The 72,089-nt window shown below is 43.3% G+C and overlaps 1 protein-coding gene across 4 annotated transcripts; it reads right to left on the reverse strand.

The window, feature by feature from the left end:
- Window positions 1-9,808: 9,808 nt before the first annotated feature.
- LOC143923448 (up-regulator of cell proliferation-like) lies at window positions 9,809-53,552 on the reverse strand. Of its 4 annotated transcripts, none has more exons than XM_077447123.1 (5): window positions 53,506-53,552; window positions 50,549-50,635; window positions 30,577-30,676; window positions 25,538-25,593; window positions 9,809-14,680 (listed from the first exon to the last, which is right to left on the reverse strand). In XM_077447123.1, the coding sequence occupies exons 4-5, from the start codon at window positions 25,551-25,553 to the stop codon at window positions 10,029-10,031; spliced, it is 4,668 nt and encodes a 1,555-aa protein (XP_077303249.1). In that variant the 5' UTR covers window positions 25,554-25,593; window positions 30,577-30,676; window positions 50,549-50,635; window positions 53,506-53,552; the 3' UTR covers window positions 9,809-10,028. The 4 variants fall into 4 exon arrangements, with proteins under 4 accessions (XP_077303249.1, XP_077303250.1, XP_077303251.1 ...); XM_077447124.1 differs by having other exon boundaries at window positions 53,511-53,535; XM_077447125.1 differs by lacking the exon at window positions 30,577-30,676.
- Between the last annotated feature and the right edge of the window lie 18,537 nt (window positions 53,553-72,089).

A 72,089-nucleotide genomic window follows, 5' to 3' on the forward strand; every position in this document is an offset into this window, starting at 1 on the left:
CTCAAGGCCAGCACTTCGTTGCATCTCAGTGATGCTCTTTCCCCCCTTCGCAGCTTTTTGTTTGCCAGTGATTGTGGGAAGCCCTTTCTATTTTTTCGGCAGGTTCCGCAGGCCAGGGTTTTTTCAAGGTTTAATTGTCTGAAAAGGGGCAGGCTGGTGTAAAAGTTATCAAGGTATATGTGATATCCTTTGTTCAGAAGTGGGTATGCCAGGTCCCATACAATCTTTCCAGTTGTGCCCATGTAGGCCGGGCACTCAGGGGGCTGGAGCTGGGAATCTCTTCCTTCATATATGCGGAACGCATACAGATATCCCGTGGCTCTCTCACACAGCTTGTATAATTTTATTCCATATCTGGCCCTTTTGCTAGGTATATATTGCTTTATTCCTAGCCGGCCTGAAAAGGGTACCAGGGACTCAACAACACATATATTTTGATCGGGGACATAGAGTTCTGCAAATTGTTGGGAAAATAAATTTATCAGTGGGCGAAGCTTACATAATTTGTCATAATTTGGATGATTGTGGGGAAGGCACTCAGTGTTGTCGCTAAAGTGAAGAAAGCGCATTATCTTCTTGTATCTGGACCTGGACATTTCGGCAGAATAAATAGCCATGTGGTGGATGGGTTGGGTGGACCAATAGGCATGTCCTTCATTTTTTTTTGTAATACCCATGTTCAGGGTGAGGCCCATAAAAATTTTGAACTCCTCCAAATTGAGATCTCACCACTCAAAGGGACGGGCATATGATGAGTGGGGGTTATTGGCAATATACTGCTGGGCATATAAATTTGTCTGGTCCACAATTAATTGCAGAAATGTGTTGGGCAAGAACAGATGAACAAAATCGATCTCTGAAAAATTTTGGGTGTTGGTCTGCACACCTGGCTGTGCTGTGAAAGGGGGAATAATTGGTGATGCCGAGTCGGAAGGCAGCCATGTTGGGTTGGCAAGACCATCTGGCATAAATGTAGAGGCCCTGGCTCTTGGGGGATGTGACACTCTAGTAGTTGGATTAGAATTTCCTGTGCTGCTCAGGCGTGATGTGCCAGCACTGGTACTGGGTCTGGGCAATTGTTGGTGGGGCCCATCGCCGGTGGCAAAGCTGGTACTAGGCATTTGTTCCCGGGGCCTAGCGCTGACAGCAGCGCTGGTACTGGGCCTGGGGATTTGTTCTTGGGGCCTATTGCTGGCAGGAGCTCTGATACCGGGCCTGGGAATATAATCCTGGTTTTCAGAGGGCCTTGCCCTTTTAGGAGGGACCCATTCTTCCTCCGAATCATTTTCCGATTCACTATTCGGGTTAAATGCCGAATTTGATTCGGAATCAGAATCAGAATCGGAATTGGAATCTGATGAGAATTCCCCGTTGCTCTCATCGGTCATGGAGAGGATCTGGAATGCCTCCTCACTGGTGTATAATCTTTTGGCCCTGACGCTGATGGCTGTGTGACAGGTGACGTTCACTGATGGGCTGTGTGATGGGCAGGTGATGACGGTGTGACAGGCCACGGACTGTGACGGGTGATGGTCACTGATGGCTGCCGGTCACTGATGGCTGGTGGTCACTGATGGGTGATGGTCACTGATGGCTGGCAGTCACGATGGGTGGCGGTTGATGGCTGGCGGTCACTGATGGGTGACAGGTGACGAGTGATGGCTGGCGGTCACTGATGGGTGACAGGTGATGGGTGACGGCTAGCGGTCACTGATGGCTGGCGGTGACTGATGGGTGACGGGTGATGGTTGGCGGTCACTGATGGGTGACGGGTGATGGTTGGCGGTCACTGATGGGTGACGGGTGATGGTTGGCGGTCACTGATGGGTGACGGGCAATGGCTGGTGGTCACTGATGGGTGACAGGTGATGGCTGGCGGTCACTGATGGGTGACAGGCAATGGCTGGCGGTCACTGATGGGTGACAGGCGATGGATGGCGGTCACTGATGGGTGACAGGCGATGGCTGATGTGTGACGGCTAGCGGTGGCTGATGGATGGCGGGTGAAGTCTGGCGGTCACTGATGGGTGACGGTTGATGTCTGGCGGTCACTGATGGGTGACGCCTGGTGGTGGCTGATGGGTGACGGGTGACGTCTGGTGGTCACTGATGGGTGACGGGTGATGTCTGGCGGTCACTGATGGGTGACGGGTGATGTCTGGCGGTCACTGATGGGTGACAGGTGATGTCTGGCGGTCACTGATGGGTGACGGGTGATGTCTGGCGGTCACTGATGGGTGACGGCTGGCGGTGGCTGATGGGTGATGGGTGACGGCTGGCGGTGGCTGATGGGTGACGGGTGACGGCTGGCGGTGGCTGATGGGTGATGGGTGACGGCTGGCGGTGGCTGATGGGTGACGGGTGACTGCTGGCGGTGGCTGATGGGTGATGTCTGGTGGTCACTGATAGGTGACGGGTGATGCCTGGCGGTCACTGATGGGTGACGGGTGATGTCTGGCGGTCACTGATGGGTGACGGGTGATGTCTGGCGGTCACTGATGGGTGACGGCTGGCGGTGGCTGATGGGTGACGGGTGACGGCTGGCGGTGGCTGATGGGTGACGGGTGATGGCTGATGGGTGACGGGTGACAGTTGACAGTCACTGATGGGTGACGGGTGACAGCTGGCGGTCACTGGTGGGTGACAGCTGGCGGTCACTGATGGCAGTCTCCTATGTGACAGGTTCACTTTATTGGGTGACTGTGGTGACTGTTGGGTGACAGATGACAGTGGGGGGGGGGCGATCTGATCAGTGTGGTGTTTGTGCAGACACTACAGAACACAGATCGATAACTCACTGCTCCAGGCTCTTCTCTCCTCACACTGGAAACGGTGTGTGAGGAGAGAAGAGCTGGTAACAGGCAGTTACCGCTCTGTGTTTACATTTAGTGATCGGCTGTGAAAGGTTCACAGCCAATCACATGGGTAAACAGCCAGCCAATGGCTGTTTACCGGCATCGGTGACGAGCAGTGTTCCCGGGGAACACGGCGCCACCGATGTGAACGAGCAGCGCGCTCGCGATCCCGCGCATGCGCCGTTCTGACAATGGAAGCACTAGCTGTGATCGGCCGTGACTTCATCACGGCCGATCACGTGGTAAACAGCCATGACCAATGGCTGTTTACCACCCTCGGTGGTGAGCGGTGTCTCCGTGACACGCCGCCACCGAGGGAACGGGGATGCGCGCGCGCGATCGCGCACATTCCCTGTTTAAAGGGGAGGACGTCATATGACGTCCTCCCGCCACAAGAGCTGCGCCACCCGGCCGTCATTTGATGGCCGGCGGTCAGCAAGCAGTTAAGGAATAGCAGACTGTACCTCACTCAACCCTATGTATTGTAGTACCCTATACCTTACCAGTCCTTATAAGGACCTTTGTGGAACTAGTAGGTTGTGAATGATTGGAAATCTGTACCTCAGTCCCTATACTCATAAAGGACTACTGCAGCAGAAGGGCAGCAGTCAAGTATAATATTCTTTCTATATGTGGAAGAAAGAATATTATACGTGTACAAGCCTATTACCATACCAGTCCTGAAAAGAACCTTTGTGGACCTAATAGTAACAGCTACTGATTAAACTGACTGTCCCTCACTGCCACACACAGCTTCCTGCCTGTCCCTATTTAAACTGACAAAACACAGGCTGCTGGAACAATAACTTGAATAGCACTCAAAACTATATCCTGCACTACTTTACCATACCAGTCCTGAAAAGGACTTTTGTGGACCTAATAGTAACAGCTAATGATTAAACTGACTATCCCTGCTGCACACAGCGTCCTGTCCCTCTCTCTACACTGACAAAAGACAGGCTGCTGCAACAATCACTAGCACAGCAGTGCCTCAAACCAATATCCTGAACTACACCTAACACCTATACCATGATACCAGTCCTTAAAAGAACTTTTGTGGACCTAATAGCTAGCGATTTGGGTCACTGCAATCTCTCCCTGCTCCACACAGCAACCTCTCCCTATAGTGACAGAAGAAAGAATGTAAAATGGCCGCCGGATCGGGTCTATTTATAAGTTAGGGGGAATGTCCAAGTGTCCATGTGCTGTAATGTCTCAATTGGCTGTCCTGTACCCCATGATGGATGTGTCATCATAGGTCAAAGTTCTTTTACACAGTAAACACGGAAGTCTGCCGGGCGAACAGCGGCAATAGTCCGCCAATCGGGCGGACTGCGAACAGCCGAAATTCGCCGCAAAACGACCGCCGGGCGAACCGTTCGGCCATCCCTATTGAGGAGTGTATTTCTACTCCTTTTAAAGGCTATAGCAATACCACTATTAATATGCCAGTCCTGGTATTCTCTCTCTTGAAGAGATCACTCTAGATAGACTCCTCCGGAGGAAAGTCTGGTCGATTTGTTTTCTTTGAATACTAGACTTCTCGCTGTCGTGAATTCCAGACGAGATATATATACTTTTGAAGTAAACCTCTAGAGCAATAGTTTTATGAGTATGCTTTAGTTTGAGGCTTCTTTGTATCACTGAGGAACGTTGTTTAGATAGATAATAATATAAAATTATGTTTTCTAGGTGGGTGGCCACATTTCTCAATTTTCAATACTTCCTTTCCCCAGAATGAGTTACATACCATGTGATTACCATCTAGTGCTGATGTTTTCTCTGTCCACTGACTAGACTTGATTTTAAGTGATTTATAAATTGTTTTATTGTAGTATCCACCCTCAAATGAGGTGTGTAGTGTCTACATATGTTTGTCTTTCATTTGAAAAAATATGCTGTGAACAAGGCTTTATGCCAAAACATGTAAGCTGTTTTTATCCACCTATATGTAGCAATAAAGATTACCGTATAGACTCGAGTATAAGCCGACCCGAATATAAGCCAAAGCACCTAATTTTACCACCAAAAAATGAGAAAACGTATTGACTCGAGTATAAGCTGAGGGTGAGAAATGTGCAGCTACTGAAAGTGGAAAAGAGGGTCAACAATGCCCATTTGCACGCCTAACTGTGCCCATTTTCAGCCATAGGTCCCCCAAACTTCAAACTCAGTAGTTAAGGGTTCCTAGAGGCCCCCTAGCTGCAGCCACAATTTGGGGTCTTTGAACCCAAAGGGCCCCGAAAAAAACATTGCGGCAGATGGACACAGTTGACTGACTTTGGGGTCCTGTATCTTGGGGCCACTAGGTGCTAGGAATGCCAAATTTGGTTTAAAAACACGGTGGAGCTAGTACTGCAACATAATCAAAGATGGGGTTCCTAACACTAAGTGGCCCTGAGATACGGGGTCCCAAATTTGGTTTAGAAAATGTCAAACACTTTTCTGCAGCAGAGAATGACATTTTCCAAACCGACTTTGGGACCACATATCTCGGGGCCACTTGGTGCTAGGAACCCCATCTTTGGAAATGTTGTAGTTCCACTAGGTTTTCAAACCAAATTTGGGGTTCCTAGCACCAAGTGGCCCCCGAGATACAGGGCCCCAAAGTCAGTTCAGAAAATGTCATTCTCTGCTGCAGAAAAGTGCTTGACTCCAGTATAAGCAGAGGGGGGCATTTTCAGCACAAAGAAATGTGCTGAAAAACTCGGCTTATACTCGAGTATATACGGTATTCCTTTTCATGGATTATGGATAATAATCCATTAAATCCACTAGGTAGATCAGGGAGATGCCTTGTTTACACAGGCATCCCCCCATTCTGCCGCTCTGTGACACAATCGCGGGTCCCACGAGCACGGTCACAGAGCTCGCGGCAGGTGCACACGCCCTCCCACACGGCAGCAAATTTAAAGGGACGCACATGTATGCCCATTTGCCTGTCCGTGCCATTCTGCTGACGAAAAAGTGCATGCAAGTGGTTAACTTATTCAAAGTAGAAAAATGACCCCCTATAAAAAAACATATCTGTACTTATAGTTCCCCCTGTGAAGACCGACAAGTTCTTGTTAATGCAAAGTGAGAGTGAAGTCCACTTAATGAAGCTTCCTGTGATGGTGTGTAGGGATGAGCTTCGTGTTCGAGTCGAACGTACGTTCGACTCGAACATTGGCTGTTCGCCCGTTCGGCGAATTCCGAACGTTTTGGCCGTTCGCGTCAAAATTCGAGTGACGCGCGCGCGGACCACAATGCACTGCGTTGGCGCAGTGCATTGCTGTCCGATGATTGGCCAAGCATGCACTGTGACCCCGCATGCTTGGCCAATCGCAGCGCCGGCAGCGAGGAGAGCCATGATTGGCCACAGGCAGGATGCCTGTGGCCAATCATAGCTCAGGCTGTGTAGTGCACGCCCCACACTATATAAGGCCGCCTTTAAGGCGGCCTCCTGTAGTGTGTTACTTTGCATCTGAAGCAGTGGGTGTTCTGTGTACCTTCAACACAGTACACACCAATCGTTTTTGGCTGATTTCCTATCTTGCTGCTGTGTAGTGGTTGTTGTCTGTGCCCTGACTGCAGTATACACCACTATATTCACCTCACCTATATAGCTAGTGATCTAGCTTTAACCACTTAACAACTGCCCATTGCCGATTAACGGCTTCAGGGCGGTTGTTTAACTCAGAGAGGCCGTTAATTAACGGCCTCCCAGAATTCTGCTCTCGCGTGCCCCGAGGTGTGCGCACTCGAGAGCATCCGTGACCGCCGGGTCCATAGGACCCGGCGCATCACGGTAAACGGCCGCTCATAGCGGCCGTTTACCACGTGATTGCTCCGTCAAATGACGGAGTGATCACTTGGAAACAAACCGGCGTCATGTTATGACGCCTGTTCCTCCCTCCCCTTTCTGTACCGATCGGTACAGCGGAGGGGAAAGAGATCGGTGTCAGCAGCGATGTGGGCTGCATCTGCAGTGCCCACATCGCTGCTCACCGAATTTAACCCCTCAATTCCCTGCCAATACTCTGCAATACCAGTGCATACTCTGCAGTACCCTGCCATTACTCTGCAGTACCCCCCATTACTCTGCAGTAACCCCCATTACTCTGCAGTACCCCCCAATACTCTGCAGTACCCGCCATTACTCTGCAGTACCCCGCCATTACTCTGCAGTGCAGTACCCCGCCATTACTCTGCAGTGCAGTACCCCGCCATTACTCTGCAGTGCAGTACCCCGCCATTACTCTGCAGTACCCCGCCATTACTCTGCAGTGCAGTACCCCGCCATTACTCTGCAGTACCCCGCCATTACTCTGCAGTGCAGTACCCCGCCATTACTCTGCAGTGCAGTACCCTGCTATTACTCTGCAGTACCCCCAATACTCTGCAGTACCCTGCTATTACTCTGTAGTACCCCGCCAATACCCCGCCAATACTCTGTAATACCCTGCCATAAATTGCCATACCCAGCCATACTCAGAGATACCCAGCCATACTCGGTGATACCCTGAAGTACCCAGCCATAGACGCCCCCCACCCCTCACCGCCCTCCGGTGCTTCTACCAACTCGCCAGTACGATCAAAGCCAGAATCTTTTTTTTAATTTTTTATTTCAGGCTTCCCAGCCTAGAGGTGAGATGTGGGGTCATATTGACCCCCCAGATTTCACTGTAAAGAGGACCTGTCACCCCATATTCCTATTACAAGGGATGTTTACATTTCTTGTAATAGGAATAAAAGTGATCAAAAATATATTTTTGGGAAAAAAAATGTCAAACTAAAATAAAGTAAAATGAACAATAAAAAAAAAAAAAAAAAAAAATTAAAGCGCCCATGTCCCCATGTGCTCGCATGTGCCACACATGTGAGGTATCGCCGAGAATGTTAGAGCGAGAGCAATAATTCCAGTCCTAGACCTCCTCTGCAACTCAAAACATGTAACCAGTAAAAAAATATTTAAAGCGTCGCCTATGGGGATTTTTTAAGTAGCGACGTTTGGCGCCATTCCACGGGCATGTGCAATTTTGAAGAGTGACATGTTTGATATCTATTTACTCAGCATAACTTCATCTTTCACTTTATGCAAACATTGGGCTAACAAGTGGTTAATAATAGAGCTTGCAGTCAGTAGTGTTAGGAGATAGTGCGTGCTGTCTGCGTGCTCTGTACCCAGTACATACCGCTATAATATAGGGCAGGCCCCTACTTTCAAACATCCAACTTACAAACATCTCCTACTTGCAAACGCAAGGAGACAGCAGCAAGTGAGATGAAAAAAGATGGACGACAAAACAAATTATACAGGGGTGATAACCCTTCCCTATGTTTTCCAAAAAGCTTAAAAATATTTTTTTGGGCTGGAGCTACACTTTAAAAATGTACCGGTTGAAAATGACAAACAGATTCAACTTAACACAACAAACCTACACAGTCCCTGTCTTGTTTGCATCGCCTGTATACTGCTGTTCTGAGTATATAGGGCCTGGGGGCCACACGCATTTCCTTTTTTTAATATGGGTACGGGGTTCCCCTTAATATGTGTACAAGACCCAAATAGGCTGGTAATGGGCAGGGAGGGCTACCCATGCCATTTTTCTGAATGATTTTCATCCATATTGCAGGAACCAGATATAACATTAAAACCGCAAGCAGTTTTAAATGGTGTTATTTCCGTTTAATGTCATTTTGTGCAGGGACTGTTCTAAACACGGGAAACACGTGGCACTTCACAGGCATACTATAGACACCCCCCAGGCACCATATTTAAAGGAATACTTCACTTTTTTTTTTCACTTTAATCGTCATTAAAATCAGTGCTCCCGCCAAAACGGTAGTTTTTAAAACTTTTTTTTGCAGTGACCCATGTCCCCTGAGACAGGAGGCAGATCGCCAAACCCTTTTTAGCACACTATCTTGCATATTAGCCGTTAAAATTAGCATTTTCCAATTCGAACGTTCGAGTCCCATAGACTTCAATGGGGTTCTAACGTTCGTACCGAACGCGGGGGTCGTTCGCAAGTTCTGGTGCGAACCGAACCGGGGGGTGTTCGGCTCATCCCTAATGGTGTGGCAATGATGCTGCACTGTTCCTTAAGTCAGAGCAGAGTTGTCACCTGAATGTAGGCTGGGCCTGCTTGCACTACAATGGGATGAAAAGGATTATGGGGTCACGGCTGTCGATATTGTCACTAATGAATTTTAACCTGTAGCTTTACATTAAGTACCTAACCACACCTAGGCTTGCCCGCTGCTCTCTGCTCTTAGTGTTTGATTATTAATATATATATATATATATATATATATATATATATATATATATACATATATATATATATATATATATATACATATATATATATATATATATATATATATACATATATATATATATATATATGTTGGAACATGATACTAATGAGAGGCTATATTTTGGCAAAGGAGCAGGCCCAAGACCTTAGAAGCCCATTGCTCCCTTAAAAACAACCAAACCACCTTTGATCAGTTGACATTCAAAATCTCCCAATTTTCATTTATGGTACAAGTAAACACAAACTATTAATTTCGCGCATTTCATTTATAAATTTTTCCGCTGTTAAAAAATTTTAGAATGGAAACGGCAAATAATTTCACTCACTGAGCTGGTCACGTGAAATTTTTTTGGAAAAAAAAATCTACTGTTTTTTCATTTATTTATTTAGAGTACTTTTTGGGCAGGTGGGGTTGAATTAACCTCCCTGGCGGTATGATTATTTCAGATTTTTGCGTCTCTAAGTGGTATAATGCTTTGCATGGAAATTTGGAAGTTTATGTTGTAGGCCTGTAATTCTTTGGAATAACTCTCTTAAATCTGTCCAAACAAGAGTCTAGTAGACATCCCGGGTATGATAAAGTTTGAAACATGAAATCATAATTCATAATATAATAAATAACTATAAATAATTCAAAACAATAATAACTTAATAATAATAATACATTTTATTCAATAACATAATCAAATCAAAAACACTGAAATTTGCTTAGTTGCAGAGTCGTCACTTTCAGTTTCTGATGGCAAATTTCCCCACGAATCACTATCGCTCAATTCTGCACCTGATTCTAATTTATTATCGCTGTTTTCTAGCTGGTCAAAAAACACTTTTGACGTAAATGGTCACTTTTTGTGTCCATTTAGGGCAGTTAACTATCATTAAAGACTTTTTTCAGGCTTTGAAGTGCTTGCTCTCTAGTGATTTGCTTCCAAATATCCGGCAATTCAGCCGGCTGTGCTCGATACACTTTTGCAAACTCCTGATTAAACTTTACAAAGATGAACTTCCAGTAATCTGAGGACTCAATGCTGGAGTTGGGCTGAATCGTCCAATCTGGATAATATGTACGATACTCTTTATAGGGATGATCTTTCATTCTAGTGTCTGTTGTGCTAGATACAAGAGTAGAACAGATCTCAATGACTAATTTCTCATTTTTCACAAAACAGTATCCTCTCAATCCTTTTGGTCTGTGAATAGAAGCTGCGTGATTCTTATGATCACCACCTCCAGCCTCACAGGGGACACCACAGAATGGACACTGCTCACCACATCCAACCACCTTCCTGGACAATTCATCCTGAGGCTTCACTGTCACCCTGGTAAGAACATAGGCTATATCAAAGGACCTAAATTCTGATAGGATTTGTTGTTGTGTCCCTGTGAGGAAGTGTTCAATTTCTGAAGAAAACTGCTGAACATTCACCCAATTGTGAAATGTGACAACTTTCATCTCTTTCTGTGAAATCACCAATTCTGTTTTTAGCAATTTGCAGAACTTCTCCAAAAAACCTGATGCAGAGCTTTCCTTCAGACATCTTTCATTTTTAAGAGTGGTTTTTATTTTGTTGTTAATGGATGACAGAATATTTCTTAGCAAGGCTTCTAAAGCTGGCCCTCTGCCATATTTGTTTGTGATGTAAGTTAAAATCCATTCTTTTGTAAAGCGCTTATATGAACTGATGCATTCAACACATCTTTGGAATGACATGTTTTCTAGAAGCTCCTTTAAAATTGTATACTGGAAAAAGTTTCGGCTGCTAAATGTGACATTTTCACTTAAAATCTCATCCACAATTTTTTGCCCAAGATGTTTGAAAGCATAATCCATTATTGCTGGTTTCAAGCACAGTTCACAAAACTGGCTAGCTCTGCTGTGGCATTCATCTTTTTGGTGGAAAATACTGAGAAATGTGGACAAGTATTGAGGCTTTAGTTTTTCCAGGCAAAGTTTAGGGTCATTCTCATGGAGAAACTTGTCATGTAACATCTGGAAGGCTTGAGAGGCTTTTCCAAAAATGAAAAGTTTGATATCCAGCTCAAACTGTTTATTAAAGTTAAGTCTTTTCACCTTTTTATCATTTAGTATATTATTGATCTTGTAGAGCAATTCCTTAGAGAACATTTCATTGTAATCATCTCTGGAAGACATACTCTCGTTTATATAATCGTCACTGGTCTGAATTATTAAAGCAGCAAGATCGCTAACCTTATTAATATGTTCCTGCTTAAATATTACGTTGCTTAAAACTGATTTAATCGAGTGATCAAAATGCTTTTTATTATCTATACAAAACCTAACACCTTTCTTTGCATATTGTTGTAAATCACTAACATGAATTAATACTTTATTTATCTCAGGTCCTTTATCGCACATGTTACTTTTAAGAAGGTGAAGAATAGAATGATCCACATTACATCTCTTAAGTTCTTCCAACTGCAAATCTGATAACGTCTTCTTCCACATCAACTCAAATTCTTGGTGAACTTCGTATTCACTTACTTTATGATTATTTTGTCTGTGATTTTGCAGAAGAGTTGTTATTTTATCTTCAATCAGCATCTGGGATTTCCTCTGAATGTCCTGGATTTTTATTTTTCCTTTCTGGATAGAAACAGCCTCATGGCACTTGCTAAGAGCATTTCTTTCAAGTTCTTTTCTCAGGCTCTTTATACTTAATTTGAATTCTTCTCTGTATCGTTCTATGAGATTAGCATTTTCTAAACTTTCAAAATATTTTTCTAGTGATGCAGTCATTTTATTTTCTTCGTCCAAAAGAATATTCTGCAGCTCCTGTGTGTTGCCTTCAGATATTTCTCCAGATTGATTTCTAATGTCATTTTCTGTGCTGATCACCCAGTCGAGAATTATTTTACAGAAATCCCATTCCCATAAGGAATACTCGTTCGATAATTTATTGTAGGCTTTGGCCACCAGACTGTTTCTAAAACTGAAGATGAATGTTTTGTGTTTCACAGATTGCCATAAACTTTCTATCCAAGTAATAAATTCAGGGATGCTGGATGGTCTGTTAATAGATTTCTCACTTTCCATAAATGTAAACAAATGCATTTTCAGCTCAAGCACATTTGAGCTGTAGCCAAGATTTACTGGAGCCATTGGCGGGTCTCCCTGCCATAAACCAGGAATGTACCAATTGTCTTTATTTAGATCGTACTTCATCATATCATTGAAATCTAAAATCTCTTTTTTTTTCTCCATTTTGGCAGCCACTTTTGTCATTTCATTTAACTGTTCCAGAAGTTTCCTCCTGTCTCTCATGTTCTTATCAGGAGCCGATACATCACTGACATTCTGGTGTATGAACTGGCAGTTGGGCTTCTTTCCAATTTCTTTCATTCCAAGGAAAGCATGGACCACGATCTGTAAAATATCCTTCATTTCTGCTGTATTTTCCATGGCCATATTGACTATGGTGATATCACTCAACCCAACCACTAGAGTGGCCAGTTCATTGTCATGTTCATAACTGTCCTCCAGAGAGGCCAACTCTGGAGCTTTCAGACCCTCAGTGTCAATCACCAGGATGAACTGACAGCCCAGCTTTTCCTGAAAGTTCTTTTCCACACTTAGAAGAGTCATGAAGGCCCCTCGTGTGCATCTTCCACTGGCCACCGGGAACTGCAGACCAAACATGGTGTTGAGAAGGGTGGATTTTCCTGTACTCTGCACTCCCAGCACTGTTATCACTCTAATTTTGCATTTTTTTCCTGTCTTGCTATCTAGCTCATTTAGGACATCTGTTATCCATTGCAAGGGGATGTTGGAGGCATCTCCATCAATAAGCTCCAATGGAAACCCATCCAACAGAAGTTCGGCTGCTACTCCTGGAAGTTTAGAAAACCTTCTTTGAGTCCTCTCAATTTGATTTATCATAGAGCTTTCAGCTTCATAGAACTGACCCAGTTCACGAAAAAAATGTTCAATCCCTAAAGAGCTTTCTGAGAGTTTCTGATCTAAGTCCTGAAGCTCTTTTTTACGTGCACTGTTGGTACATTTCTCCTTATATATACTTTGAAGTTCTGTCAGATTGTGTCTAGTAATTGCATCAAGCTGAAATTTCATCCACTTTAGAAAATGTTGTCTTTCTTTCTTAGACAAATCAGTAAGAGCATTTGTAAACATCTGTATAGCTTTTGAAGTTTTATGTTTACATCGCTCAGAATGCAGCTGATTGCATTCATTTAGGAGAGCAGACTGATATGTTTCTGCATTCTTATCTCCTTGATTTTTCATTCTGCAAAGTTCTTTTTCGATTTTAGACAATTGCTTCCAAAGATCTCCTTGTAATTTCAGTGTTTGCTTTTTATACTGTGCTACATCTTGGATTTCTCGAGTGATTTTATAGGAAAGGTCTCTTGCTTTCTGGCATTCATTTGTACCTTCATCCACCACAAAATTATGTTTACCAAAGAATTGGTGGAGATTTCCTAGTATTACATTTTTGGAGCATTTATTTAAAATATTTTGAAGTTTTGGTTGGATTTTTTTCATAATATTTGCATCATTCTCCGACTTGCTTTTCATGATAACATGTTCCTTCTCACTTCCTAATACTGGTAATAGACGCAGAAGAGTACTTTTTGTTTCCTCCTCTATAGCTTTGCCCAGACCCGGAGTAACAACAAAGTGAAACTTGGTGTCACTCTTACTACATTTTGATAACAGTTGGAATTCTCGCTCATTCATTGTCTCCATAAAAATAAACACAGCTGATGAAATTTCACTCAAAAATGTGAACTGCTCCCAGTTGGACTCCAAGTCTCCACGTAGGTTGGTCACTGCAAAGGGTTCTGGAAAAGCATCAGATTTACCAGAGGGAAAATACCAGGATATTTCCACAAGTCCTTCAGATATTTTCCTCTTAATGTTTCCTCCTTCCATATCATCATGGATGAAGTTGTGATGCTGCTGGGATGGATTAAGAATATGATTCAGAGATTTAGATTTGGATAACTTGGTTTTCCCCAATCTTACAAAGGAAATCATTGGCATGGAAATATTCACCATATTTTCCTCTCTGAACCCTTTACTGTCAGCTAGTGACAGGGGTCTCCACTTCTTCACAATGTCTCTCATTGCCCACAGCATGAAGGTACAATGTGACCCGTCACCAGCAGGGAGCAGCAGAGGAACAGCAAACTGACACATGGCCATTTTACTGACAATCTCCTGTTGCAGAATACTGTCTGAACAATGGAGGAGAACACAGAGGGCATCAAGGGGGTGCATGGAACTTTCACTTTGTAGATATTCAAATGGATCTTCAAAAGTATAATTTCCTTTTCCAGCATCTATGTCAAAAAGAGTGTTCCTTGCAGTAATGTCCAGAGCCATAATCTTCCTCAGAGTACACCAGGGTACATCTTCTATCTTCTGGGGTTTATTGTCTTTACGATTCTGTGCAGAGATTTCTAGAATATCACCCAGAGCCAGCTTATTAGAAATATACTTCTCCATCTTCAACAGTGCAAAGAGATTCATAAAATCTTCTTTCCCTGAAAACAGAAACAAGCAACATGAGCTATTAATAAGTCTTCTTTTAAGAACATATGATTTACCTTTATAATATTTTAGATATAGAGATACGTTTTTCAGTCTAGAGATAAGGTTTAGGTTTGCCCAAAAATGGATTTGTGGTGCATTCACTTAGTTTAAATTCAGGGACCTCAGCAATTTTTTTAACAAAGTAACCATGGTATTTTTTTAAAATCATAATGGCCTTTGAACCGTGATCCACAGGCTTACACACGATCAGACTGATTGAAGTCCGTCTGAATGAGAGGACTTGCGCACACATGAATGGACTTTCTGGCAGACTAGGTCCGACTGACTTACCGACGGACTTTCAGCAGAGGTCCAACAAACTTTCCAAATGAACGGACTTGCCCACACAAGGACTAAAGTCCGTTCATATTGAACTTGACTCCAGGTGCGACGGGACTAGAGAAGGAAGTCTATCTCGCCACTTCCATCGTCGATATTGACACCTTGCGAGCCCAGTCGCCTGGTATAGATTTTAAGGGTAATGCCCTATGCCAAAAAAATGGCTGGTGGGTCCCCCCAAGTCCATACCAGACCCTTTTCTGAGCACGCAGCCCGGCCGGTCAGGAAAGAGGGTGGGGATGATTGAGTACCCCCCTCCTGAGCCGTACCAGGCCGCATGCCCTCAACATGGGGGGGTGGGTGCTTTGGGGAAGGGGGGCACCCTGCGGCTCCCCCACCCCAAAGCACCTTGTGCCCATGTTGATGAGGACAGGGGCCTCTTCCCCACAACCCTGGTCATTGGTTGTCGGGGTCTGCGGGTGGGGGGCTTATCGGGATCCGGGGGGCCCCCAGATACCGGCCTCCCACCCGATGTGAATGAGTATGGGGTACATGGTACCCCTACCCTTTCACCTAGGGAAAAAAAAGTCAATAAAAAACACACTAGACAGGTTTTTATAGTAGTTTATTAGGCAGCTCTAGTGGTCTTCTTCCGACTTCGGGGATCTCTTCATGACTTTCCAGCCTTTTCTCCCACTCACCAGTTCTTCTGCTAGTCTTCTCGTTCGTCTTCCCCATTGCAGGCGCACTGAGCATGCCGCTGCTAATGGCGATCATGCCGTAGCAGCACCAGTAGGCATGCACGGGAGTGACATCATCGCGGCTCCGGACAGTCACAGCACCGTAGCCGCGATACCAGGAAGTCACTCTGTAATAGATGGCAGCATCGGAGGAGGGGAACGAGGACCGCTTCGGGGGCTTCGATCTCAGGTAAGTAATTCATAATGAGCTAGTATGCTATGCTTACTAGCTCATTATGCCTTTGTCTTGCAGGGGTTATTTTTTTTAAATATTACTGAGGCTTTACTTTCTCTTTAAGTGCATGACGAAGTTAAAGGTTGTGGAATAACATGTGGTTAGATAAGGCGAAATTGCCTTTGAGAGACTTGACCATCCCATTATATACAAATTGTGACAAGTATATGATGTCCTTGTTAACCTACATGCCATGATCAGGGATAGAGATTAGTTTGGGCATATGTGGGATACTATATAGTAGAGGGAAAGGTCAGGGAGAGAGGTGCCACCATAGATCAGTCAGGCATTTTATGGCGGGAGGAGCCCCAGATGAACATGATGAGGATATATTCCATGGACTTAAATATATGTGGGGGGTAGTATTTTTACGTCTAGTTGGAGGAGGGAGATGGGCCTGTATGATTCAGGGAATCATACAGGCCCAGGTCTTTGCCTGGTTTGAGTATGAGGACGATGAGGGCTTCGCCCATGGATGTTGGGAGTGCGTTTGTGTCAGATATGTGTGTGTACAGCTTGCGAAGTTTAGGGATGAGCGTCTCGCTGAATTGGTTGTAAATTTTGAGGGGAAGTCCATCCAAACCGGATGCCTTGGATGTGGGGAGCTGCGATAGGGTCTCTGCTATACAGTCAGTGGTGACAGGTGCTTCGAGCTGGGCGATCTGGGAGGGAGTGAGTGCAGGGAAAGCAATGCCCTGCAGGAATGCTGACAGCTCATCGAGGGAATGATGGGCAGTGGAGGAGTACAGTTCAGAATAAAAAGTCCTGAACTAGGTCAGGGTCTGTTATCTTGGCCCCAGATGCCAACTGGAGAGAAACCACTACTGGGCGTTTGTGGTCTAGGTGGGCCATGTAGAAAAGGAGCTTAACAGCTTGTTCGCCGTGTTCAAATGTGCATTGCTTGCTGAAGAAGATGCCCTGTTTGACCTTCTCGAAGTGTAGTTGGTCTGTGAGCCTGGTCTGCATTCGTACAAGGGAATCATTGGCAGCTGTTGGGTTGTTCTGGAAGACCTGCAAAAGGGTATGTAAGCATTCCTCTCCCTGGCAGAGCAGCAATTTAGAGGGGGCCTTGTGTGTATTGATTTGCGTGGAAAGGATCATGCAGGCATGTATTTTAAAGGCTTCCCATATGGATCCGACCAGGGCAGAGCCATCGTTTGTGCAGAAATAATATTCCCACGGAAGTTGGATAGTGTCCAAGTCAGATAGGGTGGTGAGCCAAAAAGAGTTCAGCCTCCAGATCCGAACCGCAGGGGGAGCCGGAAACTGCAATGTGATACAGTATGGGGAGTGATCAGAGAGCACTCTGGTGTCAAAGCCTGAGTCAAGAAGGTGAGGAAGAAGGGGGGGCAAGGAAGATGAAATCTATATGGGACATAGCTGAACGTGAGGTGGTAAAGCAAGAGAAGTGTGATTGTGTTGGGTGTTTATTTCTCCGCATTTCGATGTGGGCAAATTCCACAAGAAACTTCCCAATCTGGTGGTACTAGGTAAAGAGGCTGGAGGGGCAGCTGGGCTCAGTCTGTCTAGGCTTGGGGTAATGACCATGTTGAAATCTTCTGCCCAGATGGCCAGCACTGAGAAATGCTGGGCCATGAAAGCTACCCCTAGCTGCAGCATAGCAAAGTGATCTCTGGGGATGTAAAAAGCCAGGAGAAGGACCTCCACGCCTCCAATGGGAGCATGCAGAAACAGTGACTGGCCCTGTGGGCCTGACTGCAATGTGTGGAGCTGCAACTGCACCGTCTTGGTGATGAGAATCGCAACCCTGCGGCTTTATGGCCATCCCACCCAGGACTTTTTGAGACTCATCTGCTTCTGACCTGCCAGATGAGTCTCAACAACAATTGATGTCCGCCCTCTGAGATTTAAGGTGGTACAAAGGCTGGAGTTCCTGGAGGAAACCCATGCAGGCATTTGGAGAACATAAAAACTCCAGGCAGATGGTGTCGTGGTTGGGGTTTGAATCAGCGACCCTATTGCTGCTAGGTAAAAGTGCTACCCACTACATCACTGTGCTGCCCCTCCACCCACTGTCTGCTCAATTAGTGATAGTGAAAACCCTTAGAAGGGCTAAGGTGCACAGTCTAAGAAACTGCATTGCGTTCACAAGACAGGCTCCAGATGACGTCCAATGACGAAACGCGTAGGGCGTGGCCTAAGGTGAATACACTCTCGTACAGCGGCGGCAGCGGCGGTGGATTCAAAAACAAACTGTGACCTGGATAAACAGAGACGCTATTTTTACCTTTTACTGTGTGAGTAATTTTTCATGCATTTAATAAAACGCAATTTTAAACTGGATTACACTATGTTTGCTCTTTTTTGCTTCCAATGAGGAAAAATTATTGAAAATTACTGGATGTCAACCAGATCAGCTGTGCAAAGCGGCACAGGGGCTCACACTGTGAAGGCGCATTAACCCCTTATGGGGAAAAGGAGCTGGTGAGTGCGGTCATTTTTCTTACACACGGAAGTCGCACCGGTTGAAATCCAGGAATTCACTAACACGGAAGCACACTGGCACTTTCTTTTTGCAGAACCTTCTATTGTTCTTCTGGTGTGGGTTTTTACCAACTTCAAATGTGCAATTAATCGCAAACTTCCATTTAGCGATTTTGAAAAAATCGCATGCCTCTATTTAGCGATTTTATGAACAAAATAGACTGGATTTATGTTCTGTGGCAACTTTAGGAGCACGTGACACTTTTTGCATAGCCGACATTGTTATTATGGCACTTTGTTAAGCACGTAGCACTTTTTCTCACATGGTTTGCACAAATTCATATTAGCACTTTAGTATTGCAATAAGGGGTTTTATTTGCATATTTGCATATATAAATTTATATAAGCACTCTAATATTGTAACAAGTGGTTTGTTTGAGCATCTTTTTTGCACTTTGCATATCTCATAGTGATAGAGATATACACATTCATTTCATTATTCATTTTTTATTTTTCCATTTGTTGTTTGTTTTTTATATATATAAATAATTTTTTCTTTGGGAGAGGTATTGCTAACATAGCACTCAATGCACAAAAGAATTGTTATTTGCATTATATTTTTTTCATTTTTATTTCAAATAATTAGGCACAAGCATTAATAGGCGGGTTTGCCCGTAAATTCAATCAATAACAGGTGAGCGCCGTAACTACCACCCTAGCATCTATTTATTGCGTTCACAAGAGCTCCTAAAGGTGGAGAACTGTAAGGAGACTTCCAGGGTCTTGCAGAGACCCCTCCAAAATCAGGAGGGGAATTGGATACAATAGTATTAGGCTTTCGTGGAGTTGAAAGATCTCCCAATTACAAATTGGCACCAAAGCAGTGGCTGAAGTCTGCAATGAGAGAAGTACTAAATATTTCACATTAGAGAATCAGTCTATGACTTTCTAGAACATGGTACAGCCCTAAGAGGAGGGCAGGTCAGTAATGAAGTCCATGGCAATGTGGCACCAGGGCTTCTTGGGAACAGCTAATGGTAGAAGTGGTAATGTTGGCATTAGAGTGGGGGGATATAGTCTGTGCACAGGTTAAACATGCTTTAACTCCTCCACATCCTTGCAGAGGCCCAGCCATCTGTTGTAGAGAGAAGAAAGGTAAATGACCCCAGGGTATCCAGACAATTTGTAGTTGTGTGCAGGTGGACACCATCAGCATTCGTTCCAACGAAAGCCTGGAAGTGACGTCTCATGGATTCGGAACCGGAAATTGCGTCAATGCATTTCATCCTCCCACCGGGCATCATCAAAGGAGTTCTGAATTCACAAGACGTCACTTACGGTCTTTCGTTGGAATGAACGCTGACGGGGTCCACCTGCTGTTGTAAACTTTTATTGGATTCATGCTTATTTTTACCCATCGGTTTGTATTTCTTGGTCAACAGTACTTCACTATGGCACCTTTTCTTTTTATTTCTGGTGTCATGATCCACATTTGATGTTTACAAACTTCTTCTTGAAACATTGATGTGATCTAGCCATTCCTGACCAACTTCTCAAAGCCTGAACGACCCCCAGACTGAAAAACAAGGGCGAAGAGTGCTATGCTTTTTTTTTTAACAAACAAGAGCACTGCCCCGGCAAACTTATAAGACTTGTGCTAAAGGGTTAGTGATTCAGGCAAGTTTCTTCACCAAATAGGCTGAGACAAAACAGTTGCACCAGAGTCTATTAACACCTCCATTGTAGTAGTTAAAGTAGGGAAGTGTATATGCACAAGAATGGAAGATGGTTGAGAGGAGGAATGGGTTTGATTGTCTACTGTGCCATCATCAACACACTTTAAACAAGGACTTGTGTGTTCTGCTTTGGGCTCTGTTTCAAGAAATGTCTTTCTCCAAAGGAAGACATGAGCATTCCAATTGCATAGGCTTCTATTGGGAAAGCCAGCGGTAGCCTTAGGTGGTTCCAAGGGTCTCTGGCAATTAGGAGCCAAGCAAGGAATTTAGGGTTTGTACCAATGAGTCTTCTTTTTGGTATGCTCTTGAAAGAAGGTGTTGATCTGGTGGGTATGAGAGACAAGATCATCCGAGTTTGTAGGAATTTCATGACCTGCCAGTTTATGCTTGATACTTTCTGCTAGGCCCTGTCAGAAGATAAATATGAGAGCTTTGTTGTTCTAGGAGTTCCACTGTAAGTGTGAAAATTGAATTAAAAAATCTATCCCTAATTAAGGGTATCTTGATGAAGCAAAAGGAGGGCACTTGCTGAGGAGGAGGCTCATGCAGGTTCATAGAATGCACTTCTGAAGAGAGCATAGAATGCTGTTATGCTGTTAATAACAGGATCAGGTCTTTCCCAGAGTAGTGCAGCACAGGCTAAAGTATCCCTAGAGAGCAGGCACACAACATAGGCTACCTTACAATGGTCAGACTCAGTAGACATGATGGTTAGAGCAAACTGTGAAGGATTGGGAATCCACCCCCACATGATTAATGATAGTGGGAGCCATAAGAAAGTTTGGGGTGCAGAGTCTAAAGAACTGTCTTGTGTTCATTAGAGCTCCTAAAGCTGTAAATGTAGTGTTGCAAGTGATTCCCAGGTTGTGGTCCTCTGGCTCACCCAAGCAGGAAGATACTGAGAGCAGATGAAAGTTCCTTACAGAGCTTGGGTGCTGGAATCACAAGGCAGTAGATAACACAGTCCCACCTGACAAAACTGCACAGGAACACAAGCATGGAATATCACAGGCTGATAGTGCACAGTTGCTTATAATGAGAGGCTGTTGGGGTGTGGCTTAGCAATGGAAGCATGCAGATGTGCTTTCTGGAGCTCTGCACAAGAAAGAGCCGAGAACTGCCCACTGGACTGTACAGGCGAGCCGCTCGTTCATGCCAGGGGACCGCAAACACCCTGACCAAGGGAAAGCTGAAGGGTCCAGAGTTCACCTACTATTTCCTGTGGAAGTACGCTTTTTCTTCTCCTGCTGCCCTGGCCAAGATGGCGCTGCCACGAGTCACCGTGGCTACTACCATCAAAATAGGTACACAGGCAGGGGCTGCAGTGGTAGGGGACTCACCATCACTTGTGGATAGGTTACTCTCCCCTATACTGTCGCCAGCTCTCCTGCACTCAGACATGCAGCCAGACCCAGAGCACCCTGAGGGGACAGGCAACCACTCAGAGGGGTCCCTCCAGGATATTGTAGCATATCTGCCCACCAAGAAAGACCTCCAGGCCATGGCAGCCTCAATTGTGAATGCCCTCACGCGGGAGCTTCATGATCTCCGCCAGCAGGTTGATACTGTAGAGGAGAGGGTGGTGGTCCTAGAATCCTCTACCACCACCACCACAGATGCCTGTATCACTACCCTGGAGACAGAGCAACAGGCCTTCCGCTGCCACCTAGTCAAGGTCCAATTGAGGCTGGATGATGGGGAAAACAGGAGCAGGTGAAACAACCTGCGCCTCCGGATGTTCTATACCAGGGTACTGGGCAAAAGGCCTAATAGACTTTGATGGAGCCCTCGTACGGATCTACCCCCATGTCTCCAGGCAAACACAGACCATGCGAGGGGGCTTCTGTGTCCTCTCCTCGAGGTGATCCATGAAGCTGATGCTACTTGCCGCTGGGGTCACCCTTTCCATCTAATTGTGTGGAAACAGGGATCTGAGTTTCATCTCCGCTCACCGGATCAACTACTAGACCTGTTTGGCTTTGAAGCTAATTCTCGTACTCCAGCACTATTACAAATGCCACACAAGGTTTCATCAGCTCGAGTTCAGCTGCAAAATTTCTAATGTTTGCTGCAGGGTAAATCCTGCATTATGCCTCAGAGTTTGTGACCCATTATACAGTGCTTTGCCAAAAATTATTTGCCTGTTGTCTCACCAACAATACACTCCAATTTCAAGATAAAATGTGTCTAATCTGTTCCTCTTTATTTATGGCTTAACCAAATTGTTTACATACTGTCACATTACCGCTATAAAACATTTGCCTTTTAAATTTCAGCCTATTGAAGCTACTTACACACTGTCCATCCACCATAAAATATTAGTGGATATTGTCTCTCACATAATATGCTCTAATGTTTATTGCCAGAAAAAAGCCTGCTTCATCTCTGCCTCTTATATTGTGACCATACCAAGGAGCTTTTCAGTCACTGAACAATATTTATGGCCATTGTCTCTCTCAGGGCCTCTTCACACTGGAATCGCACAGGACCGAGTGCTGCATTCATGTGCAATTACTTCACATTACTGTGTGGTGCAATTTCACAGCCCATTCACTTGAATGGGCTGCAAATCATGCTGGAATGCAGAAAAAGTAATGCATGCACTACTTTTAAAAATGCTCTGTACTGAATTGCATGGTTCTGCCCACAAACGCACTGTATTTGGGGTTCCATTAACATTATATTGTCACCTACAGCAGATAGCAAGGGCAGTGCTTTTGAGGGTTTTGAGGGAAACGCACATGGAACGTGCCTTTCCTGAACCAAATTCTGGAGTAAACCGGCCCTCAAATAATACACTTTAATTTTCATTGCAGATAATATCTCTTTGCTATTTGATGCCTATTCAAGTGTCCATTTACTGACGTGATTACTGTGGTAACCAATTTCAACCAAAAATATACCTGAAGTCTAATTTTAATATTTTTGGAATAATTGAAGATATCGGGATTGGATAGGCAAAGGTTAAGTGTGGTTGTGGTCAGTTATCATAAGAAAGTCGACCACCAGCTCTAAAAAATTGTACCGGGTGATGCCTCTGGCTGCAGGCATCACCCCGGGATAACCACTTCAACAAAATTACGTACGGGTACGTACGGATTACGTAAGGGTACATGATTTTGCGTGAAGTGGTTAAAGGACAAATTAATCTTTTAACAAAAAATAATAAATACACATTCTTTTTGCATGTAAAAAAAATGTGCATTTACTTTTTTCTGTTTTAGGAGCCTGGAAAACATTACACCAGCAATCAGGTGCTCGCTGGTGCCATGCAGGTCTCCTGCAGACTGTCAATGTAAGCTGTCTACCCATACATCGTACATCATCTGGGCAAGCAGATGACATCGTCACCTGATGATCTGTCACCTGATGATCTGTTTAAAAGGAAACGCATAGTTTTAAGCTGGTGATGTACAACGCTTCTGTATGCCGGAACGCGGTGCCCATCTTGCTGGTTCGGAATGCTGCTTTTTTAACCAAGACATGTGTGTTTACACTTCTACCAGGTGAGTGTTATTTTTTAGCATACATTAACCCCTTCCCGCCGAGCGTTCGCAGATGTGAGTACTCGGTTTCCGGGGGTTATACCGGGATGATGCCCGCACCTGCAGGCATGATCCCGGTACCGTTTTTTTTCAGCGGGCGATTGGCTTTCCAGCCATAACAACCGAAGCGGCTAAAAGCCACTCGGCTCTTATGCCGGAGGAGCGGGAGGGGACGTCCCCCCCTCCTGCCGCCTCCTGCCGCTGTTACCGGTGCTCCCGCTCGATTGGGAGCACCGATTCACGCTCCGATGCCTCCGGCTGCTGGGGAGGAACTGGAACGAAGCTGTAATCAGCCTCGTTCCAGTCTCCTAATAGCAAACACGGAAGCGACGTCATGACGTCACTTCCCGTTTACTCGGCTGCCAATGGCGCCGGTTTTAAAAAAATATACGGTATTCAGAATCGCGGTTTTCGGTGATCTGAATACATTGAAGTGTAAAGGAGGGGTGGGGGGTCTTTTAGACCCCCGATCCCTCCATAAGGAGTACCTGTCACCACCTATTACTGTCACAAGGGATGTTTACATTCCTTGTGACAGCAATAAAAGTGATCAAATTATTATTATTTTTTTTAAAACAATTTATTAATTTTCAAATAAATAAAAAAAAAAATTTTTAAAGCGCCCGCCGTCCCCGCGAGCGGAAGTCGCGCCCGCATATGTAAACGGTGTTCAAATCACACATGTGAGGTATCGCCGCAATCGTCAGAGCGAGAGCAATAATTCTAGCACTAGACCTCTGCATCGCTAACCTGGTAACCGTAAAAAAAATTCAAAGCGTTGCCTATTGAGATTTTTAGGTACCGTACTTTGTCGTCAATCCACGAGTGCGTGCAATTATAAAGTGTGACATGTTTGGTATCTATTTACTCGGCGTAACATTATCTTTCACATTATGCAAAAAAATTAGGCTAATTTTATTGTTTCGTTTTTTTTTTAATTCGTGAAAGTGTCCCTTTTCCCAAAAAGTTGCATTTAAAACACCGCTGCGCAAATACCGTGTGACATAAAATATTGCAACAATCACCATTTTATTCTATAGAGTCTCTGCTAAAAAAATATTTATAATGGTTGGGGGTTCCAAGTAATTTTCTAGCAAAAAATATAGATTTATCTTGTAAACACCATATGCCAAAAATAGACTTAGTCATAAAAAGGGTTAAACTGGATTGAGATCTCTGCACTGCAATGAGGAGTGTCTCTTTTTGTCCCTCTATGTGATTGATCGAGCTCTGGAGGATACGTATGTATTACCTGGAAAGGTATACCGAGACTGGTGATTTCACTTGACTGCTGCCCATTGCATGTTTGGTCTTTGTAATGAGGGTCTGGAGAGGAGGGTAAGAGGCAGTGTGATTGGGTGCTGGTTTCCTCGCTTATGTGCTATTTAGCTGCACTTTACCTTCAGAAGACTTCCTGTGGACTTTTTCTTTATGGACTTTTTTTTTTTAATGTGTACCTCTACCTTTTTTAGTTTCACACTGACAGAAAAAAATCAATGAACTACCACAGTGCTCACAGCACCACAAAGGCTGTCAGTACTTGTAGCTTTGATCTGTCAATCAATGACGTGGCCTTGCGCCCTTAACACCCACTGCCACAAGGAGGGGTAATCAGGGGAAGGGTGCAGGCAGATGCTGAAAGTGTTACATGTAACATCTTTAGAAAGATGAGCTTATCCTTTAAGAAGACTCTGTTCCCTCTATATGGTATTTTTATATATATTTTTTTCTTTGTTAAATATTCACATAAATAGAATAGATATTGTGCACACATTCTTTTACACCTGAATTGTTTTAATTATTTAAAATAAGACAAAATAATACATACCTGATTTTTTAGCCATTCTGAAAGATGTGAAGTTGATCTTCAATGGTCTATTTGCACTGAAAGATTCAATTATAATTCTTACTTTATTAAAAGAATATATACTATATATTAGGCATCAGATAGTGATTGTTAAATTCAAAAAAAGTATCTAAACATTTATTAATCTCTTTGCACCAGTGGTATGCATATATGCAGCCTCTCAGAAGGTGGGTCTTAATGCTACATTTTGGTACTTGCATACCAAAATGTAAATAGAGATGTGCTAGCTCCCGATCTCTACTTGCAATTGAAAGCTTTCTGGTCATGTGACCGTTGTGACAGCCATTCACAGCAATCACATGATCAGAAACCCCATCCCTACTCATGGCATAAGAAACCTCTTAAAAAGCCAGGAGGCGTTGGCGTTAACAGATTAACCACCCCTTAAATTCTTATATACTGTACATTGAACCAACACTGAAAAAAAAATCAGCAAAAATTCAACAAAAAGTACATATAGCAAAGCATGAAAATGGTTTAGGTAAGCATGTGAAAATCTGAAATAAATAAATATTTTCTGCCACCAACCCCTAACCAAAGATCTCATAGCACACCAAGCATTAATAATGTTAAGACCAACAAGAGTCTGGTATTGTAACTCACAAAGCAAATTAACAAAAAACACAAATAAACCAGTGGCAGTGGTAGAGATTACATTAATAATTATAATAATAATAATAATAATAATAATAATAATAATAATAATATGGAAAGGACCATTTCATGCTTTGCTAGAGATGTTTTTTTGTAAGTTGGATCCACAAAATATATCACTGGAAAGAAATAATAATTTTTACATTTTTATTACTCCTCCCAACTTAACCCCCCCCCCCCCCCCTACACTTTCATCTTGTTGTTGGAGTTTCCCCATCATACATACTGTATGTTCATCAGAGTAGTACAAACCAACCCTCCAATATTTTATAACAGCTTAGGATGTCTACCTCTAAATTTACCACCATTTCATATAACATGCAAGTTTTCATTCTCTCCACAAATGTAGAAGTCCATTTAACTTCTCTAGCCTGCAATCTGTTGTAATATGATCTGCTTACAGGAGACTAGATTTTTCCTCCTCGGAATCCCAATCATATTATAGGAATTACCAGCAAAAATTTCAGGCTACTTTTAGAGAAAACAAACAGGGAGTTTTGATTGCTTTCCACAAAAACACCCCCTTTACACCTTCTTTAGACTAGTATGACTAGTAGATAGACATGTGCAGAGTAAAATATTTCTTTTCGGAATTTCGTTTTCGTCCGAAAACTTAATTTATTTAGTTACTCCCGAAATTTGTTTTTATTTATTTAGTTTTTCGTTCAAAAATTGCATTCGTCCGAAAATCCACATGAATTACGGTCGAATCTGTCTTGGAAGGCTTATGGTGTCTGTCGAATGTATAAAGAAGATTCGACGGAGCTAACTATATAGCATACTTTAGAACCCTATTAAAGTCTATGGGACTCCAACGTTCAAAATCTAAAGTGCTAATTTTAAAGGCTAATTTGCAAGTTACTGTCCTAAAAAGTGTTTGGGGACCCGGGTCCTGCCCCAGGGGACATGTATCAATGCAAAAAAAAGTTTTAAAAACGGCCGTTTTTTCGGGAGCAGTAATTTTAATAATGATTAAAGTGAAACAATAAAAGTGTAATATTCCTTTAAATTTCGTAGGGGGGGTTGTCTATAGTATGCCTGTGAAGGGGCGCATGTTTCCCGTGCTTAGAACTGTCCCTGCACAAAGTGTCATTTATGCAGGAAAAAAAGTCCTTTAAAATCACTCGCAGCTATTATGAATTGTCGGCTCCGTAATACAGAGAACACTCATTGAAAGTCATTGATAAAAAAATAAATAAATAAATAAATAAAAAAGCGTGGGGGTCCCCCAAATTCAATTACCAGGCCCTTCAGGTCTGGTATGGATATTAAGGGGAACCCTGCCTCAAATTTAAGAAAAAATTTGACGTGGGGTTCCCCCTAAAAATCCATACCAGACCCTTTATCCGAGCACGCAACCTGGCAGGCCGCAGGAAAAGAGGGGGGGACGAGAGAGCGGCCCCCCCTCCCTCCTGAACCGTACCAGGCCACATGCCCTCAACATTGGGAGGATGCTTTGGGGGTCCGTGACCCCTCAAAGCACCTTGTCCCCATGTTGATGAGGACAAGGGCCTCATCCCCACAACCCTGGCCGGTGGTTGTGGAGGTCTGCGGGTGGGGGGCTTATCAGAATCTGGAAGCCCCCTTTAACAAGGGGACCCCCAGATCCCGCCCCCCCCCCCTGTTTGAAATGGTAAGGGGGTACAAAAGTACCCCTACCATTTCACAAAGAAATTGTAAAAAATGGTTAAATAAAACAAACACACTTTTGAAAAATTCCTTTATTAAAAATAAAAAACTAAAAAAAAGATTCCAGCAGCGGTAATCCACTCTTGCTATCCAGCGACGGACGATCATCTCTCCAGCGATGTCTCATCTCATCCAGCGCAGCGATCCTCCATCCTTCTTCTGTCTCCTCCACGGAGACACTGCAGGCATTCCGGCGGCTGACGTTTCTTATATACGGAGGGCGGGGCCACCCGTCACCTGACCCCGACCCCCTCTGACGCAAGGGGAAACCCGGGGTTCCCCGTGACGTATGGGTGACCCCGCCCCCCTCTGATGTAACGGAAACCTGCCTGTGTTACATCAGAGGGGTGCGGGTCACCCCTACGTCACAGGGAACCCCGGGTTTCCCCTTGCGTCAGAGGGGGACGGGGTCAGGTGACGGGTGGCCCCGCCCTCCGTATATAAGAAACGTCAGCCGCCGGAATGCCTGCAGTGTCTCCGTGAAGGAGACAGAAGAAGGATGTATTCGCTGCGCTGGATGACATGAGACATCGCTGGAGAGATGACCGTCCGTCGCTGGAGAGCAAGAGTGGATTACCGCCGCTGGAATCTTTTTTTAATTTTTTTATTTTTAATAAAGGAATTTTTCAAAAGTGTGTTTGTTTTATTTAACCATTTTTTACACTTTCTTTGTGAAATGGTAGGGGTACTTTTGTACCCCCTTACCATTTCAAACAGGGGGGGCGGGATCTGGGGGTCCCCTTGTTAAAGGGGGCTTCCAGATTCTGATAAGCCCCCCGCCCTCAGACCTCCACAACCACCGGCCAGGGTTGTGGGGATGAGGCCCTTGTCCTCATCAACATGGGGACAAGGTGCTTTGAGGGGTCACAGACCCCCAAAGCATCCTCCCAATGTTGAGGGCATGTGGCCTGGTACGGTTCAGGAGGGAGGGGGGCCGCTCTCTCGTCCCCCCCTCTTTTCCTGCGGCCTTCAGGTTGCGTGCTCGGATAAAGGGTCTGGTATGGATTTTTAGGGGGAACCCCACGTCAATTTTTTTTAAAATTTGATGCGGGGTTCCCCTTAATATCCATACCAGACCTGAAGGGTCTGGTTATGGATATTTAGGGGGAACCCCACGTCAAATTTTTTCTTAAATTTGAGGCAGGGTTCCCCTTAATATCCATACCAGACCTGAAGGGCCTGGTAATTGAATTTGGGGGACCCCCACGCTTTTTTATTTATTTATTTATTTATTTTTTTATCAATGACTTTCAATGAGTGTTCTCTGTATTACGGAGCCGACAATTCATAATAGCTGCGAGTGATTTTAAAGGACTTTTTTTCCTGCATAAATGACACTTTGTGCAGGGACAATTCTAAGCACGGGAAACATGCGCCCCTTCACAGGCATACTATAGACAACCCCCCCTACGAAATTTAAAGGAATATTACACTTTTATTGTTTCACTTTAATCATTATTAAAATCACTGCTCCCGAAAAAACGGCCGTTTTTAAAACTTTTTTTTGCATTGATCCATGTCCCCTGGGGCAGGACCCGGGTCCCCAAACACTTTTTAGGACAGTAACTTGCAGAATCTTTTCTCTCTGTCAAATCTTTTTTCTCTGTCGAATATTTTCTCTATATAATCTTGGACTAATAGATGTAAGGTTAAGCACATTCGACCACAGGTTCTATAGACACAGATTGTTGTCAGAGTCATGTCGAATCTCCTATTCTATATCGAACTGTTGTAACAATGAAAACGAAAATAAAGCATTTATTTATGTCGGATCTTTCGTTTTTTGGATTTTGTGCTTTCATTATCGTTTGTCAAAACGAAAACGAAAATAGCTGAAATTCGGATGAAAATGCATTCGGACGAAAACGAATGCACATGTCTACTAGTAGATATCCCCTTCAGCAGGGTCAATTATTCCATGAGGAAAACTCAGTTCGGTTGGTTGTAGAGGGTGGTTGATATGGAAGGTCACAATGCTTGAGGTTGTTCTTAAAAACATTTAATTAAATTTACAGTTAAGAGTAGTGAGTAGATCCAGTGTGTTTCGGGTAAAGTGCCTCCTCCTTTGTTAGGGTTGTAATGGTTTTTGTGGTCAGGATTTACCTTGACTGGAGGCCCAATATGAAAAGAGCCCTTTAGGTGCTTTAAACTAACAGAGAACCAGCTTGAGGAAGACCCTGGTAAACTGTGCTTCCAATACCCATCAAACTTGGTTTTTCACACATACTTCAGATATTATTGACAGACATCAATGGAGTAACCTACTGGTGGTGGGAGAAATCAATATGGTTCTCAATAATAACTTGGAGAGGTCTAAAACAGCCCCAAGTTCTGGTAATCAAGCCTCTGTTAATATCCAACTAAACTGATGAATGATATTTAATCTAAAAACAACATGACTGATGTGTGGATGGATAGTAACCCTGGAACACGAGCTTACACATATCATTCATTTGCATTCAATTATGTTTCTCACATTGATCACATTTTTGTGAATAATTTGTTCCCTCTCTCACCAAGATGAAACTATTAGCTAACTCCTTGTCTCACCATTCATCACTTTAATTAAAAGGTAATGCCTTAACCCCCATACTCAAAGAATTTCATGATTTCCTCCCCACCATCTCTGATACAGTACAAATATTAATTTCTCTTACCGGTTATTTCACTGAAAACAGCAACTTGATGACCTCATCTGTATCTCTTTGGAAAGCTCACAAAGCCAGAATGCGAGGTGTTATATAATTTAATTAGAAACTGGAACCATGTAGAAAGAAGGAAATTAATTAAAAAAAAAATCCTACCATTTCTTTTAGTTTAATCAACTTGTTATCAGTTACTGTAATTTTCCTTTCCTGGCCCATACTCACATCAGCACATAATGAGTTAATACCTCCTTTAGAGCCCCCAATGGCCACATGTTCCTAGCTGAATAAATGAGCTGAAGCCAGCTAAGATGTTCAATAACCCAGCCTGCGACAGGCCACTAGGGAGGGAGTCATGTGCTGATGTGAGGATGGGCCAGGAAATGAAAATTACGGTAAGTGATAACAATTTTCCGTTTTCCTGGCCCATCCTCCCATCAGCACATAACGGGATATACCAAAGCCGATATAGGGTGGGAGAGAACAAATTTAAAGAGATACTGACAATCAAAGAAAAGCTGCTCAAGCCAGAAATAATTGATCTCTCTTGTCCCAAACTTGCTGGTCGCATATTCAGTTTGCAAGGTTGAATGAAGACCGCACCAGACCTTCAAGCTAACTCTTACCTTTATCTTCCAAGCAATCCTGGCATAACTGCCCAAAAGGCTTGCAATTGTTTCAGAGCAGAAAAGTGTGCTTCCTGCATGCCAATCTAATCACCCTGGTAACCCAAGAGTGGATGACTCTTGAGGGCCTGATGACTAAATTAAAAGATTGTACACTTCCCTCTTTTGACCAAGTACACTGTTAGTAACTTGACCATGTGTAAGAAAACTGAAGTCTTCCAGATGTGCACTCAGTTTTTCTCATGTGAAAATGCCAGAAAAACTAGGCAGTAGTCCCTCCGAAATTGGATACCACTTTAAAATTTAACCTATTGGAGCAAAGGGTGCTCTCAGATCCAAGTCTAAGTCCCACAGAGGGAACCAGGATTTCCCTCAAGGTCATGTAGATCGTCATCTGGAAGAAGCATCTGGTCAGTGGCTTTTGCACCCATCTGCAGCCTGTGAAAAGATAAGGTAGCTATCTGTACCTTAAATGGAATTGTATGCCAAACCAACCTCTAGCGCTGACTGTAAAATGTCAAGGATTTTGGCTAGAGTAGGGAACACAGGAGAGAAAGCTTTTGCCGAGCTGACAAAACAGACTTTTTTCATATCCTCTCCTATGTAGCATTAATGGATGATCTTCTGGTCACCAGGGTCTGAACAACTTCAGATAAGAATCCCTGGACCTCTAGTGTAGCCTATTCCATAGCCAGGCTATTAACAGTAGTCTTATTGGATTGGGGAGCTGTTACTGACCTTGTCGTAAAGGATTTCATTTGACCAGAGACAAAGATCAAACAGAGAACTTCATGGCACTGTGAACCTCTTGTATGATGGAGTCTTTGCATTGGTATCCTGTTGCAAATATCAGAAGCTGCATGTTCAGTGAAGTCTCCCTGAGAGCTACTGCTGGAATGCCCCATAGGGCCAATATTGGTATGAGGCACTTGTTGAAAAAAAAAATATTCTGCCTAACCAAACCAATAATTGGCTTTGCTTTCCTGGCAAGAAGACCAACCTTAACTGACTAAGTAATTCTCTGCCCCATGAAAAGTTTCTTTGCAAGATGCAACAAGAAGAATACTTTTGGTGCCCCCTTTTAGGCAATGTAGGCTACTACTGTCTTGTTGTCAACCCCTTGAAAATCTTGAAAGGCTTGCAATGCTAGAATGCTTTTTTTCCCATTCAAGATACTTGGGGAATCTGTGCTTCACCGCACTCCAATGGCCTTGTACTTGTCGCTTCAGATGGTGGACTCCCCAGCCCCAGAGACTGCCATCAGGCTTCAGAATCATCCTATCGCCTGGGCTGAGAGGCATGCCTCCGAAAGAAGCGCAGTGGCGATCCTCAAAACTTTAGTTCTTGTTGAATTTGTATAGGCACAAATGTTTACAGGAAAGAAATACAGGAGAAGATCCAAAGGGAGAAGCAATGATGACATTTCAGAGATTTTATAATACCACACCTGTACAATATATCAATGCTGTTTAAGCATCATTTTGCCCGCAATCTTGGCACAAGGCACCTCAGTTTTTAGAAAGATTTACCCTCAGCATTCTGGGTCTTCCAACTCCATGAGTGGCTGAACATGGAGGGTCAGGTTTGGTGGGGGGGGGGGGGGGGGTTGCAGCAAACAAATTACTTACAAATTACCTACCAACTACAATCAACATGTGGCCTGGAGCATGACCAAAAAAAAGAACATCTTAGTTGGGGGAGGGGCTGACTTTTATATTCAGCTTGGAACATGTGGTCATTGGGGGCTCCAAATTAGGTGTTAACCCATTATGTGCTTACGGGAGGATGGGCCAGGAAACATCTATTACTTTGCTCACACAAACTTATTGGGCAAAATTTAATTTCTACTTTGGAGCTAATAGACCTGGTGTTAAATTAACTATCTAAACCATTTATAAACCAAAAAGTACAACTCCTATCTAGCTGTCAGCATTATTTTTACTAACCCATCTAGTATTGTGCAAAGGGTTTTTGGAATGAAGCAATGTGGAACAAGGAATGTACAGCATGGTATACAGATTGAGGCTATGATTCCAAAACTTGGCAAACATGATTAGAGCCTTATAATTATAGACTGATCTCTCTATAAAATGTGGACATTTTTTCTAAAATTCTACTGACTTGACATAATATGTTCCTGAAATCTTTGATTCATAAAGAATAGGTGGGTTGTATTCCCCACAGACAAAACCATTGCATACTCAAAGTGTTTGGCACCATTTTATGGGACTTTTATATATTTTATGAGGTTATTGTATATGCATTATAAGTTGGGGCTTAGGGAAAACATTCTGTCCTGGCTGAAGAACCTTCATCACAATCTATCTGTTACTTAATAGTTTTTCCTTACCCTTTTCAAAAGAGTGGAGCCCACCAAGACTTACCCTTTTTCCTTATCTTATCTTGTGTTAACATATTGACTTCCTGAGTCCCTTGCATAAAGTTTCAGAATAAACCCCAACATACATAGAATCCTAGTGGGAAATTACACATTAGCGCTGTTTCTTTGCTGATGTCTTACTTCACACAACCACATATTTCCTTACCCAGCCTGTTTTCTATTTTACGATCTTTCACCCAGATATCAAGTTTTACTGTCAACGAGGAAAATTTCACTGCTCTTAGTCTAACTTTACTACAGAACTGTCTCCATCCTTCAATCTTATGCCCCATACACACGGCCGGACATTCTGACGGAAAAAGTCAGATCGGATTATGTTCTCGGAAAATCCAATTGTGTGTGGGCTCTATCGGACTTCAGACGGAAAAAGTCTAAAAGCTGGATCTAAAATTTTCCAACAAAAAAATCCAATCTGACTTTTTCCAATCGTGTGTAGAGAATGCCGATGCCCAAAGTGGCACGCATGCTCAGAAAAAATTTGGAGACGAAAGCTATTGGCTACTGGCCTCTACGTTGTCCCGTCATACTTTTTGGACGTCACCTCCTTCCAAACTATTGGATTTACCGTCAACTATGTACGACTGTGTGTATGCAAGTTTCGGCCAAAATCCGTCAGAAAAAATCCGACTAATTTTGTGGTCAGAATGTCCAAGCGTGTTTATGGGGCATAACTGTTCTTTTGTGTGGTGAGATACCTCTTTAGAATATCTAAGGATTAAAATATCTCCTGACCACAAATCATTTATACTGCACCAACTATGTTCTTAACCTTTGGAAACTTAGGGATTTAATAATGTCTTAGAAGCAGCATAATCTTTCCTGGATAGTTAAGATCAATGCAATTAAGATGACCTTATTAGGGGGGCGTGGCCAGCGCATGAGCTGAATGGAAGCACTGTGAGAGAGCTCCGTGACATGAACGGGCATATTAGCGACAATTCACAGCGAATATCAGTAAAAAAGATACGAACAGACGACGGAAGAGTTCCTGAATCCGAAGGTGATGTCAAAAAAGCGGAAAGACGAACGGAAAATGAAAAAACTAATGACATTCTCCTCTCAGTCAGCGGGAGGGAGAAAAAAGGATGGCACAGATCCTCTCACAGCTGCTGTACCAGCAACAGCCTCCTCAGGGAGAGCGCAATACACTGACAGGCCTGATGCTGCTCTAGAAGAATCACCTCAGAAAACACATCTGGAATCTCCTCATGAGGAAGATTACCTCAGCCCTACATGTCGCAGCCCGGCTAAAACTCATATCAAACTGGATTTCACAGGCCAGGAGGTAAGCTATAAAATACCTCATATTAGTCAAGATAACACAGTCATAACTCCTATAGCTTCATCTATAGCCGCATTCCCCACTAATAACCAGCCTATTCTGGACACCCAATTAAAAGAAATGCTATTAACTTTACATAATTCGCTTCATACGGATATTTTACAACTCACAAATCAATTCTCCAAAGCAGTGAACTCCTTAGGTGAAAGAGTACACACTATTGAGAACTCTATGGGAGACATGACCAATACTATTAATGATTTAATAGATGCTCATGAAGAAAATAAAGCTGAAAAAGAGTGGCTTAAATTTAAAATCGCAGATTTAGAAGACCGCTCAAGGAAGAACAATCTCAAAATCAGGGGTATCCCTGAAAATATACAGCAGTCTGATCTTAAAAAATATGCCACTGACTTATTCTCCAACTTAATGCCAGCTATACCAGCCTTAGAGCTCACAATTGATCGTATCCATCGGATTCCAAAACCGTCATTTCTCCCTCCACAGATACCACATGATGTACTACTTAGAGTACACTTCTACCATGTTAAAGGACAAATCCTATATAAAGTGCGACATCTAGGACAACTTCCACAACCATATAATACAATCCAGATTTATGCTGACTTGTCTAAACATACTCTAGATATGAGAAGACAACTTTCCACGATTACAAAAGCTCTGCGTAATCATAAAATTGAATACCGTTGGAAACAACCATCTAAACTACTGATACAGAAGAACGACACCTACCATACAATCACTTCTGTGGAACAAGGCATTAAGTTACTTCACGCATGGGGTATTATCCCCGAACCAGCTCCACCTATCGGAGCTAAGAAGAATCCGGAGAAACTTACGCCACAATGGCATTAGCTTTCATTGACTAGATCCGGTCAAAATACAATCCTATCTATAGGAAACCGATCTATCAGCTTGCCCGCCGCACCGTGCGATACTAAATCTTTGGAAAAGCTGACCTTTGAACTAATTCCCCATTCTAATGTTGCAGTATACATTGAAATGTTTACCACTGCAAGTTAAGTTTAATGTTTGGTTATATTTTTGTTTATGCTTTTACTTTTATTTTTTTCTTCACAGTGTCCTATACACAACTCATAGCATTCAAAGGGACAGGTATGTTGTGAACCTACAAAATTTGAATCAAAACTTTTCAGTCACTACATTTTTGGACATTCATAGTCATTTCAGACTACAGATTGTTCACATGGAAGTAGAATTTAAAGCTATTATCAGGCTAGTATGTACTTACTTTTTCCATCTTATTAATATCCTTTTATGAGTATAAAGTTAATATCTTTAAATACTAATGGTCTTAACCATCCAGCAAAAAGAGCGTCGATGTGGCAAATGGCTAACACCCAGTCAAATATTGTGTATACAAGAAACCCATTTCAAAACAGGCGCTATTCCCACTTGCACCCATAAGAACTTTCCTCACATATTTACAGCATCAGGCCAACAGAAAAAAAGAGGAGTACTTATTGCCATACATCATTCAGTTAATTTTCAATTGCATGAATCTATTGTAGATACCAATGGACGATACCTCATATTAATATGTACCATTGATAATACACTTACTACATTGGTAAATGTGTATGCGCCTAATAAAAGGCAATCCCATTTTCTGAATGGCCTGATGAGAAAAATAGGCAAATGCCAAAAAGGTGCCTTAATAATTTGTGGAGACTTCAACACAATACATGAACAAGAACTAGACACTTCTAATCCCAAAACCAGAACCAACTGTGCACTTAAATTTTTTTTGAATAAAAGCGATCTCTATGATGTATGGAGATGCCATCATCCTGGAGATCGTGAATACACATATCATTCCCTGGTACATAATACCTATACTCGTATCGATTATATTTTTATGGATAAGTGGTTATTGCAGCGAGTGAGGGAGTCTGACATTGCACCCATCACTTGGACTGATCATGCCCCAATTAGTATGACTATTCTACCTAAACACTCTCAAACGGGCGTGAGCAGACGTGCTTCCCGGAGCTCTGCTAGAGACTGATCCTACAGCATCCTTTCACCTGCGCTATCGACTGCTGGCGGCTTGCCTGGTCCACCAGATGCCGTCCCGTTCATCTGCGGGACACAAGGGAGGTAGGAGGAACCGATTTCCCCCAGGGGCTTTGCCGCTAGACGCTCCGGACTCCAGTGGAGTGGGAGGACCACGTGCCCATTCCAGTATGGCGACGCAGACCGCGCCGGCGGAGGTGGATGAATCCTCCCTCCCGGGCATTCCTGAAGTGATGGCCGCTATAGCGGCCTGCCAGACGGCGCTGACGGGGAAGATGGAGGTGGTCCAGACGGAAGTCGGCCTGATCAGGCAGGACCTGGATAAGATCCGCTCGAGGCTGGGAGTGGCGGAGCAGCGAGTGGGCCAGGCGGAGGATGTGCTGGCGGAACACTCGGGGGCAATCCGGACCTTGCAAGCTAAGGTGAGGACCCTGGAATTTCGTGCGGAGGACGCCGAGAACCGCAGTAGGCGGAACAATCTGAGAATCGTCGGCCTGGCGGAGGGGGTGGAGGGTCAGAACCCCACGGTGTTTGTGGAAGATCTTATCCGTTCCCTGTTCCCGGAGGCGCAGCTATCACCCTACTTTACGGTGGAAAGAGCTCACCGGTTTCCTCCGCAGAGGGGCCCGGCGGGGAGCCCCCCGCGCACCCTGATTCTGCGATTGATGAACTTCAGGGACCGGGATGAGGTGCTCAGAGCGGCGAGGCTGATGAAGGAGGTCAAGTACCAGAACTCTAGGTTGCTGTTTTTTCCTGATTACACCATGGAGACCCAGAAACAGCGCAGATCCTTCGATGCGGTCAAGGCTTCCATGAGGGCTAAAGGGATCAAATATAGCATCCTCTTTCCGGCGAAACTGCGGGTAGTAGATGGTGAGACTGTCCGATTCTTCACTAATCCCAGGGATGCCGCATCTTGGCTGGAGACACTTCCTGGCTGACTATCCTAATGATTTAATCCTGGCTGATGTGTCTGCTGAGGTGGCTCTGTACTTTCTTCCTCATTTGCGGATCTTTTTGTTTTTGTGTTTTTTTCTTTTTTCTCCATTTTCCCTGAGCTGAGGGGGGGATACGGTTGTGGTGTCCCCCACCTTCACCTCAGTCCGGCTGGGATCTGAGGGTCTGTTGGAGTGGGCCTACCGTGCTTGGTACATACTACAGGATTGTGGGGACTCCTCTGTTCAGGACTATGCTGTAGGTGATGGCTGGGTGAACTTTATTGCTATGTCTTCTATGCTCTAGCAACTCTTAAGGGGGGTTATAGCGCTGGTGGCAGGTAGGAATAGTGGTCTCCCCCTCTGTGTGTATGAGGTGAGGGGGGGCTGCGTCCTCCTGACGGTCTGGTGCACGCCTACCTGAGTAAGTTGCTCACAAAGCCTTAAGGGTATTTTACAGTTAAGTTTGGGGATCTATGCGGGACTCCACTGTTGGGGTTTTGCGGGGTGGGGGGTGGGGGCGATCGGCCGTTGCTGATCAGTTTTGGTTTAGTCTGAGTTTGGGTTTTGTGGTTGTGTTTTTTTTCACGGTATGTTGACACATGTGCAATTCTACTATGGGGGGTGGCTTATGGTCTCAGGGTTCACCGTTCTTGCTCAGGAGGGCTTAGCTGCCTACATGTACTCCGGTACTGGGGCACCCTCGGGGGCGGGATGGTTTTTTCTCTGGGGAGGGGGCCATATGGCTAAATCCGGGCATTTATTTAAGATGGTTTTCAGTTATGGCTGAATTCTCTGTTCTATCCTGGAACGTGAGGGGTCTGAACTCTGCGGTCAAGCGCTCGTTGGTGTTTACCTTTTTACAAAGATACTCACCACATGTTTGTATCCTTCAGGAGACGCATTTGATGGGCTCCCGAGTGCTTGGTCTCAGGAGAGCGTGGGTTGGCCAACATTACCATGCCACCTACTCGAGTTACTCCAGGGGGGTGAGCGTACTTGTTCACAGATCCCTTGCGTTCCAGCTCCATGAGTTGAAAACAGATCCGGGGGGCAGGTTTCTCGTTATGCATGTTACTATTGCGAATGTGGAGTATGTTCTGGTGGGTATTTACCTGCCTCCCCCCGCAGATACTGACCTTCTGTTTGCCATCATGAACATAGTCATAAAGTATGGAGTAGAAAACGTCATGTTGTTAGGGGATTATAATATGGCCCCGTCCCCGGAGCTAGATAGACTCCAACGGTCCTCTCGTGAGACTCCGGGTCTGACACGGTGGGCTGATACTTTTGGGCTGGTGGATGTCTGGCGCCATTTTCACCCTTCGGGCAGGGAGTATACTTGTCATTCTGCCACGTTTCGTACCTTCTCTCGCATAGATCTGGGGTATGTCTCGCAGGCTATGTTGAGTCGGGTGGTGGGTGTGTGCGAAAACTGCCCAGGGGGGTGTCTGACCATGCTCCCCTCCTCCTTGGGGTCTCTCTTGGGCTCCCTTTGCGGAGGGGAATGTGGAGGCTGTCCGGGTATTGGATAGCAGATGTGGGGGTTCAGGAGGATATGCCAGAGGCCCTCTGTCATTACTGGTTGGAGAATGCAGACTCTACGGAGCCCCGGGTGGTCTGGGATGCGTTCAAATGCTGGTTGAGGGGGGAATATGCCTCTAGAATTGTCAGGTGTTGCAAGCGGTCTGTGCAGCTGCTGGAGGAGTTGGAGGGGGTATTGAGGGAAAAGGAGAGTTCCCATGTAGCGGACCCTACCCCCCTCAGGTATCGGGAATGGCAAATGGCACTTCGGGCGGTCGAGCTCCATAGGATAGAATTGACTAAGAAGTCTATGCTGGGCACTGCTCAAAGAATTTTTGAATATGGGGATAAAAATGGGAAGATGCTCTCGTGGTTGGCCCGGGGACACTCTACCAGCACGCATGTTGGTGGGGTTAGGGGCGAGGGTGGGACCCTCATCACGGACCCGGAGGGGATCCTGAACCGGTTTGTGCAATATTATAGTGCCCTGTACTCCACTAGGGTGGATTATGAGGACCCGGCTCTCCGGGCCTTTCTGGATGAGGTGGAACTTCCCACCCTGTCCCGTGAGGCGGTGGACCATTTAGAAAGGACCATAACGTTGGAGGAGGTTCAGATGGCTGTGGCTCAAATGCAGGTGGGGAAGTCCCCTGGGGCGGATGGTATCCCTGTTGAATTTTACGCTACTTACCAGGAGTTGATGGCCCCTAAAATGGTTTCTTTATTCGCCCAGTCCCTGGAGAGGGGGTCGCTCCCCGAATCCATGTCAGAGGCGATCGTGGTGTTGGTGCCCAAGCCGGGTAAGGACCCCAAGGATTGTGCGTCTTACCGCCCGATCTCTTTGATAAATGTCGATGCCAAATTATTGGCAAAGGTCCTGGCGAATCGGCTGGCACAGGTTCTGGAGAGCCTTGTTCATGAGGACCAGACGGGGTTTATGCCCGGTAAGGGTACTGACATCAATCTGAGACGCCTTTTCCTTAATTTAACTATCCCTCACGACAACGCTGGGACCAGGGTTGTTGCCTCCCTGGATGCCGAAAAGGCATTTGACTCAGTGGAATGGGGATATTTGTGGGAGGTACTCCGTAGATATGGGTTTGGTCCCCATTTCCTGGGTTGGCTGCAGTTGCTCTATAACGGCCCGAGGGCGCGGTTGCGTGTTAATGGTAGGCTGTCGGAGGCGTTTCGGTTGGAGAGGGGCACCCGGCAGGGCTGTCCCCTCTCCCCGTCGTTATTTGCGCTGGCGTTGGAACCTCTGGCGGTAGCCCTGAGGGCCTCCTCGCGGGTGGTAGGGCTTAAAGTCGGCCCTCTTGAGGAGAAGGTGTCACTCTACGCCGATGATGCTCTGCTCTATTTGAGAGATGCGGACTCCTCCTTATGAGCGGCATTGGAAATTTTCAATGTCTTCGGACGTTTCTCTGGGGTCAGGATAAACTGGACCAAATCCGTCCTGCTTCCTCTGGACCCGGGGTCGAGGGCGGCTGCAGCGGACACTCCCCTCCAGTGGGTCACCGAATTCAAGTACCTAGGGATAGTGGTGGGCAGGGATCCGACACAGTATTTTGACCTTAACTTGAAACCGGCTCTCCTTCAGCTGAAGACTAGATGTGCCTCCTGGGGGAAGCTTCCCCTGAATCTACTGGGTCGCATTAACCTGTTAAAGATGGTCTTCCTCCCTAGGTTCCTCTACTTTTTTAGGAACACCCCTGTTTTGCTCCCGGGTGCCTTTTTTGCGGATCTGGATGGCTGTGTGGGCTTCTTTATTTGGGGGGGATCTAACCCCAGGATCGCACGGTCCACTTTGTGTCTACCTGTGTGTTGTGGGGGGCTGGCCTTGCCCGACTTCAGGGTCTATTACTGGGCAGCGGTCCTTGTGTCGGTCCGTTGGTGGTTTGCCCGTTCTAGGACGAACGCTGCGAGCTGCGTTGAAGCGGCTGGGGTGGGTTCTTTGGAGGATCTCGCCGATTTAGTATACAAAGGCCCTGGGGCATGTCGGGGGCTTCCGCTTCCAACTAGAACGACGCTCAGGGTGTGGGGGTTGGCCAGGAAACGGTTCATTAAGCCGGGAGTCTGGTCCCCCCGACAGCCAATATGGGAGAACCCTGGCCTCCCGCACTTTCGGACGGTCCCTGACCCGAGGGTATGGGTGAGACATGGTGTGCGGACACTGGGCGATATTATCACGGGGAGTACCCTGAAGACGTTTGGGGAACTTGCCACTAAATATGATTTGCCCGGGTGGATGTATTTCCGTTACCACCAACTGAGACATGCAGCCAGGGCGCAGCTGCCAGCGGCTACGATCCTTTCTATGGATCCTGTGGAGGAGCTACTGTCTCTGGATCAGCTCTCCAAGCCTCTCTCGTCCCTGTACACCTTGCTACTCAGTGTGGAATCTCCTAAGATGGAGAAACTGTGGAAGGCCTGGCAGAGGGACATTCCTTCCTTGGAGAGGGAGGATTGGGGTGACTGTTTCCAGGATAGTCTTGGCCTGGTGATTTCTTCCAGAGATAAGGTAATACAGACCAAGTTTTTACATAGGGTTTATTACACTCCACAGCGGTTGCACAGACTGTATCGACAACGGGACCCTGCCTGTCCCAGATGTGGAGCAGCGGAGGGAACGTTCTTCCACATGTTCTGGAGCTGCCCGGTAGTGGCCGCTTTTTGGACTGATGTGTTTGACACCATTGATGACCGCTTGGGCTTCCCTCTGCCCCGGTTTCCGGAGCTGGCTCTTCTTGGCATTCAGGACGAGGATCAGAGGCCACGCTATTCCAAACTCCTGATTGCCTTTTTGCTTTATTATGCCAAGAAGGCCATTCTCCTTCGCTGGACCTCTGCCTCCCCCCCGACGCTGACCCTGTGGGAGGACATCATTAATAAGGCCCTCCCGTTATACAAAATGACATATATTAGTAGGAAGTGCCCTAGGAAGTTCGATGGCATATGGCTGCCCTGGACGGGTGGAGACAGGGCGGAGATATAGATACAGGAACTCTCACCGTCGGGTCTGTGGGTCGGGCCTTCTCCCCCCCTGCCCCCCCCCCCCCTCCTCCTTTTCCCCCCCTCTTTTTCCTTTTCTTTTTATTTTTCCTTCTTTTGTCCTTCCCCCCCCGTGCTATGGCTCCTCTCTCCTTCTCCTCCTCCCTTTTCTTTTTCCCTCGGTCTTCCCTATTTCTACATACACCCCCCCCCCTTCTGTGGGATTTGATGGGGGCATGGTGGCTATCGTTCTGCATTATATCTTGTATGATCTCTAGCTGGCCACTGCCCTCGCAGGGTCTGTCGGGGATGGTTGTTGTATAATATATATTGCATTCCATGTGGGTAGTACTGTATTCTGATTTCCTTTTTTTCTTTGTTCTGTGTTTGTACACCACCTGTTTTAATTTGTATTTTTCTGTTTTCTGAACTGTAACTTGAGTCTCTAATATCAATAAAGCGAACTTTATTCACCAAAAAAAAAAAAAAAAAAAAAACACTCTCAAACGACCCATTTTCTATGGAGAACAAATGCATATCTTATCAAAATGCCTACCTATGCTACAGCTATACAAAACAAGATAACTGAATTCTTTAAATATAATGTGGGATCGGTGTCAGACTCCGCCACCCTATGGGGTGCTCAAAAAGCATTTAGTAGGGGGATCCTAATGCAACTGAATGCTCAATTCAGGAAAAATAAAACGAAACTCATTGAGAAACTTACTGCTGACATTAAAACATTAGATTCCCAAAACCAATCTCACCCATCACAACAACTGAAAACTAAACTACAAATATTACGACAGGAACTCAGAACGACTTTATTGGATACATTTGAAAAACATACTAGAAAACTTAAAGCTAAATATTACCATACTAGCAACAAAGCAGGAAAAAACATGGCACTTCGGATCAAAGGCAGATATTCCAAATCAAAGATTCCATATCTATACCACCCTATTACTAGAGAAAAATTGCAAGACCCCCAAGACATAGCGAATGCATTTAGCTGTTATTATAGCTCCCTTTACAATCTTAAAGATGATTCTCAAACTCCCACACCTACGCCAAAGATAATAAGTGATTTCATAGATACTATTAGTCTCCCATCATTAACTACTGATCAAATCTCTGATCTTAACGTCCCCTTTTCAGTGGAAGAAATTGCTAGAACTATAGACTCCCTGCCCAACAATAAATCTCCGGGCCCAGACGGAATGATAGGAGAATACTATAAATTACTTCGAGATATACTGGCTCCCCACTTATGCTCACTTTTTAACGAAGCGGCATCCAAATCAGAATTTCTGGCTGAGATGCTTCAGGCCTTGATCATAACACTGCCGAAACCAGGCAAAGATCCCAATGCTCCCCAAAATTTCAGACCGATTTCATTATTGAACATTGACATCAAAATATACGCCAAAGCAATAGCGAATCGACTGATGAACTACATACCAGACCTCATTCACAAAGATCAATCTGGCTTTACTAAAGGTCGACAATCTTCAGAAGCAACAAGACGTCTGATTGATATTATACACTTCACTGAGAGACATCAAACGCCTTCTCCTTTCTTTGGATGCAGAGAAGGTGTTTGATAGGGTCCATTGGGGCTATTTACAGTCAGTGCTTTTAAAATTCGGCTTTCATGGAAATATTTTATCGGCAATTCTTGCACTGTATAAGGGCCCCTCAGCGAGAGTATACACAAATGATATGATGTCTAGGCCCTTTGGCATCTCGAATGGAACACGACAAGGTTGCCCCTTATCTCCTTTAATATTTAATTTAGCCATCGAACCTCTAGCAGAACGTATACGATCTGACACAAAACTATCTGGTATAAAAACTGGGCAAATAGATAATAAAATAAGTCTGTTCGCAGATGACATAGTGCTTATAGTGTCTGATCCTATTTCATCTCTCTCGAATCTCCAAAATATACTAACGACATTTGGAGCAGCATCATATTATACAATCAATGAAACTAAGTCCAATATTTTAGACCTAGGATTAGATAACACAACCAGGCAGTTATTGTCTAATAAATACCCCTACCACTGGAAAGACGAGGGGATTTCTTACTTAGGAATCACTCTCACTAACAAAACAAAACAGTTATTTAAAACAAACTTTTTACCATTTAAGAAACATTTTGAAACAGATCTGACAACACTTAGTAAATTCGAATTTACATGGGCTGGTCGCCTGGCAGCTTTCAAAATGATGACCTTACCAAAATTATTATATCAACTCAGGTCCCTTCCAATATGTATCCCTAAATACTACTTTAAATCCTTACAAAGCAGTTTGGGAAAATATCTATGGAATGGCAAAAAATCCCATTGCGCATACCATATCCTAATTAAACATAGAAATATAGGTGGTGCGACCGTACCTGATCTACAGGATTATTATGACGCAACTCTTTTGACCCAATTGCAAGAATGGTTCTTGCCTACTCCTAAAACTTTATGGGGACAAATTGAGAAAGACATCACACGACAGCCTAATATGCAATTCTGGTTACTTAGTAGGAAAATTAAGTCCACAATTACAGCTCAATACCCACCAACGGTGAAAGCGACTCTACACTCTTGGCAGAGAATCATCACATACAAATGGGATAAAACTCCAATCACGGTGTTAAACCCTCCTCTAACAATTATACCAACATTAATTCCTGGCGTACAAATACACGACTGGAATTTGGGTCGGGATATCAAACTTGGTTCCTTCTTCCAACAGGGCTCATTAAAGTCTTTTTCTCAGTTAAGTAATGAATTACAGCTTCCGAATTCTGAGCGATCTACATATATTCAAATAGAAAAGTGTCTGCTACACAATCCACAACTCAGAGCTTCAATCCCGGTTAAAATATGGTCTTTCCTCAATAACCATGCCACCTCACAGAAAGGAGTAGCTACAATATACCCAATTCTAGGGGAAAAAAACATACCCAGCAAACTACCTTCCTTCCTTAAATGGGAACAAGATTTGGGGCAAGACTTTTCAATTAAACAATGGATGGCTTCCCTACGAAGCATATATAGGGCCACTGCATGTGTTACACTATGGGAACTGGCACAAAAAATTGTTCAAAGACAATACCTGACTCCACATATCCTAGCAAAATTCAAGGGGAACTCGTCACCTAATTGCTGGAGAAATTGTACCCAATTGGGGACCCTATTTCATATTATGTGGGACTGCCCAAGCTTACATAACTACTGGCAGGCAATCTCCCATTTACTCACTTCCTTAACAGGTATTGTCCTTCAACTTTCACCAGAACTAGCCATTCTGAATATGAATTTACATACAATTCCCAAACAATATCGTAAAGTAGTAACACATATACTTTTAGCTGCGAGACTATCCATAACTAGAAAATGGAAAACTGACTCTCTTCCTACTATGACAGAAGTTATAGAATTAACCCAACTCCACCACTCCTACGAATTGTTACTTCCTAATGACAAATCCCTATATATTAAGGAACAACAACTATGGGAACCTTGGAGTACATGGTACAAAAATTATACTTCCACAATTTAGATAATGCTGATTTTTTAATCATATAGAAGAAAGAACTCCTGTGCGTTTTAATATTTTTTTTTGGATGGCTTTAAAAATAATTTCATAACAAAGTGACAAATATATCACATGTTTGTTTATCTGAATTGAGCTGCGGAGTAAGAATAGATCTTTATTTTCCTTCATAAAAGATAACTACTGTGTTTGAATTTCCTTTAGGATGTTGGACTAGGTACTCCAAGACACAGATAGATCCCTGTGAGGGGTGTCTTGGGGTCCAGAAGTGGCCATTATCCATATCGCTATTTATAAATCTTACAATAATTATATTACGGACTTTATTATACAAATTCTAAGACTTACTCTTGTTCGAGTCCCTTTATGACTATGAATATTAGATACTTGGGAATACTACTTTATTCTTTATTGTGGATTATTTGTTTATATGCTATATTGTGCTGAGAAAACCCTGTCACTACATTATACTGTGTTATGTTACTTTTATTACTATATATTATTATTTTTTTGTTTTGTAACCCTTGTTGTAACTAACTCTGCAAAAAATCTCAATAAAAACATTTGAAAAGATGACCTTATTACCATTGCTGCTTTACCTCTTTTGCACCCTCCTTACTACTCTTCCAAGACATTACATTGACTCCTTTAACCACTTGCCGACCGCCGCACGCCGATGTACGTCGGCAGAATGGCACGGGCAGGCATAAGGACATACATGTACGTCCTTTGCCTCCCGCGGGTCGGGGGCCCGATCGGGCCCCCGCCCGGTGCCTGCGGCGGTCGGTTTTCGTTCGGGAGCGATCCCGGACGAGGGGACGGCCATTCATTCATGGCCACCCCCTCGCGATCGCTCCCGACGAATGGAAATCCCCGGTGACATCACTTCCTCTCCTGTAATGTAAACACAGGAGAGGAAGTGATGTATTCTCTCCTCCGTGTCGGTATTTTTCGTTCCGACACGGAGGAGAGCGGATCGGTGAGTTGCACCAACACACCCCACACACAGTAGAACATGCCAGGCACACTCACACCCCCCCTTTACCCCCCGATCACCCCCCCAATTACCCCTGCCCCCCAGTCACAGTGACACCAATGTCATTTTTTATTTTTTTTTGCATTGGTGTCATTTGTGACTGTAATAACTGTTAGGGCAGTTAGGGTTAGCCCCCTTTAGTTCTAATGTACCCCCCTAACCCCCCCAATAAAGGTTTAACCCCGTGATCACCCCCCGTCGCCAGTGTCACTAAGGCTGGGTTCACATTGCAGCGGTTTATGAGAACGAATGTGATTCGCACCGCACTGCAGTGCAAATCACATCCGATCTCTGTGCGATTCGAGTTCAGCCATTCGCCGCACCCGCCGCACCCGCCGCAAATTCGCACGGGACCCTTTTTTTGGCCCGCAGCAGAATCGGATCGCATGGGTGTTCACACCATGCGATCCGAGTTTGCAGATCGCACTGCGATATGCGAACTGATCTGGGGGTGTCAGTAACATTTCACTGACACTCCCAGCAGTTCGCATAGGGCAGTGTGAACTGCCGCCGGGAGGCATGCGATGCGGGAACCCGCCGCGGATTCGCGGCGTTTCCGCATCGCTCCAGTGTGAACCCAGCCTAATAAGCGATCATTTTTCTGATCGCCGTATTAGTGTCACAGGTGACGCTAGTTAGGCAGGTAGGTATTTAGGTTCGCCGCAGCTTTTTATAGCGCTAGGGACCCCCATATACTACCGCATAAAGCCCCCTGATTGCCCCCTAGTTAACCCTTTCACCAGTGATCACCATATAACTGTTACAGGTGACGCTGGTTGGTTAGTTATTTTTTTATAGTTTCAGGGCACCCGCCATTTATTACCTAATAAAGGTTTAACCCCCTGATCACCCGGCGGGTGTCATTTGTGACTAATAACTGTTAGGGCAGTTAGGGTTAGCCCCCTTTAGTTCTAAGGTACCCCCCTAACCCCCCCAATAAAGGTTTAACCCCGTGATCACCCCCCGTCGCCAGTGTCACTAAGGCTGGGTTCACATTGCAGCGGTTTATGAGAACGGATGTGATTCGCACCGCACTGCAGTGCAAATCACATCTGATCTCTGTGCGATTCGAGTTCAGCTATACAGATAGTATGGCTGAATTCGTGTCGCACCCGCCGCAAACTCGCACGGGACCCTTTTTTTGGTCCGCAGCAGAATCGGATCGCATGGGTGTTCACACCATGCGATCCAAGTTTGCAGATCGCACTGCGATATGCGAACTGATCTGGGGGTGTCATTAACATTTCACTGACACTCCCAGAAGTTCGCATAGGGCAGTGTGAACTGCCGCCGGGAGGCATGCGATGCGGGAACCCACCGCGCATTCGTGGCGTTCCCGCATCGCTCCAGTGTGAACCCAGCCTAATAAGCGATCGTTTTTCTGATCGCTGTATTAGTGTCACAGGTGACGCTAGTTAGGCAGGTAGGTATTTAGGTTCGCCGCAGCTTTTTATAGCGCCAGGGACCCCCATATACTACCGCATAAAGCCCCCTGATTGCCCCCTAGTTAACCCTTTCACCAGTGATCACCATATAACTGTTACAGGTGACGCTGGTTGGTTAGTTATTTTTTTATAGTTTCAGGGCACCCGCCATTTATTACCTAGTCTCACTAGTGTACCCCTAAATTTAGGGGTGTCTACTTTCTAAAATGGGGTCATTTGGGGGGGGGGGGGGTTTGTGCCATCTTGGCATTTTATGGCCTTCAAAACTGTAACGCCCTTAGAAAGCCTGAAGGCGGTGCTTGGTTTTCGGGGCCCCGTACGCGGCTAGGCTTCCAAAAAGTCCCACATATGTGGTATCCCCGTACTCAGGAGAAGCAGCAGAATTTATTTTGGGGTGTCATTTCACATATGCCCATGGCATGCGTGAGCAATATATCATTTAGTGACAACTTTGTGAAAAAAAAAAAAAAAAAAAAAAAAAGTTTGTAATTTTCCCGCAACTTGTGGCAAAATATAAAATATTCCATGGACTCAACATGCCTCTCAGCAAATAGCTTGGGGTGTCTACTTTCTAAAATGGGGTCATTTGTGGGGGTTTTGTGCCATCTTGGCATTTTATGGCCTTCAAAACTGTAATAGGTAGTGAGGCGTGAAATCAAAAATTTACGCCTTTAGAAAGCCTGAAGGCGGTGCTTGATTTTCGGGGCCCCGTACGCGGCTAGGCTCCCAAAAAGTCCCACATATGTGGTATCCCCGTACTCAGGAGAAGCAGCAGAATTTATTTTGGGGTGTCATTTCACATATGCCCATGGCATGCATGAGCAATATATCATTTAGTGACAACTTTGTGAAAAAAAAAAAAAAAAAAGTTTGTAATTTTCCCGCAACTTGTGGCAAAATATAAAATATTCCATGGACTCAACATGCCTCTCAGCAAATAGCTTGGGGTGTCTACTTTCTAAAATGGGGTCATTTGTGGGGGTTTTGTGCCATCTTGGCATTTTATGGCCTTCAAAACTGTAATAGGTAGTGAGGCGTGAAATCAAAAATTTACGCCTTTAGAAAGCCTGAAGGCGGTGCTTGGTTTTCGGGGCCCCGTACGCGGCTAGGCTCCCAAAAAGTCCCACATATGTGGTATCCCCGTACTCAGGAGAAGCAGCAGAATTTATTTTGGGGTGTCATTTCACATACGCCCATAGCATGTGTGAGCAATATCTCATTTAGTGACAACTTTGTGTAAAAAAAAAAAAAATATTTTTTTTTGTCATTATTCAATCGCTTGAGGCAAAAAAATAAAATATTCAATGGGCTCAACATGCCTCTTATCAATTTCCTTAGGGGGTCTACTTTCCAAAATGGGGTCATTTGGGGGGGTTTTGTACTGCCCTGCCATTTTAGCACCTCAAGAAATGAGATAGGCAGTCGTAAACTAAAAGCTGCGTAAATTCCAGAAAACGTACCTTAGTTTGTAGATGTGACAACTTTTGCGCAAACCAATAAATATACAATTATTGACTTTTTTTTACCAAAGACATGTGGCTGAATACATTTTGGCCTAAATGTATGACTAAAATTGAGTTTATTGGATTTTTCTAATAACAAAAAGTAGAAAATATCATTTTTTTTCAAAATTTGCGGTCTTTTTACGTTTATATCGCAAAAAATAAAAATCGCAGAGGCAATCAAATACCATCAAAAGAAAGCTCTATTTGTGGGAAGAAAAGGACGCAAATTTTGTTTGGGTACAACATTGCATGACCGCGCAATTACCAGTTAAAGCAGCGCAGTGCCAAAGTGTAAAAAGACCTCTGGTCATTTACCAGCAAAATGGTCCGGTCTGAAAGTGGTTAAGAATTGTTATTATAGATTTCATATAGAACTGTAAGAGACCTAGAATTTTTAAATATAACCATTTTATTCACAAATGAAGGAGTCTGGACTGAATGCGGTATTGAAGGCTTTTTCACTGTCTAATTTATCACACATGTATATCATATATCCAAATGGTGAGCTTATCTTTTTTTCAATATATTGAAAACCTAATAAAAACTCTTGACAATAAAATAACAGTAATGATAATAATAATATAACAAAACTCAGATGTAAGTTTAAATGTTGTATAGCTACTCACCTAAAATACAACTGAGAAAAATATCATAGACTTGGCCAATACTCAGCAAATTCTTCCACCATTATCAGCACCATTGGCTGGGTCCTTCTGTAAATGATGTTGTGTGAAGTCAGTTATAAAAATTTATAAATCTCATAACTAAATATTAAACTGATTCAGAGCAAAAGGCACACGTTCTATTGAAAGCTTACGCCCCTCCACTGATACTCACCTATGGGAGTTATTGAATTCTTTGGAAATTAAATCTGGAATTTTGATGAAGAAACAGATGAAGAAACAGAAAGGCTTGCTTTAAATAAAGAAGGCCCTAGAAATTGTCACAAGCTGTGAGTTCATCCTCTTTGACAAAAACTTAGCTCTTCCAGTAACCAAACTGCTGAACACCACCCCCCCCAATGAAAAATAATTGCTGGCCAAATATTCTTCAGAAATCAGTATGGGCAATCAATAGACATCTGCGATTAGTTTCGTACGAATCGTAAATTCATACGAATTTCCATAAATTCGTACATTCGGGAGGATCTGAAATACAAATTTCTATGCTTCTGAATTTTGGACGAAATACAAAATTTCATTTACGAATTTCGGATCTAAATTCCGTTACAACGGAAACGTGACTGGTGTTTTGTTGACCGATCAGAAGTTTTCTTCTGCCGCTGAGTGAGGGTTGGGAAAATTACCTTTTTTTAATATGTGAGTGGGAGAGACTGGTACTGGTAGTCGATGGGAGATCCAGAATCGGACAAAATAAGAATGGTCGTTAATTACGATTATTCGTTATGATGAAGTTAAAAACCCAGGAAGTCATCACAGCACAGGGATGGTGGGAGCCCCTCATCATGAGCACAGCACAGGGATGGGGGGCGCCCCTCATAATGACCACAGGGATGGTGGGAGCCCCTCATAATGGGCACAGCACAGGGATGGTGGGAGCCCCTCATAATGATAAATTCATCATAACGAACATTCGTAATTGGTAAGAAAAGTTAACGAACCAAACGAAAATTCGTATTTCGTACGAATCCAAATTTAATTTCGGACAAGAATTACAAAATACGAATTAATGGCTATTACAAAACGTAGCGGAACTAAACAAATTTATTGATGGCGCACATGTCTAGCAATCAATGGTCACTCCCAAAGACCCCTATTTGACAACAGGAATCAATAGATTTCAATGTACTGCACCATTGATGGCCAACTAGCCAACAAAAACAGTTGTGGGGAGTTTGGAATAAAGGGATCTACAATATTAGACTGTTTCTGTATCTGTACCACGGACGTGCGGTGAGGGCGGTGACTGGCTGGTGATATACTGGCTAGACCTTCTCTGTAACTCTAAATATGTAAGCTGTAAACATTTTTAAAGCGTCGTCTATGGAAATTTTTAAGTACTGAAGTTTGGCACCATTCTACAAGCGTGCACAATTTTAAAGTGTGACATGCTAGGTATCTATTTACTTGACATAACATCATCTTTCACATTACACAAAAAAATCAGGCTAACTTAAGTGTTTTTTTTTTTTTTCTGTGAAAGTTTCTTTCAAAAAATAAAAACGCGTTTGAATAATTGCTTTGCAAATACTGTGTGATAAAAAAAGTTGCAACAGCCACCATTTTATTCCTTGCCAAAATGAATGTTACCAAGTAATTACAAAGATATTGTCAAATCAATAGGCCCCCATCCAAAATTTTAAACATTGTTCTGGTGCATTAGGGGTAAAGGGGTCAAAGGATATTAAACCCTAAGTTTTTAATCACTTTCATCAGCTGAAAGCAAAATATCACTAAACTTCAGGAGCTGACATTGAACCTGATAGATGTCAATGACAGACTAATGTTAACCACTTGATCTCCAGAAGATTTTACCCCCTTCATGAACAGGGCATTTTTCGCTATTCGGCACTGCGCTACATTAACTGCCAATTGCGCGGTCATGAAACACTGTACCCAAATGAAATTTATATATATAAATATATATATATATATATTTTTTTTTTTCACAAAATAGAGCTTTCTTTTGGTGGTATTTATTTATTTTATTTTATTTCAGTTACTTATATAGCGCCATCAATTTACGCAGCGCTTTACATAGACATTGTACATTCACATCAGTCCCTACCCTCAAGGAGCTTACAATCTAAGGTCCCTAACTCACATTCATACATACTCAAGTCTTTGCAGACTCTAATGCTGCATAAACACACGATTGGAATTCCGCCCAGATAAAGACAGATGAGAGCTTTTCACCTGAGGTTCACCTTCCAGTAGAAAAATGACCCTAAACATACAGCCAGAGCTACAATGGAATGATTTAGATCAAAGCATATTCATGTGTTAGAATGGCCCAGTCACAGTCCGGACCTTAATCCAATTGAGAATCTGTAACAAGACTTGAAAATTGCTGTTCACAGACGCTCTCCCTCCAATATGGCAGAGCTTCAGATATTTTGCAAAAAAGAATGGGCAAAAATGTCCCTCTCTAGATGTGCAAAGCTGGTAGAGACATCCCCAAAAAGACTTGCAGCTGTAATTGCAGCTGAAGGGGGTTCTACAAAGTATTGACTCTGGGGGGCGCTATACAAATGTACCCCACAGTAAAACCATTTATCATTTTCCTTCCACTTCACAATGATGTGCCACTTTGTGTTGGCCTATCACATAAAATCCCAATAAAATACATTTACGTTTTTGGTTGTAACATGACAAAATGTGGAATATTTTAAGGGGCATGAATACTATTTATTTTGGGAACTGTAAAATGTTATTGAAATGTTTTTATGTAAATGCTATTGAAATGTTTATATTAGTATGAATTAAGTACTAAGAATTTCCCAAGAAGCCAAGCTTTCATGTCTAAATATTTTTATGCATGCAAGTAATTTGGCAGGTCTCAGAGCCCTTATCTTAATGCAAATGAAAACAAACTACTGGAGAGAGCATCAAAGATAACTAACCTTACCTCCAGCGGAGAATGCAGCACAGGACACTAGGGAGAAATATTGGCTTTGTATATATAGCAGCTCTTTCAGGAAGCAACACATATTATTTCAGATACACTGCGTCATGTGTGGTGTTATTAAAGTCAATTATTTACAAGACTTCAGGTACAGTGCCTTGCAAAAGTATTCACCCCCTTGGCATTTTACCTATTTTGTTACATTACAGCCTTTAGTTCGACATTTTTTTTTTTTTATCTGAATTATATATGATGGATCAGAACACAATAGTCTAAATTGGTGAAGTTAAAAATTAGAAAAATATATACATAAGACTATTTTTTAGGAGTACAGAATAGTGGTTTAAGCCATTAATAGATTGTATGTTAGCATAAAGCATAAAGTCTACAACACAACACCTTGATAAACTAGTTCAGCTCCCACATCTGAACTCCCCTCTCTCCAGAGAGAGAGATATCATGTTGCCCCCCTGTACAAATCATTAGTAAGACCTCATCTGGAATATTCAGTTCAGTTTTGGGCAACGGCTCTCAAAAAGGATATGGGGAGACTGGAGAAGGTGCAGAGAAGAGCAACCAAACTGATAAGAAGCATGGAGGAGCTCAGCTATGAGGAAAGATTAGAGGAACTGAATTTATTCACTCTTGAGAAGAGGAGATTAAGGGAGGGGGGGGGGGGGGTATGATCACCATGTACAAATATATAAGGGGTCCATATAGTGAACTTGGTGTTGAGTTACTCACTTTACAGTCAACAAAGAGGACAATGGAGCACTCTTTACGTCTAGAGGAAAAGAGATTTAATCTCCAAATACGGAAAGGTTTCTTCACAGTAAGGCCGCGTACACACGCGGGGACTGTTCGCCCAACTTTGTCCGCTGAACAGTGTTTCGGCGGACAGTCCGCCCGTGTGTGGGCTTTCAGCGGACAGTTTCAGCGAACAGTCTGCTGAACAAAGTTTTTCGGAAATTCCGAAAAACTGTCCGCTGAAACTTGGTTTCAGCGAACAGTCCCCTCGTGTGTAGGCTTGTTCGTCAAACTAAGTTCCGCGCATGCTCAGAAAGGATTTACACACCGAAAGTTGTAATGCAGTGTATAGGACGTCGTATTTTCCGTCCCGTCGTACGTGCCGTTCACGTCATCGCGCACGGTTTCAGCAAACTGTTCGTTCGTCGTGTGTGGGCAAGTCCGTCCATGCTAATTTTGAGCGGACTGTTCGCTGAAACTGTTTGACGGACAAAGTTGATCGAACAGTCCCCGCGTGTGTACGCGGCCTTAGAGCTGTGAAAATGTGGAATAGACTCCCTGCAGAGGTGGTTCTGGCCAGCTCAGTAGATTGCTTTAAGAAAGGCCTGGATTATTTCCTAAGTGTACATAATATAACTGGGTACTGACATTTATAGGTAAAGTTGATCCAGGGAAAATCTGATTGCCTCTCGGGGGATCAGGAAGGAATGTTTTCCCCTGCTTTAGCAAATTGGATCATGCTCTGCTGGGGTTTTTTTGCCTTCCTCTGGATCAACTGTGGGTATAGGATTGGGTATATGGGATTGTATGATATTATTTTTATTTTTTTTGTGGTTGAACTGGATGGACTTTTTTCAACCTGACTAACTATGTAACCATGAACAATGAGTGTAAAAATAGGCCTAATTCACATTAAATTTGTTTTATTGTATTGGATGTTTATAGGCTTCATAAAGATATTAAAGTGGTAGTAAAGCCCCGTTGGTCATTTTACCTACAAGTAAGCCTGTAATAAGGCCTATAATAAGACTTAGGTAAAATGAATATCTCCTAAACGTGCATCTTTTAGGAAATATTCACCCTGCATGCAGGCAGCGACATCACTGCCACATGTACTCTGAAGATACGGCATACCGCGGTTGACAACCACTTTAAACAGCCTTATCTGTTATTTTATGACACTGGCCATGGACAAGTAATGCTGTAAGATTCTGAGGAAAATAAAAGTTTTTGATATCAGATGAGTTTGAGGAAGTTTTCTTTACTTAAGATAGATTACTGCTAGATATATTGAAAACATTTTACCTTTTGCACCCTGATATGTAAATATCGATCACTGGCAATTTCACCTGTCAGCACTTCTTCAAGAAAACAGTTTATTATCAAATTTTCAACTTTGTATTTCTGCAGAAAAGGATTAAAAAAAAAGTTTATTTTTGGCCCATCTGACATATCATGCATGGCCACAGCATCTCCAACCACCCCCACACCAGTCACAGAGTCACTGGACCAGTGTAGCTAGAAACAGTGTTCCTGACTGCCACCAACCCAGACCAGTTCAGCCAGCAACAGTTTACTTGATCACTGCCGTACCAGTCCCAGCATTACCAGACCAATGTAAGCCAACAACAGTGTTCCTTATCACTGATACAGCAGCTGCAGTGTCAGCAGACCAATATAAACCAGCAGCACTGTCCCTGATAACCATCACACCAGTCCCAATGTCGCCAGGCCAGTCTTTGCCAGCAACAGTGCATCTGATTTCTGCTACTCCATTCCTAGTATTTCCATACCAGTGTGATCCAACAACATTGTCAGTTGCAGTGTTACCAGATCAGTGCAAACAATATCAGTGTTCCCAGGGCTGTTTGAAGGAATTTGGGGACCCCAAGCAAATTGGACATGGAACCCCCCCCCCTTGCAAGCACGCACGTACACAAAGCCTACAGGAATCACAGCATAGCGATACAGTTTCAGTTCACCAACACTTTATCTAAATAAAAAAGGTTTACAGTGCAAATACTGCTGTTGCATATAATGTGCATAAAATTTGAACATTTCCAACAATTGAACCACCGTATTGCCATGAATGCAGCACCCACCAAATTGCCATGAATGCAGCACCCACCATATTGCCATGAATCATGCATTACCCACCATATTGCCATGAGTCATGCAGCACCCACCATATTGCCATGAATCATGCAGCACCCTCCGTATTGCCATGAATGCAGCACCCACCATATTGCCATGAATCATACAGCACCCACCATATTGCCATGAATCATGCAGCACCCACCATATTGCCATGAATCATGCAGCACCCTCCGTATTGCCATGAATCATGCAGCACCCACCATATTGCCATGAATGCAGCCCCCACCATATTGCCATGAATCATGCAGCCTCCTCCATATTGCCATGAATGCAGCACCCACCATATTGCCATGAATGCAGCACCCACCATATTGCCATGAATCATGCAGCACCCACCATAAAAAAATACAATAGCACAAAAAAACAAAATAAAGTTAAACAAACTTGAATTACTTGTTTGTATTTCTGAAATAAAATGTAAAGTCTCCCAAAACAAAGATTTGCATAATTTCATTCCAGGTTTTTTATATTTTTGTTCCTTACGGGTATTTCATAAAAGCAGGATACCACAAGAAGTTATTAGATACATATCTAATATATAAGTATATAAGTAACTATTTTGTTTCAGAAATATTCATAATCAATATAGAAACTATATTCTAAAAAAAAAATATATATAGATCAGCTAAAATTATTGCTGACTTTGTAAATATTTTAGGCACTCTCCTGAAATCATAGGAAAAACCTAGTTGAAGTATTGAAGTATCAATTTCCTTAAAAGATTAAATCCCATTGTGATTAAAAAAAAAAAAAAAAAAGCTTATATAGTCTCTAGTAATAAGGCCATTAAATATGAACCTTCCCAGTTCTCTCACAATCGCCCTGTGATAAGGAAAAACTGGAATATAATTGAGATCCATCTCATGGAATAATTCAATTCTAGATGGCACCTTTGTACAGGTAACTTCAACATCCCTAGAAGGGTTGGACAGGAGGATAATACCATACGTATGTCCCCTGAAAAAGGTTGAGAGGTTTGCTTGGAAGGTGATGCTCATATATATGAGCAAACGGAAAGCCATCTCGTGTAAAGGCAATTTTTTATAAAGAGGTTAAACTAAGTTTATAGCTCACGAATAGACATTGTTACTAGAGTTTTTTTCTTTTTTTCTTTAAGGACCCAGTTTACCTTATTCCCAAGTTATAAATCTTGAGAGGTCTTAGTTAAATAAACAACATAAGGAAACCATGAGCTTACAGACCTAATTGGTATTTCCAGAATTGAGCCACGAAACAAGAGGGCTTATTCACAAATGAAGCTATTGTATTATATATTTTAAATAATAATGTTTCTTTCATAATATTTTCATAATGTATTGTTTGGATATTCATAAAACCCCTTAATGCATGTATATATTATGATAAAGGTTGGTATCCTATTAATGGGAATGTTCATGAATAACTGTTATGCTTATCGTTAGAATCATGACTTTACTTTCATGGCATTTACAACCCCAGTTAATATATTTAAAGAGGAGACGAGATGGCTAGAGTGGTTTGGCAGATTTTGACAGTTTTTGAGAGTATGGTGTTTTGCCAAGCCAAGGTCTGAAGGTCATCAAAATAATATTTAAAGTAATTTCTTATACAATAATGCCCCTAGAGGGGAAAATAGTTAGAATCTAAGTTGGCCACACATACGTGGTTGTCATGGTAACATGAGAGCAACCCATCATCTTACATCATCAATTACATAGTAGTGATCAATTACATAGTAGTGACACACACACACACATACACACTTTTTGTGTGGGATAAAAGTGGTTACACATAGCAGAGAGGGGGGTGGGATCCTAGGATAGTGATTTGTGGGGGAATTCATCATCAAACACTAAAAGTAATAACAGCAACACTGTGCCATCAAACGCAGCCACTGTGCCCATCAAGAGAAGTCACTGTGTCCATCAAACGTAGCCACTGTACCCATAAATTGCCGCCGCTGTGCCATCAAACACAGCTACTGTACCCATCAATTGCTGCCAGTATGTTCATCAATTGCTGCTACTGTGCCCATCAATTGCTGCCAGTGTGCCTATCAATTGCCGCCACTGTGCCCATAAATTGCTGCCAGTGTACCCATCAATTGCCACAACTGTGCCCATCAATTGCTGCCAATGTGCCTATCGATTGCTGCCACTGTACCCATCAATTTGCCGCTACTGTGCCCATCAATTGCTGCTAGTGTGTCCATCAATTAGTTACTGTACTCATCAATTGCCGCCATCGTGCCCATCAATTGCTGCCAGTGTGCTCATCAATTGCTGCTGCTGTGCCCATCAATTGCTGCCAGTGTGCCCATCAATTGCTACCACTGTGCCATCAATTGCTGACAGTGTGTCCATCAGGATGTGGCTATTACCAATATATGTGAAAAAAATAAAAATGTAGAGCTAAAAAGTAGACTCAAAAAACCTAAAGGTAAATTTTGAGTGAGTATAAGTAACCCGTGTTCACAAAGGAAGCTTTGCACTGATTATGAAATAAGTGCAAACAACATTATGTGCAAAGTGTAATTACTGGTGCTATATAAATACAACAGTGCATAAATAATATAATGACAGTGGGATCACATGACATGAATCCTAGGGTAAACTATTGACAGTTCATCAATCTGTACGAAAGTCCACTTGTATGGAAAGAGAGTGACCAATCTTCTCATGTAGACCTTGAATCAAGGTAACAAGGAGACAAACCACGACAATCTATTTGTCTGTAGAAATATCTGTGGACGCAACACTCTGAAGATATAAGATGTATACTCTTACCAGAACAGTTGGACCCGCATGCCCTACGACAATGGGTCTAAAGAGCTTGTAATCCCAAAGGATTGTACTCCAGCCTCTGAAGAGAAGGGTCACGGTATGGAATTCTCTTCTAAGCGTCCTCAATCCCAGATGGAAGTAAGTGGGCCTGATAGTTATCAACCAGTAATTCCCACACTCGAGGGTGACGATACCTCTGGAAACCAATATATCCCAACTCCAATTTCAAGGGTTTGTACAGGTAGCATATAACAGGAGAAAAGAAAAAGAAAAGGGCTCCGGATGGTGTAGGTCAAAAAAAAGATTGGTTTTAATAAAAAAATACATAATATACAAATATACAGTAAAAAGTGATCACAAAAAAAATGGGATAAGAAAAAAGCAATATGGGGTGCAAGTAATGCTGCTGCATTACTTGCACCCCATATTGCTTTTTTCTTATCCCATTTGTTTTTTTGTGATCACTTTTTATATTTGTATAATACGTATTTTTTTATTAAAACCAATCAGTTTTTTTGACCTACACCATCCGGAGCCCTGGGTGTTATAATAGACCCCAGATGATCACCAAAGCATGCTCTTCGGCTCCAGCCTCCACTAAGGGATCTTTTACAGCATGAAACCTGGGCAGGGGCACGTGTGGCCTTGCAGTGGGCATCCGGTGGGACACGAACAGCACAATCCGGTGACCCTTGCATCTTGGTTTTAAACATTGTGGCATACTTGATGCAATGTTTATGATTGGGATAGTGCAGTACCAATTCTGTATATTCATTGTCTTATTGTAGCCTTGTATATGTATGTCTACACTTACCTTTCAGACAAATTATCTGTATCATCATGTTTCTGACACCTTTGAAGAAGATTGATCAAAAGCAGTGGGGATGGGAAAATAGGAGGAGTGACTCAGTCTGAGCCCGACTTTCCTCTGTGAGGTCTGGACGTGGACAGTGAGGAGGAAGCCTGTAATGCACAGTGCTCTGAATGGTGGTCTGAGTAGGCCTGTAATGCTGCAGAGTGCTTTCTGGACAGTGGACAGTGGTCTGAGGAGACCTGTAATGCTGCACAGTGCTGGATGCTGGTCTGAGTGTTGGCCTGTAATGCACATCGACCTGGATGCCAGTGGTCATATGAGGCCTGTGTCAGGGCTGGCTTAGCCCTTCCTCCTCTGGGCTGGCCGTTCAGCTGTCGGCTAATTGCCAGCTCTCTTCTCTCTCCACAGTTACCAGCTGTTCCCGATGATGCTCGTCTGACCTACCTATTTAAAGTCATCCAGCTCATTTCTCCATTGCCTTCACGTTTGGTCACATCACTAGGAACCACCTCCTGCTGTTGTTTCAAGACTGGCTTGCTACATCCCTCCTGGCTTCCATCCTGCTTGCAGTTGCTCTCCTTGGATCCCTGATGTCTGGACTGGCTGATTACCCGATCTGGTTTATGAACTTTGGACTGGCTGACTACCTGATCTGGCTACTGGACTCTGGCTTGCTTGACTACGCTTTTCCTGTTTACCTTTTTATTTTTTATTAATAAACAAGTGTGATTTTATTGTACTTCTGTCTCTGTCTGTTTCATATTTCCTGACAGTACGTGAAGGCCATGAATTCAGAAGATACAGTCAATCCACTTGTTGGTAATATTTTTTCCAGATTGGATGAGCAAGACCACCGCATGGATCAGTTTGCCTTGGCCTTACAAATGCTCCTGAATCGCACGGCTCACCTGTAATCCCCCACGGTGGCTGCTCCGGTGCAACCTGAGTCACAGGCCATCTCTGCTGCTGCGCCAGTCTCTTTGCAGGCACCCGCCTCGAGTATTACCTCTATAAGAGATATGTCTGGTTCTGCTCCACTTTCCCAGCAATTTGGGGGCGATCCAGTTCAATGCAGAGGGTTTCTCAATCAGGTTGAGATATACTTTGAAATGCTGCCCCAGGCGTTTCCAACGGACAGAAGCAAAGTAGGTTTCGTGATATCTTTGCTTTCTGAGAGAGCCTTGGCCTGGGCTAACCCTCTATGGGAGACGCAAAAACCTGTAGTTTTGAGTTACCCTCAGTTTGTGGCCTCCTTTAAAAGGGTTTTTGACATCCCCGCATGCTCCACTTCTGCTGTCAAGTGCCTCATGTCCATCAAACAGAGTACGAGAACTGTTGCCGACTACGCCATTGAATTCCATACTCTAGCATCAGAGGTTGCTTGGAACAATGAGGCCCTAGTGGCTGCTTTTTCTCATGGTCTCTTGGATTCCATCAAGGATGAGATAGCAGCCTGAGATATACCCACTGAGCTGGAGAGCTTGATCTCGTTTGCCATCCTCATTGACTCCAGACTCAGAGAAAGACTTTCGCTTAAGGAGCGCTTGCGGAAGCCTCCTGTACATTTGCCTCCGAGCTTTGTAGTCCCACCCATGCCTCCCTCACCTCCCATGCCTCCTGGTACAGAGTTGGTCAGTGAAGATGAACCCATGCACCTGGACTTCACGCGTCTCTCTGCGGATGAGAGAGCCTTTAGGAGGAGGGAGAGATTGTGCCTTTATTGTGGCCAGGCAGGTCACTTTTTGAAGTCTTGTCCTACCCGTCCAGGGAATGCCCGAACCTTGACGTCCTGTCATGGACAGACCTTAGGTGGCGTTGTTTCGTCCCCAGTTATCCAGAAGGATAAGCCCCTGGTTTTGGTCACCCTTTCTTGGGCTGAGTCGTCCATCGAGATTTAGGCTCTAATCGACTCTGGAGCTGCAAGCCTGTTCATTGATGCTGCATTTGTTTCGCGGCACTCGATTCCACTGCAGCTGTGTGACACTCCACTTGCCATTGAGGCTCTAGACCTTTACAGCCTGCCCATGTGACTCATGAGACGCTTCCATTGTCCATGGCCGTAGGGGCTCTTCACCATGAGATAATCCAATTCCAAGTTATTTCCTCACCCATATTTCCGCTGGTTATTGGTTATCCTTGGTTACAGAGGCACAACCCCTCTTTTGACTAGCTCCGTGCTGAGGTTCTCTCCTGGTCACCACAATGCAGTGAGACATGCTTCCTGAAGGTATCCAAGGTGTTGTGCACCGCTTCACTCCCCTCCTTGCCAGAGGAGTACCGTGATTTTGACAATGTCTTTGATAAAGGTCAAGCCGGTAGTTTGCCTCCACACCGCCCTTATGATTGCACAATTGACCTTCAACCTGGTGCCATACCTCCTCGTGGCCGGGTTTACCCTTTGTCGGTCTCGGAGGATAAAGCCATGGAGGAGTATGTTGCTGACGCACTTCCTCAGGTTTCAACCACAAATCCTCGTCTCCTCCTGGTGCTGGTTTCTTCTTTGTGAAAAAGAAGAGCAGTGAACTGAGACCTTGTATAGATTATAGGGGTCTCAATCGTGTCACGATTAAGAATGCCAATTCCAAACCCAATTCCATTGATTACTGAGATATTCGACAGCCTAAAGGGAGCAGCGGTTTTCACAAAGCTTGACCTGAGAGGGGCATACAATCTCGTGCGCATTAAGGAGGGCGACGAGTGAAAGACTGCATTTAATATCAGAACAGGCCATCTCTCAACAATTCTGGTGGCCTAGTTAATGGGCTGATGTTACTGCTTTCATAGCTGCCTGTCCCGTGTGTGCTCAGAGTAAGACTCCACAACACCTTCCAGTGGGCCTCTTACAACCCATACCCAATGGAGAGAGGCCCTGGACTCACCTGTCTATGGATTTCATTGTGGAATTGCCCGAATCCCAAGGCAACACTGTTATCCTTATGGTGGTTGACCGGTTCTCAATGATGTGTCATTGTATTCCACTTAAGAAGTTGCCCACCTCTAAGAAACTGGCTTCCATTTTTGCTCAGGAGATCTTTCGCTTACATGGGCTACCCAAGGTGATTGTCTTGGATAGGGGCAGTCAGTTTGTCTTCCGGTTCTGGTGAGCCTTTTGTGCACAGTTGGGAATCCAGAATGAGCCAATCAGTCCTTGGAGCAATTCCTACGTTGCTATATTTCTGACCATCATAACAACTGGTCTGACCTATTACCTTGGGCAGAGTTTACTCACAACAGTGCCTTGAATTCTGACTCCAAATTGTCTCCATTTATGGCGAATTATGGTTTCCAACCTTCCATGTTGCCTGACTCGTTTTTTTCGCAGAGTATTCCTGCGTTAGAGGAGTATCTTGTGGGTCGGGACTCAGGAGTGGGACAGACTCAGTCTCATCGGGAGTCAGGACTCAGGAGGCCTCAGCCTGGCTGGCCTGTAATGCTCAGTGCTGCTCTCTCACTCTCAGGTCTCTTGCAGTCATCTTGTCACGGTGCATTTGCTTGCAGAGAGCGGGTTGTGGAAGCAGGTGGAGCTCCATGAAAAGCTGGAAGTAAGTTCACAAGGGTAAATGTTCCTGCCTCACATTTTCATCCTGTTTTTATTTGCTAACTAAAACGGATTTGATTTTCGTCATAGTTCTTGTTAGCTGATGAAAATGTGCTGTACTTTTCGTTTAGTTTTCAACGCTGTAAAATTGCAGCTGATGAAAACATTTTTGTTGATGAAATTAACACTAGTGACAGGGTACTCTTTTTTGAAATTTTTTGGGTCTATTAGACTCTAGATCTCTCTTCTGCCCTTAAAGCATCTGACCACCCCAAAATCGGTGTGATAAGATGCTTTGCCAATTTCCCAATAGTGCTGTTAATATCCAGGTGAAATGCTCCTAGCTTCCAGTTTCTTAGGCCATAGAGATGATTGGGGCCATTCTGGTCTCTGATCAGCTCTATGGTCAGCTAGCGGGACCACCGGCTGCATTCTTGAGTTCCCCGGTGGGACAGGAGAGCCCGAGAACACTATGGAAGGCGGCGGGGGCCTCCACACTAGGATTACTTTTACATGAAAGCCGACCGCTGGCTGAAAAAAAAAACGATACCAAGATGATGCCTAAACCTGCAGGCATCATTCCGGTATAACTACGCAAAGTCCATCAAGATACTAGTACGTTGCTGGTCCTTGTTGGGCATATATGTCTGTGGGCTGAATGAAAATAGAGAACCTAACAGATCACTCCATTCTCACTACTCTATGCCCACTATTAGAATACCGCCCTGCATCGAGACACTTTTAATGATGAGCATACATGCACTGTTCTTTTTTTCTTTCGTTCAGCCCAATCAATGTGGATGAAGAAATCTCTGCCAAGAAAAGTGAATTAAAATATATATGCCAAAACACAGGGGCGATCTGCTCCTATGTCCACCCCAGCCTATATGCTTCATCATATATGCTTTTTGTGTGGTGAAATCACCTGCTACAGTGCTGGAGTCAGATTTACACATCATGAGAGCAAACCTCATTGCTGTAAAAAACAACAAATCTGTGTTGCAGCTGAATGGCATATCTGAAACTCAAACAGCGGTTAAAATAAAACACAGTATCAATAAAACATTAACTCAATAAAACTTTTTCTTTTTTATTGCAATCTGTGCCAAAAAAATATAAAAAAATATATGGCAAAGCATAGGGGCAATCTACCCCTATGTCCACCTCAGCCCCTATGCTTCACCATATATGCTCTTTTTTTAACCGTGATGGTGAAATCACCTCCTACAGCGATGGAGTCGCTGATTGAACGTATTGTGAGAGCAAACCCTGTTGCTGTCAAAATAAACAAATCAGTGCTACAGCTGAATGGTGTACCTTCAAAGCAAACAGTGGTTAACAATAAAACACAGTAACAATAAAACATTACAGTATAGTATAAAGTACAGTAAAACAGTAAGAACAGAACATTAACTCAAAAAAAGGCAACAATGTTTTTGCATTAATTTTTTTTATTAAACTTTTTTTCAGAAATAGTACAAAATATACTGTAAATAAAGTGTAACACAGTAGTAAACTTACAAAGAAAACAGTAATTGTTCCTTTAAGTTCGGCATTTTCTATATATTTATACATTGCATATTTTTCTGAGTTTCATAGTAGACTGCTGTGAGAAAATATCCATTGTCTTTTAATTTTAGGATGGTAGGATCTCCCCCCCCGACACCGCGTTTGGTTTCATGCTGTGTCTCAGTTGTAGAGACCCCGCACCCTTCTGATGCACTTATACTAATATCAAACATATTGTGATGTTTAAAATTTTACCCATCTTAATTAGGTATTAAGTTATTGCTTAGAACTAGAAAATGGAAATGTTTAAATATTTCCGATATACATCAAACAATTATTGAAAACGGAGAGATAATAAAAAGAAGAAGAAAGAGATAACCGAGGTTAAACATAAATGAAAACGTGTATTCACATCTTTGGTGTCATTTGATTGTGTGTGACTGAGTCATATATCATATTGAGAACCTTTTTTCTGATACCATTCAGTCCACGGTTTCCATAGTTTATGAGATATTTGAAATTTGCCCTGAGAGGAAGCGAACATAAGTTTGTATGTGGCATGAGTGTTGGTTGTTGTTATTATTTCCTTAATCGGAGGTGTTACCTGATCTTTCCAATGTCTCATGATCACTAGTCTAGTACTCATTAATATGTGGAATATTATTACTATGGTATATTTATGAAAAGAGTCTATACCTAAAGATAAAATGGCTAATCCTGGAGTTTTGGGGAAGCGGAGTTTCAATATTTGCGCAATTAGGTCGAAAACTTTGCACCAAAGTTTACGTATTTGCGGGCAGTCCCATATTATGTGGTATAGAGTACCTATATTATTGCATTCTCTCCAACACAGTGGAGAAACTCGAGTATCAAATTTAGAGATCCTGTATGAGGTTAGATACCAGTGTAATAATATTTTTTTGGGTCAGTTCCCATAGGTTGATGCATTTAGTGGCGGATTACGTTGTTTGTAGTGCATTTTGCTATTGTTCTGGTGAATATAGGGGGCCCATTTCTTGTTCCCAGGCTTTGATATTGGAAGGTTTAGTAAATGTTAATTTGTTATTTAAAGCATTATAAAATAGGGATATTCCTTTGATGTTAGTAGAATGTTTGGTAAGGTATAGATTTATTCTCCAAGGTAGTTGTATGGAGACTGGAGGATTAGTTCTAAGGACATGTTGGATCCGGAGGTACCCCAGATCATATTTGATTCGTAATGTTCTGAATGTTTTCATGACGGGTCCTACCATAAGGTCTGAGATGGTGATAATTCCCTTTTTCCCGCCCACTGTGTAGTGTGAAGATCTGGTATGATTCCAGATATACTAGAACCGTATATACTCAAGTATAAGCCGACCCGAATATAAGCCGAGGCACCTAATTTTACCACAAAAAACTGGGAAAACGTATTGGCTCGAGTATAAGCCTAGGGTGAGAAATGCGCAGCTACTGTAAGTGGAAAAGACGGTCAACAATGCCCATTTGCAGCCTCACTGTGTCCATTTGCATGCCTCACTGTGCCCATTTGCAGCCATAGGTCCGCCAAACTTCAAACTCAGTAGTTAAGGGTTTCCTAGATGCCCCCTAGCTGCAGCCAAAATTTGGGGTTTCTGGACTCAAAGGGTCCCCAAATGACATTGCTGCAGACGGACACAGTTGACCGACTTTTGGGCCCTGTATCTCGACACTACAACATAAGGGGTTCCTAGCACTAAGTGATCCCGAAATATGGGGCCCCAAAGTTGGTTCAGAAAATGTCAAGCATTTTTCTGCAGCAGAGAATGACATTTTCTGAACCGCCTTTTGGCCCCCGTATCTCAGGGAGACTTGGTGCTAGCCCCAGCTGGATATGTTGTAGTGCTAGTTCCACTGGGTTTGCACACCAAATTTGGTGTTCCTAGCACCAAGTGGCCCCGAGATACAGGGCCCCAAAGTCGGTTCGGAAAATTTCATTTTCTGCAGCAGAAAAATGCTTGACTCGACCATAAGCCAAGGGGGGCATTTTCAGCACACAAAAAAATTCCTGAAAAACTCGGCTTATACTCGAGTATATATCGTAATAGGAATTGGAAGTAGAGATGTTGGGGTGTTTGTATGTTGTATTGCTATTAATATCTTCCATGCTTTTATTGAAGCTTGGATCGAGGGAGCTAGGTTAATGTTATGTGAAGAGTGGAGTGTACTTGCCATTAGGTAATCGTGAAGGTTATTGTGTGGAGTTTGGCTTTCCTCTAATTCCTGCCACCTTGGTTTAAGTGAATTAGGGAACCATGTTCTCAATTGAGCAAGAATAGAGGCAGCATAGCAGTCTTTAGTCAACACATTTCCCACCCTTACACTTTTCTTGATGCTATTGATTTATTAAAGCCCCATCTCGCTTTTTTCCCTTTCCACAAAAATCTGTTAACTGTAAATTGGATTTTGGAGAAATAAGAATTGGGAACTAGAATAGGAAGTGCTCTAAACATGTAGATTAATTGTGGTAGAAATACAATCACCATCTTAAAGGCTGCTAAATGCCCTGACCATAAAAGTTCACATTTGGCCAAATCTTGAAGTTTCAAGGTCAGGGAGTTGAGAAAAAGGAACATAGTTGAGAATAACTCTTCTGTGTTTGCTGTTAATATGATTCCTAAATATTTTATTCTATCATTGCTCCACGTATATGGAAACCGTGAACTGAGTCTTATTTACCTATGTACCTAGTACATAAGATTTATTTTCGCTTACCTTGTAATATGATATTTTGTTGAACACTTGTAGTATTGAATGCTACGAAGCCAGGGATGTTTCAGGTTCTGTAAGCATCAAGATAATGTCATCAGCAAATAAGCTGATTATATGCTCAGATTTATGGGTTTGGAATCCTTTGATGTCCGGGTGTGATCTAATATGTGTGGCCAAGGGTTCTAATATTAGGTTGAAGATTAGTGGGGCAGTGGGCAACCTTGGCGAGTTCCGTTTGTTATACAAAATGGTTTTGAAAGTGCTCCTGATGTGTATACTCGAGCTGAAGGTTCTGAGTAGAGGGCCATTTATGCCACCAAATTTGTTGCCAGAGAACCCAAACCTCTGCAGTACCAGATCTAGATATCCCCAGTGGACTCTGTCAAAGGCCTTCTCTGCATTCCAATGCTAGAAGCAGAAAAGGCCTTTGCTGGATCTTGGCTAAATGAATAATGTTTGTCGGCCTCCTAGTAGCATCGGAGGTCTGATGCCCCCTGGTGAATCCAGTCTGGTCTGAGTTTATCAGGTGTAGTAGAATATCTATCAGGCGATTGGCTATCAATTTGGCGTACAATTTCAAAATCTGTATTTAGTAGTGATATGGGCTGTAAATTTGCTGGTGTGTTCGGTTCTTTCCCTGGCTTGGGTAAAGTCACAATTAGAGCTTCAAGCATTTCTGGTGGGAAGGACGAAGAGGCTGCTGCTGTATTAAATAGTTTGACCAGATAAGGCGATGAGAGGGGTTTGTATGTATGGTAGTATTCACCTATAAAGCCATCTGGGCCTGGAGATTTGATTGCTGGTAGTGAATCTATTGTTTTATGTATTTCTTCTGTAGTGAATGGTAAGTTCAAAGATTCTATCTGATGTGGGGATAGTATTGGTTGTTGAATTTGTTGTAAAAAGTTGGTTATCAGTTCAGTATTGGGTTGTGCTGTTTGTGTTGTCTTTGAGATTATAGAGGGTACTATAATACTGTCTGAATGCATCCGCTATGTCTTGTTTATTTACAGGATGTACTATATAGGGAATTTTGGCCTTTAAGCTGATATCCTAGCAGTTTTCCAGCTCTATTGCCCTGTGCATAGTGGCTAATTTTAAGTCTTTTGATGTTTTTTTTTTCAAATGTCTCTAGTAGAAGGAGTCTAAGATCATATTTTAATTGTGTTAGTCTGTTGGATAGTGAGGGGGAGGATTGTTTTTTGTTCTTAGATTCTAATTAGAAAATTTTATTTGTTATGTCTCTTAATTTCTTTTGCCTCTGCCTCTTCGCCCTTGCCCCCAGTTTTATGAAGATCCCTCTTATATATGCCTTATGGGCATTCCATAAAATAGATGTATTCACTGAAGCATCATTTATCGAGAAAAATTCTTTTAGATGGTTTTCTATAATTTGTTTGTATTCTGGTTGTTGCATGAGAAAAGAGTTAGCCCTCCATAGTGGGAAAGAATTTGTAGTTGAAGCGTCAGTTATGGAGACTGTTATAGATTCGTGGTCAGACCGCATGATATTATTAATCACTTAGGGACCGCCTGACGCCGATATACGTCGGCAGAATGGCACGGCTGGGCACCATCACGTACCTGTACGTGGCTCTTTAAGTGCCCAGCCGTGGGTCGGGCGTGCGGAGCCCCGGTACTGAGCTCCGTGACCGTGGCCGCGGGACGCGTGACTTCAGCTCTGTAACTCGATCGCGGGACACCATCGACGATCGGGTCACAGAGCTGAAGAATGAGGAGAGGTCTGTGTAAACAAACCTCTCCCCGTGCTTCCTAGTGTGGCTGTCACCGATCATCTGTTCCCTTTTATAGGGAAAGACGATCAGTGATGTCACATGCCAGGCCACTCCTCCTACAATAAAATAAAACACATAACGTCAAACATAAGCCCTACACTGCCCCCTAGTGGTTAACTCCTTCACTGCCAGTGTCATTTACACAGGAATCAGTGCATTTAAATAGCACTGATTGCTGTATAAATGACAATGGTCCGAAAAATGTGTCAAAAATCTCCGATGTGTCCGCCATAATGTCACAGTCACAATAAAAATCGCTGATCACCGCCATTACTAGTAAAAAAATACATTTATAAAAATGTTATAAAACTATCCCCTATTTTGTAAACGCTATAACTTTTGCACAAACCAATCAATAATTGCTAATTATGATTTTTTTTTTACCAAAAATATGTAGAAGAATATGTGTCGGCCTAAACTGAGGAAAAAAATTTTTTTTATATATTTTTGGGGATATTTATTATAGCAAAAAGTAAAAAAATATTGAATTTTTTTCAAAAGTGTCGCTCTATTTTTGTTTATAGCGTAAAAACTAAAAACCGCAGAGGTGATAAAATACCACCAAAAGAAAGCTCTATTTATGGGAAAAAAAGGACGCCAATTTTGTTTGGGAGCCACGTTGCATGACCGCGCAATTGTCAGTTAAAGCAATGCGGTGCCGAATCGCAAAAAGGGGCCTGGTCCTTTGGCTGCAAATTGGTCCGGGGCTTAAGTGGTTAATAGATGAAGATATAGTTTTAAGGTCTGTTGATCAACCAGGAATAGTTAAATTCTGGTGTATATACGATGTGGGGCAGAGAAGTACGTAAAGTCTTTTTCTCTTGAATGGAAGCACCACCACACATCGTACAGATCTTCCTTGTGATGGGTTTCTTGAAGGGATGCGTTTATCCTTTTTGACTTTTTCATGGAATCCATGGTTGGATTTGGTACTATGTTGAAGTCTTCACAGAGCATGAATAGACCCTTCCTATGGCTATTTATTTTTCTCATGAGTTTATGAAAAAAACGTATCTGGTGTGTGCTCTGAGCGTACACATTCGCAATTGTGTATGTTACTTGGTTGATATCACATACCAGAATTATAAAACGTCCATGAGGATCTTTGTACTTAGTGTGTAAAACAAATGCTACAGTGTCCCGAATTGCCGTCAGCACTCCTTTAGTTTTGGAATCTGCATTAGCTGTAAAAATGTGTGGAAAGTACCTATGCTTACATAACGGAGTGGATATCTTGCAAAAATGAGTTTCCTGAGTACACAATATATAGCTCTTATTTGTCAGAGCTTCTGTCCATAAGGATTTTCTTTTTACAGGGTGGTTAAGCCCTTTGGCATTTATAGATAAGAAGTTGATATAGCCATAGTAGTATTGGGTGGTTCTGCTGTAGATGTGATCTTTGTTTGTACATACAGTACATGTTACAAGAGTTTCCTCTAATGGATAATGTGGGAAAGGTTATTTCTTATTTGTAGTGTGTTTACTCACTGTGGTTTTAGGACATCTTTTGGATCCATAACGATTTATCCGTATCTTGGTTCTGTTTGATTTCTGCCGAACGTGGATTCTGTAGTGTGTTGTACTCGAAGAATGACACTTATCTTTGTGTTTCCAGAAATAGAGAAAGAGAGCAGAAAGAAAAAAAAAAAAAAAACAGGAACATAAAACATATTTTGTTGAATAACATTTAACCTTTTCAGGATTTTTGAATTGTTCCACATGGAATGCTTCTTCCATGTGGTCCTAGCGGGTTTTAACCGTGTGCAGCTAGTTGCTGCTCAAGTGGATGGTGGGTAAGTTCAAGCCTATTGGCTGTTCCGGGTTCCCTCGTGTGGACACTTAGTGTCTCCTGTGATCTAGCAGGTATTAATTATGTGACCTGGCGTTTCGTTGTGTTTTCCATTCTGGGGTATGCTCTCGTCTGCTTACTGTGTGGTTGTTGTCTTCAGTGGGGTCTGGAAGAATTTTCCACTCTTTCAGTAATGAGAGACCCTTTTCAAGAGAATTCACAACATACGTTTGATCTTGTTTTGTGATGGTGATTTTTGTTGTTAAGCCCCATCTATAGGGTTTGTTGTGGTTCCTGAGCATTTTTGTGATTGTGTTGAGGTTTCTTCTCTTTTGTAGGGTATGCTGGGATAGGTCAGCATAGAATTATAAATTTTGATATTGGGATGGGATCTGTTTTTGTTTGTGCAGCACTTGCATTAGTTGCTCTTTCATGTGATAGAAGTGCATGCGCAGAATCACATCTCTGGGAATTTTTTGGGGGAGGTACGATGGTTTGGGTAGGCGATGTATTCTGTCAATGGTGATTTCCATGTCAGAAAGTTCAGACAAGTGGGAGGTGAATAAATCAGTCGAAAAGGATTGCAGATCTGATGGTTGCACAGATTCAGGGATCCCCCTTATTTTAAGGTTATTCCTTCTGGACCTATCTTCAATGTCTGCTAGTTTGTTTTTGATCCATGCTGATTCCTCTTCCTGTTCTTCATTTGCATCCACCAGTTCATTTATTGTGGACGGGGT

Source organism: Lithobates pipiens, unplaced genomic scaffold (assembly GCF_037356315.1).
Source record: "Lithobates pipiens isolate NorthernLeopardFrog02 unplaced genomic scaffold, aLitPip1_a1.2 Scaffold_22, whole genome shotgun sequence".
NCBI lineage: Eukaryota > Metazoa > Chordata > Amphibia > Anura > Ranidae > Lithobates > Lithobates pipiens.